We start from the raw sequence: 72089 nt of genomic DNA on the forward strand, positions 1-72089 counted from the left end.
TTGGTACTCCCTCCGTCCCTGTCCCTTATAATTGACGCTCAAATGGATGTATCTATACATATTTTTGTGCTAGATACATCCACTTGAGCATCAATTAATATGGGACTCAAATTGATGTATCTATATATATTTTTGTGCTAGATACATCCACTTGAGCATCAATTAATATGGGACGGAGAAAGTAGGTAGTAGCAGTTTGCTCAGGTGATCCGACTAACATGAACAAATGGTCGGGGAAAACGTCTCTTAAGATACTTTCAATCTCATCAGGACGGGTCTACTCTGCCGGTAATTTTCCACTTGGACACTTATCAACACATAGCTGCGTTTTGTTCAACTTTGTTAAGGGACTTATCAGCAGTTTTGATGATCCGTGAAACCAGAGATGTCCGAGCTGATACTCTCAAACTGAAAGTAAGGAAGGAGACATGTCAAAACCTTGCCAGCCTTCTCTTCATTTTCAGAAATAACTGAAAAATATATACAAACCTCAATGTTCTTCAGAGTAAATACAAGGGTGAAAATGGACTGCTTGATAAGATGACTGATCGCGTATGTGTAAGTAAAACAAAGAGTGAAGCTTCTACCATAACATTTGCAATTCATGCATACACTCCAAGGTGCAGAGAAAAGCAGAAACAGCAGGTGCTAGGATTTTCAAAAACTTCTTCCCACAAAGTTTTAGCTCTTTAGAATCTGATTAAAGTTTACCAGGATTACTTAATTTCAAATTTATGAGGATATTTTATTACAAGTAATGCTCTTCAACAGTAAATCACCGGATGCACCAGTCAGGCCGTTAGCTGTAGTCTCCGCATCCTTCACCAGATCACTATCACGCACCTCCCACAGCAAAAAGGCTGAACTTCTTCAGCTGTATGCGATAATTGAGATAACCTACCTGGTCTTGAAATCTTCAGCAGTTCAATATGACTCTATTTAGTTATGCCACAAACAGACCATATATCTAGTATGCTCCCATCAAATGTACACAGAAAAGCATGCTGACGCTTACGAATGAGTTTGAACGGTCATAAAGCTAGGAACATCTACTCCATGACATGAGCTATATCACAGGTTGCAAACTGTTAAAAGTATTGGTTAGAAGGATGTACCTATGAAAGGAAAGGTTGCGCTTATTCCATTATCAATGCAACTTTTTCTGCCAGCTTGAAGCTTTTCTGAACACCAATTTCCTCTCTTCCTAGAAGGGTAAATATTCCGACCAGTAAATCCAAGATTACTCCTCGCTGTCCTCTGATTCTCTGTCACAGAGAATTAAGCCTTCTCTTTTTGAATGGGAATTAAGCCTTCTTTGGCAGTCTGTGTCAAGTGACCAACTGAAGGTGCAAGGGTTGATCTTTTGGTGTTATCAATCATCATTGTCTCCATCAGGAGGGCAGACTGATTCGCCTCAACTAATGAATTATGGGGCACATAATTTTATCGTCTTCAACCTGCAATATACTCCGTCCCGTAATATAAGATCGTCTTGCAAGCTAAAACAGCTCGCAAAACGATCTTATATTGTGGGACGGAGTAGTAGAAGGGTGGAGGTCTGGCCTGACTCAAACATCACCAACCAAGGGAGGAAACAAATGCTAGGTGAATACAACTGGAAGTGTCAAAACTGAACAAACAATGCAGTAGAGAGACACCAAGTGCAAGCATATTTGCATCACAAGCTCAGCAAAGAACAACTATACATAAGAAGCATATTTTTAGTTTGGTGACCCAAACGAAAAGGTTAGGAATATCTACACTAAATTACTTTGCGAGAAGCCGCTGTCAATATAGCTACGAACTTCAGCAAGACGGAAGGGATAGATTGATAAACAAGACCTGTTTTTCATAATTACACTACCCTGAATTTGAGCAGTCCGGTTTTGCTTCAGTAAACCTTAGGCTTTCGTACCCTTTGACTCCTCCTGCTGTTCACCTCCACCAAGATAGCCTTCTCAATCCTAAGATTGGTGTGGATGTTTTCACTCATCTCCGTCCTTGCAGGTGCGGACGAGTTTCCAGCTGCCTGCTTCTTTCCATCTGGAGATGACTTTCCTGTTTTTGGCTTCGCAGCTGTGAATGAGTTTCCAGCTGCCTGCTTCTTTCCATCCGAGGATGAGTTCCCCATTTTTGGCTTCTTCGCAGCTGATGATGAGTTTCCAGCTGCCTGCTTATTTCCATCTGAGGATGAGTTTCCTGTTTTTGGAGCCTTTGCGGATGAGGATGAGCTTCCAGATTTCTGCGCCTTTGCAGCTGAGGATGAGTTTCCAATTTTCAGCTTCTCTGCAGCTGAACAAGAATTCCCAGAGTTTGACTTATTTGAAGGAGACCGAATGTCCACTGTTTTCTGCTTCTTTGAGCCAGCGTTCTCGTTTTCAGCACAGGGTGTTGTCTCAGCTTTCTGCTTTGCAGAAGGTGTTTCGGAGGCCTCTTTATTGTGGTTCTTGGATGCAGCTGCAGAGTCCATATCTTCTGTCTTGGGTGTCCTTCCACGTTTCTTTCCAGAGTAGACATGCTTCAAAACTGGCAGTTTTCCAATAGTTACTTCTTGCTTAACCAGTGGGACCAAACTTTTCTCGGCTTCCACTGGTTCAGAGGTATTCCCAACTTTTGATGGAGCAGTTTTAGCAACATTCTCAATAAGCACAGGTGGTTCCTCAGGGGGATGCTTGGTGTTCTCAAACGGCTGATACCCATCTTTGGCCCCTTGGTTGTCTATGAGGATATCATCAGTGTTCTGTGAAAAGAAACAGCAACAATATCAACTAATGCCCATGCAGAAGTATTACCCAAGGAGCTAACTTATTAAAAGAAGGGATTAGCCAAATAAAAGGTTCTTAGCAGCTGAAATGAATCAGATGATTATTGGATAGTGGATGTTATATGGCATAACCTAAATTATCTGGCCACTGAAAGATCTGGTAGCTGCCGAAGAAATATAGCATAGTTGTATTGTGTGCTATCGAAAAATTGCAAGTGAAGTGCTTCAGTACATTGCACTGTGACTTCTCAGTTTTAGAACCTGCAATTTCTACTTGTCATGGCACAGTAAATATGAAATTCTGGATGGATCTGGTGTACAAGCATCCTCCTATGAAATGTACTCCTAAGATCTCATGTATAACATGCTACACATCTGTCACAGGTCCCAAATCCCGTATCCAAGACTTAATTACAGTTCTTGTATCACAGGGAAGACATTGTTTCAGGGTTCGTGGGTGGGGGTGGGGGATCAGAGTGAGTGAAATGCGCCATTAATCCATTAACTCAAACTCATTGCACACTTTAGGCAAAGAACTTGGAAAATGATCGATTTAGGCCATAAACTCGTTTATTTAATCAGTTAAGACCAAAACCGATCTGGGAGATAAAAAAAACGTCCATGTGGCTACCACGTCGGCATATCTTGGACCACTCGCGCTTGGGTAAATTTTATAGGGTGTTTTTTTGCAAATATGCCATCACAATTTAGCTAATGGCATATTTAAAAAAAACTGAGTGGGAGTCGAACCTAGGCCTTAGGGAAAATAAGTGACACCTCCAACCACTAGAATTAACACTATTTTTATTGATAAATAAAGTTATTTCTTTCCTGTTTAATGACTCTAATAGGATGGAAGCTTAGTATATATCACCAGCTTTACCCTAAAAAAAACTATATAGAAGCACGGCGAACCATCATTACATGCTCCTTTTATTATGTACATGCAAACTAAATCAAGATATGTTTGGCCGGCTAAGCTGCTAGTTCTAGCAAACGAGATACCGCAAGCATCCACAATGTGTACGTATTTGTTTCTTCTCCTCTCCTTGTTTGGGAAATAAACAATGGTGGTTATGTCATACTGCTTTTTTTCTTTTTTAGCTGCAAAATAGTTGTCCTGCTAATTTATTTTTATTTTTGCGAGTATGATGCAACCCAAAAGATTTTCGTTGGGGCGTAACCCTCTCAGCGACGTTGTTGTTGTTGCGAGTATGATGCATGGCTCTTCTTCTCTTTTTTTGCGATGAACCGATTTGCATCCTAGCATCAGCACATCACGTTCCTTTACTTAGGGTGCCCATTCAAGCCTACCTGATGCCCGATGTCTTTTATTTTTTTAAACACAAATAACATCAACAATTGGCTATTTTTTCAAAAACAATTAAACGTACCATATAGAAATAATTAATTAACCTCATTTATATCAAATTATTGTGCATTCTAGCGGATCGAGTTGTCACTTATATTCTGTAAGGCCTAGGTTCGATTCCCACTCAATACACTGCTCGCTTATATTTTTTTAATGTGCCATTAGCTAAATTGTGACGGCTTCTTTTGCAAAAATCCACCCTGTAAAATTAATCCAAGCGCAAGCGGTTCAAGATATGCCGATGCGACAGCCACGTGGACGTTCTTTTCTCTCCTGGATCAGTTTTAGCCTTAACTGATCAAATAAACGAGTTGGCCTAAATCAATCATTTTCTGAGTTCTTGGTCTAAAGTGCGCAAAGAGTTTGAGTTAATGGACTAATGACGCATTTAACTCGACCAGAGTTCACAAGTAGACAAGTCATTTGTACAATATTTTCACAGCAGTGTAGCATTTGTTTTATATTCTATATACTTCATAATTAGGGTTTTCTAAATCGAAGTCCTACTATGTACATACAAGCCATAGGTGGATATGTATTCCATTTCACAATGAATATCTTTAAATACAACTGAGCTGAACCAAATTCACCACAACTGAACAAGATCAAAGCAATGGACTAAAGAAGCATAAGCTAAGGACCATGCAACGAAACAAAGAAGAAACATCTGTTAACGGACCAAGGAGCAAGGACTTACTTCTTTGCACAAATCTCCCAAATGACCATTTGGTAAGGAACTTTCAACAGCTAGAAGTAGATCCGCTGTGATGTCTTTCTTATGTGCCTGGCTCCTCTCTAGAGCTTTTTCTTCACTATTACCCTGTGGATCTTCTATTAAACAATCAGTTGCCCTCTCAGACAATGTGGGATTTACTGACAGAGTTGGTCTATCCTCCTGCTCCAGCAAAATGTTTAGCTTCTTCTTTTTCTGTGGCTTAGCATATCGATCATTCTCAGGAGAGAATGCACGTTTTTGTATCCTTTGCCTCTTCTCAGCCACCTTGACCTGGTCATGATCCATGAAAGATGCCAACTTTGCTTGTTTAGAGCGAGCCTTGCTGAGACGCTCTTGTAGACGATGAACTCGAGACTGGATACCACCAATTTTCATGAGAACTTTTTGTAACACAAATTGGTTGGAAGCCATATCATATTCCTTGGACGCAGGCAAACCAACAATTTCGAGGCGGCGTCTAGTATCATCCCCAACTGCATTAGGACTAAATCAAATAAACAGATAGCACTTGCAACGATGGGATTACTTAAAACCCAGAGGGTAGGCAGTAAAGGTGGATTTTGCATTTTCTACACTGACAACCTAATAAATCCCTAAACGGCTGCAACGTACGCTTAACTGATTCATCATACAATAGGATGTTAACAGTTAAAACTAACTCTAAGATTTATGAATCAGTTAGATGCAGGGAACACACACCAAGATATGGCTGTATACTTATTTACTTGGTTATTTAACAAACCATCAGGTCAGCTATCTTGATAAAATAAAAGCACTCACTAACATGATGCCCTGAACATTTTTACCTAGTGTATGAACAAGGCGCCAGTAGGTCTGTCAGCTTTCTTACAGTAAGCATGCACCTAGCAAAATGAGTTCCACAGATGTCTGCTGGTTGCAGAGCACTGAAATCTGTCATACAGTCATAACTAATGAAAGACTGCAGTTTTTAGCTTCCTAATGGTCAGCTACTTAACTGCTTGCATGTGACTACAACACAAATGAAGGTGCCCTAATATAAGCAAGCATTTTCTATTGGTTAAGTAACATGGCAGCTCGACTTAATGTAAAATTTTGATAGGTACAGTAGTAAATAACTTTCTTTGTTAACTCCAGCAAAGAGTTTGAAAATGATCACCATATCCATACCTTGACCATGACTATCATCATCAATTAAGAGGCCATCTGCGTCAGCTCCCTTGTTTTGTTTATCTGTAGAAGACAAGAATAACCTTATTATTACCAGTAGTATCCTGGTGCAAAACATAGAAAACCATGGGATAAGTGATGCACTATCCCTACAAACAGAAAATAAATAGATAGCGGACCAAAGAAGTATGATAATATCTTGTGCTTCTTGAGGTACAATGATGTGTCCACGGTGTCTTCATGTCTTTTGCGCTTTCTCCTCTCCATGCTAATAGTTTCATGGTCTCTGCAGTTCTTCCCAGATTCTTGCCTACAACCATTTGTCTTGCTTGTTGCTCTCTGCAACTCTTTTTCCTGCTCGATGAGAGCAAGCTGGCTGTCATACTTTGATACTTGAGATAAAAGATCCTTCATGCGCAGCTCTAACCACTCACATCTCCACAGCATTGGGCGGACCGCATTCCTCCACTCGGCAGTTACCTTTTTCCTTCTGAAAGATAATTTACATGTGAAAAAATTGCACAAAACGGAAGCATAACATAGTAGATATAATTTCTTCTATATGGAAATATTGCACTGAGGATGCAATACCCATAGAATATGACAGGTCAGCTAGAAATTTGAAGCACACACAAGAGTAACTCAATTTTTGGCTTCATTAGACTTATGAAGAAACAAGTGCACAACACAACATGCATTGCCGTCAGAATAACAGATGATAATTCATGTCGGCAAATATCTCTCTGAATGAATGTTTATCTCAACCAGGAAGTAGCTACACAGGGCTACTCTGGTCCCTAATGCTGCAGGCTGAAGATGTCGGACACAACGTTGGCTGATGTTTCAAATAAGGAAATGTGGCACCAGTTTTCTTTTGAGACAGCCTTCATGTAATGCCGAGTTTCACATAAATTTGGTGTCTACATCCAAGAAGACAGAGAAAGAGTGCTTCGAATTATTGAAGAGAAATATATGAATGTATAGTTGATGTGCCAACTATATCTGTGAATCAATGTTTACTCAAAGGAACTGCCTCTTGACTAGACCCTGGGATACTCCAGTCAATAATGTAGCTGAAAGGTGAACATGTTTTTCTGTCAGTAGCTAGATTTTGACCAGCAAACAAAAATCATGCTGCCCTTAATTATATCTGTCCTTATACTCTTTGGTGCATATATGGAAAACTAGGTATTCCCATGTTTATAATAATATGATGTGGTCTGACATCAAACAGGTGTGGTGGCTAATCCTGATTACTCTGAAAAAATTGAAAATCCTGTTCAAGTATGGTGCTTCGGAGAGAATGGAATCTCTCTCCTTATGCTTTCCACGGTGATCAAAATACCATACTGCCTGCTGGGGTGACTACACATGAGTCTGGCACTGAAGATGCCGACCTGAATTCAGCGCTCCTTAGCAAGCTTTCTCTGTCAGATGCAATTGATCGCAGCCTTGACCTGCCACTTGGTGAGCTACTGTCTTCCCCTCCCAGGCAGGATCCGCAGTGTGCTCTGAAGATGGCCATGCTTAGCCCTTGCAGTCCTCTGGAACCTGCGCCATCGCCAACCCAGTCTCCGTTGAAGAAGACCAAGTTCCGAGATGAGGCTGTTGCAGAAGTTTCTCTGGTCTTGCTGTATAGTTTGGGCTTTTGCGGGCTGATGATCCTGCTGTAATTTTCCTTTTAAGTAGCCTTTTGTTTACCTCCCCTGTTTTTGGAGGTGGCTTATGTCTTTACCAACTTTCTTTTAGCTGCTGGATCTTTTTACCTGATTTTTAGACCTGTATGGATTTGGTGGTTTCATGATTAATGGAACTGGGGTGGCCACCAGCCTCCCTGATGATCTAAAAAAAGGTGAACATGTTGTGCAGATCTTGGAAACTAGAAAGGGGCGATTAAAAGGAAAACTGAGGACACAACTGGATGTCATAAACTTTGAGTCACTTATACAAATTTTGTGTGTTGTCAAACAAGAGAAGTCTTTAAATTATAAACATTTATCTAAAGGAAATTCTTCTCAACTGTTTAAATTAGCAAATAGCTACCTGGGTGTATTGCTGGTGCATAGATGTTGGGACAGCAATTCAGTGAGTATCAGACAAAGAGGGGTAAAAAAGAAGAAAGTCTGCATTCTATAACTAGAGGTCATGAACTACGAGCAGTGCCTTCAGTTATTGTTGAGCTTCACAGAAAACTGTTGGCGGACATGCCTTTGGATTACTCAAGACGGGGTTAGCTGGATGGTTGATGTTAGCAAATGTATATGTGAATTAACATTTATGTCAAATGAATTGCTTCTTGACTGTTTAAACTAGGATGTACCCTACCCAGGGGTACTCTAGTCATTAATTTTGGTGCAGAGCTAGAGGCTGAAGACGTTGGGCATTCAATTCAGTTCATGTGTTCTGTTGCTCATTTGCCAAGATTTTTCAAATAGCGACTAGAGCAGCATCAAGACATAACTACAGATCATGCACTTGCCTTCACAATTCACATGAAGGTTTCTAGTTGTCTCTTGAATATCTTTTTCTGGTTATCCTTACTTCCTTGACAAATCTCAATACATACTCGACAAAACACATGAAGGTTAAATTGTAGGCCCAACATTTTCAGCGAAAACCACGATGAGATCACAAGAAAACGGCACGGATCACTTACTGCTAATTTTGGCAGATAAACTATAAACAGTCGCCGGCGTGATGGATGAGTTAATTGTAACCAGCTCTGTATAACCTATGCACTAGTATTTATTAGGGAAAGCAATAATAAGTACGCCGGCGAAATTGCTACGAGCAAACAAAACTCTACAACCTACCTTTTACCCTGCGAAATTGCTCTGCGTACGACTAGATATTTCCGATTCACGTCCAACGTTGTGATCCCACGATTCCTATTGATGCATAGATCTGATCCAAGGGTAACTGGGCAGTGTCGTACAGAAGTCGTAAAAAAATTATCGTACTCATAGCACTGCCCTTTACCCTGCCAGCGCGGGAAACCCAAGGCCAAGAGTGTATAATATCAGTTACTAACTGCCTAACAGGGTATTCTGCTTGTTCATTTCTTTCTCAAACAATACAATCAGACAATCTGGAAACAGGGTTGCATAATCATCCAACCAGTATCATTGAATGCATACAAGGAACTGCCAACAGACTCACCTGGGCATCGCGGAGGTTTGACCGCCATTAGCATGAACTGAAAAGGGAGAATTCACTTCCAGGTCACCATTGCCTGCCTCATCACCAGAGTCTGCGAACGAGCTCGAGCACTCTGTGCTATCCCCTCCTCGCTCGTCAGTCGAGTCCTCCGGACTTGCCACAGGCAGTTTATAGGAGGAGGAGGAAGCTATCCCCACAAAATTGGCACCCGCAGGCCCGGTGCAAGGGGCGAGAACGGCGCCTTCGCCCTCAAAGTGCTCCGGCTCGGATTTCACCCGCACCTTGCCCAGATTCTCCTTGGCCCCGCCGCCCTCGCCGTTCACATCCACAGCCAGGGCAGGGACATCTGAGGAGTCGATACCGTCCTCACAGACATCTGTGGCCGGGTCATCTGAGCGGAATTCACCAGGCACAGAAACGCCTCCCGTCTTGGGAGCGACGGAACGCTCCCCGTCGGCTTCGGACTTCAGCGCGTTCTGGCTGTTGCCGCCGCCGACCTCGCCCTCGACGTCCAACGCCGGAGCCGGAGCCGAAGCCGGCGCCATGGCTGGCCGGCGAGCAGCGGAGAGATCCCCGAGGCGGAATCACAGAACCCTGCAGCAGATTACGGCATCAACCGCTGAGGAATTCGCACGAAAGTAACCTAGCGGACACGAAAACAGAGAACGTCGCCGCGTCGCGGGGAAAAGGAAGATCCGATTGGCCATGGAACGGGCGAGAGAAACGCGAGGCCGGGCAGGGCCATAGGTGTATAGGGATTGGGCTTACCGGCGGGGCCGCGAGGGGCGGCGAACTCCGACGAATCGCCTGCGGGGGAGGATCAGGGCGACCGGAATGGGGGCTGGGGACTGGGAATTGGGGGTTCTCGGCCCGGAGACGAGAGATCGATTTGGGGATTCCGTTGGCTCCACTGTGTTGTTGTGTTTGCGCCTATTTCTTGCGGAGGAAGAGGAACGGGCGTCCTCGAGCGGGCGAGCTCTCTCTCTCTCTCTCTCTCTCTCTCTCTCTCCCTCTCTCCCTCTCTCCCTCTTCTCCTTTTTTTCCCCTCGGGCGAGCGAGCCGAGCCGTGGAAAAGCGGCTCTCCTCTGCCTGGCGTGGCGAATTATAACGGCGCAACGCCAGCGTGCCGTCGCCAGTCCTGCGTTAGGCTGGTCACGATTGATAAGAACAACTTACACACTTCCTTAAACTATGTTACTACCTCTCTCTCAGTTTACAGGGCGTGCGCGTATCCCTAGGTCGTTAATTTGACCAATCTAATACAAGTCATATATTACAAAAAATATACCAACATAAACTTCGGAGTTTCTACTTTCAAAAGGTATAATTTTTGTGTTATATAGTTTATATTAGGGTGATAAAATTGGCAACCTAGGTATACGCGCAGGACTTGTAAGCTGAAACGGAGGTAGTAGGAACATCTATGTAGTGTCATGCAACGATGTATTTATTAGGTTATAGACTCATTGTTTTTTGGAGTGTGTGATGTTCCGGTAACTTAGCTAGTTACCACAAGCACCTCTCTCTTCATTAAATATGTACCACATAAGCAAAGTTGTATTGGAGTGTGTGATGTTACTCCTAAGTTCCTCCTCATTGTGACCAGCCTTACGATCTTGACTACTTGCCCCTTCCAGTCAAGCAAGATCAAGGATGCGGTATCTCGTTAACATTTTCCATATCTTTTTCGGGGGAAAGCTTTATCTTTGCAAACACGAAGCTCCCACCGAGTTTGTTTTCCACGTTGCAGATTGGTACTCCTCCGATCTCCGGTCCGGCGGCCTCGTCGACGGCCAGAGGAGGAGGGACCCGTTCCTTTCGTTGTTCTTAGTTAGTTCTAGCAGGTTCTTGTTTTTTGAAGTTTTGTTTCCATGGCGGCATCAGTGAGGTTGAAAGTTGAAAAGTGATGATGAATTGTAGTAATGTCTCTTCTTGACTCAACGACAATCAACCCAACACTGACGAAGGGCCTGTGGGAGTAGGTCTTGTCATATTTATCGCTTCTCTACATATCTTGTTAGTTGATGGGTCAATCAAGAATCATTTAGCTTGCTCTTGGGGCTACAATTTTGTCTTCTTCTTTCAATTTGTTTGCAATATGGCCCGGTTTCTCCAACAAATTGAATTAGTGGTGAAGGTTTGGAAGTATTGATGTTGTTTTTTCTCCAAAGGCCGTCGCAGGTGGCAAGTGTAAAACATGTTTGGTTACCTCCTCCTTTGGATGACGTTGACGGAGATTCACACCTCTCATTTAAGACCATAGACACGACAATTTGCAGACTGGTTCTAGTGTGTCTTTTGTTGAGGAAGCTGATGTGCGGAAGCTCTTCATGGCCGTTGGTCATTTACATTTCAACTGTGCTTGAAACAATCGTTTGTACGTTCTTTCGTACCCTCATTGGAAGGGCATTTCCCGCTATAAGTGTTTTGGTGTTGATGAAAACGCAATTTGCAGACTAACCCTGTGTTTGAGCTACACAAGCATATTTACATGACATAAGACGGTTAGGCACCCCTCTAAAAAGAAAAGAGCGAAGACGACATTTTCGACATTGATTTCTTTAGTCATAGAAAATCATACTATTAACAGGGGTCTGTATCGAAAGGTACGTGTAGAATCTAATCACGTACACAAATACATATTGCACCCACATATCTACCTTCCCATTTTGAGGAGAAAATTTCAAGTCTAACCAGTGTATTTACCTCCCAAGCGGTTGTCGATGTCAAAACCGGTGGATCTCGGGTAGGGAGTCTCGAGCTGTGGATCTTGGATCAATGGGGAACAAGGAACCAAGGACACGATGTTTACCCAGGTTCGGGCCCTCTATAAGAGGTAAAACCCTACGTCCTTCTTGATTATATTGCTTGTGTATATGAGGATTATAGAGTCGATCTACCACGAGATCAGATGAAGTAAACCCTAAACTAGTAGGATGATGGTTGTTGTTCTTCCTTCTATGGACTAAACCCTCTGGTTTATATAGACACCAGAGGTGCTAGGGTTACACATGGTCGGTTACAAGGAAAGGATAAACATGCTGATTCTTCTCATCTTGACTTGGAGGACACACCAAGGCACCAAAAAGTCTCCTGTCCGGATACGGGGTCTCCACATATGTTCGGCCACCAAGCCTTAGCAAACCGGCTCAACAGTCCGGCCCTAAGAGATAGGCCCGCAGACCGAGGGGCCCTAATCCAGGACTCCTCAGCGGTTGTAGCGCTTCTTTATGGAGTGCACAAGGTTTGCTTGGCCACAACGGTTGTACCATTGTCTAGTGCAGTTGTACCGCTCCCTTCACGAGTGATACTACCGGGTTATCACTAAAAAAACACATTCATGATGACATGTGTTTGTCAGAATAGGTCACGTTTTTTGTCATGCATGTACATCTGTGACACGGAATCAAGATAGTCATACATGTGTTGTCGTAGAAGTGTTCCATGGCAATAATGCATTTATCATCACATAAGTGTTCACTTCCGTAATGATAAATGGCGCGTCATGAAAGTGATTTTCGTCAATGGTAATTGCACCTTGTGATATCATCGGGATTTCCCTAAAGAGGAAGGGCAATATAGCGTAGTAGCGTAAAGTACTTCCCTCAGTTAAGAACCAAGGATTATCGAACCAATAGGAGACATCACACAGACGAGATAAGTGGTACATGCACACACACAAAAAAAAACCAACGCTTGCACCCAATGACAGCAAAAGGGTTGTCAATCCCTTCATTCTCGTCAATTGCAAGGATTAAATCTGGTAGTGTTAGATATATAAAATATAATTAAAAATGACAGTAAATAAATTGCAGTAATATTTTTAGGGGTTTAGTAAATATGAAGTGAATGGACCCGGGCCATAGGTTCACTAGTGGCATCTCTCTCATGAGCGTACGGTGCGTAAATAAATTATTGCTGGGCAATTGATAGAATAACACATAGTTATGACGATTCTTCATGGCATGATCAATATATGGGCATTATGCCTGAGACAAATAGACCGAAATCCATATGCAACTATTACCCCACCCCTCGACCGCTATACATCATGCATCCTAAGGGATTAAGTTCATAACATATAGAGTAATGCTTGGAGCATGATGACATAATGTAGATAAACTAAGACCAAATAATATGTTCGAACCCCGTTGTTTTAACCTTAGTAATAACAATACAATACGTTCCTTGCGACTCCTCCTATCACAGAGTAAGGACACCGTAAGATTGAACCTACTATCAGTATCACTACGGGAATCCGCGAGTTGAATGCCATAACATATATCGAGTGAATCAATAAGATACCCCAATTGTCACCTCAAGTATTCATACCGCAAGACATATATCATGTGTTCTCATCTCTGAATATTCAATCTGACAAGACAAAACTCAAAGGATAAAGATTCAATTCATCACAACAAGAGTATAGAGGGGAGAAACATCATATGATCCGACTATATTAACAAAGCCCATGATATAGATCACGAGAGAGAAAGATTAATTTCATAGCTACTGGTACAAACCCTCAGCCCCGAGGGTGGACTACTCCCTCCTCATCATTGTGGCCGCCAGGATAATGAAGATGGCCACCGGAGATGATTCCCCCCTCCGGTAGGGTGCCGAAACGGGTCTAGGTTGGTTTTTGGTGGCTACGGAGCCCTGCGGCGGTGGAACTTCTGATCTAGGTTAACCCCGAAGGGTTTAGGAATATTTGGGAATTTATAGTGCAAAGAAGGGGTGCGGAAGACCACCGAGGTGGGCACAACCCACCTGGGCGCGCCAGGGGGCCCTGGCACCCCCTGGTGGGTTGTGCCCCCCTCGGGGCACCCCCAGGTGCAGCTCTAGCCCAATGGGTTCCTTCTGGTCCAAAAAAATCTCCAAAAGTTTCGTTGCGTTTGGACTCCGTTTGATATTGATTTCATGCGATGTAAAAAACAAGCAAAAAACAGCAACTCGCACTTGGCACTGCGTGACTAGTAGTGTTGATTATATCTTGTAGTTGATTACTATATGGTTTATTTGGTGGAAGATTATATGTTCAGATCCATTATGCTATTTAATACCCCTCTGATCTTGAGCATGTTTATCACTTGTGAGTAGTTACTTTTGTTCTTGAGGTCACGAGAGAAATCATGTTGCAAGTAATCATGTGAACTTGGCATGTGTTCGATTTGATAGTATGTATGTTGTGATTCCCTTAGTGGTGTCATGTGAACGTTGACTACATGACACTTCACCATATTTGGGCCTAAGGGAATGCATTGTGGAGTAGTTATTAGATGATGGGTTGTGAGAGTGACAGAAGCTTAAACCCTAGTTTATGCGCTATTCCGTAAGGGACCGATTGGATCCAAAAGTTTAATGCTATGGTTATAATTTATTCTTAATACTTTTCTCATAGTTGCGGATGCTTGCAAGGGACTTAATCATAAGTAGGAGGTTTGTTCAAGTAAGAACAACACCTAAGCATCGGTCCACCCACATATCAAATTATCAAAGTAGCGAACACAAATCAAACCAACATGATGAAAGTGACTAGATGAAATTCCCGTGTACCCTCAAGAACGTTTTGCTTATTACAAGAGACTGTTTTGGCTTGTCCTTTGCCTCAAAAGGATTGGGCTACCTTGCTGAACTTTTGTTATTATTACCGTTACTTACTCGTTACAAATTACCTTGCTATCAAACTACTCTATTACTTACAATTTCAACACTTGCAGACATTACCCTGCTGAAAACCACTTGTCATTTCCTTCTGCTCCTCGTTGGGTTCGACACTCTTACTTATTGAAAAGAGCTACAATTGATCCCCTATACTTGTGGGTCATCGAGGCTATTTTCTGGCGCCGTTGCCGAGGAGTGAAGCGCCTTTGGTAAGGAAACATTTATATAGTGTGCTGAAATTTACTGTCACTTGTTACCATGGAAAACAATCCTTGGAGGGGTTTGTTCGGGGTATCTTCACCTTGACCGGAACCAAAAATAGTTACCCCTCAACCTACTACATCTACTGAAAATATTGAATATGAAATTCCTTCGGGTATGATAGAACAACTGCTAGCTAATCCTTATGCAGGAGATGGAACCGAACATCCTGATATGCACTTGATATATGTGGAACAAATTTGTGGATTATTTAAGCTTGCAGGTCTACCTAGAGATGAAGTTAAGAAGAAGGTTTTCCCTTTATCTTTGAAGGGAAAAACATTGGCATGGTATATGATACGTCTCCAACAACGTATCTATAATTTTTGATTGTTACATGCTGTTATATTATCAATCTTGGATGTTTTATAATCATTTTATATCATGTTTAGTGCTAACCTATTGACATAGTGCCAAGTGCCAGTTGTTGTTTTCCATGTTTTTTACATCGCAGAAAATCAATACCAAACGGAGTCCAAATGCCACGAGACTTTACGGAGATTTTTTATGGACCAGAAGGAATATAATGGGCCCTGGCTGCGCCTGGGGGGGGGGGGCTCCGAGGAGAGCACAACCCACCAGGGCGCGCCAGGAGGCCCAGGCGCCCCCTGGTGGGTTGTGCCCACCTCGGGTGCCCCCCGGACCACCTCTTTGCTCTATAAATACCCCAATATTCTAGAAACCCTAGGGGAGTCGACGAAATATTCATCCAGCCGCCGCAGAGTCCAGAACCACCAGATCCAATCTAGACACCATCTTGGATGGGGTTCACCACCTCCATTGGTGCCTCTCCGATGATGCGTGAGTAGTTTTTTGTAGACCTTCGGGCCCGTAGTTAGTAGCTAGATGGCTTCCTCTCTCTCTCTCTCTTGATTCTCAATACAATGTTCTCTTGGAGATCCATATGATGTAACTCTTTTGCGGTGTGTTTCTTGGGATCGATGAACTTTGAGTTTATGATCAGATCTATCTTTTATATCCGTGAAAGTATTTGAGTTTCTTTGATCTCTTTTATGCATTGCTTATATATAGCCTCATATTTCTTCTCCGATATTTGGGTTTTGTTTGGCCAACTTGATCTATTTATCTTGGAATGGGAAGAGGTGCTTTGTAGTGGGTTCGATCATACGGTGCTTGATCCCAGTGACAGAAGGGGAACCGACACGTATGTATCGTTGCTACTAAGGATAAAATGATGGGGTCTATATCTACATAGATAGATCTTGTCTACATCATGTCATCGTTCTTATTGCATTACTCCGTTTCTCCATGAACTTAATACACTAGATGCATGCTGGATAGCGGTCGATGTGTGGAGTAATAGTAGTAGATCCAGGCATGAGTCGGTCTAGTAATCTTGGACGTGATGCCTATGTAATGATCATTGTCTGGATATCGTCATGATTATTTGAAGTTCTATCAATTTCCCAACAGTAATTTGTTCACCCACCGTTTGCGATTTTTCTCGAGAGAAGCCACTAGTGAAACCTACGGCCCCTGGGTCTCTTTCTCATATTATTTGCCTTTCCGATCTATTCTAGTTACCATTTATTTTCAGATCTATTAAACCAAAAATACAAAAATACCTTGCTGCAATTATTCTTATTTATTTTATTTGGCGTTCAATCTATCAATCTACTACAAATTTACCTCGCGTCCGTTTGCCTATTTGAGGCGCCGTACCTCGGAAGGGATTGACAACCCCTTTAACATGTCGGGTTGCGAGAAGTTATTATTTGTGTGCAGGTGTTGTTTACGTTGTGTTGCTTGGTTCTCCTACTGGTTTGATAACCTTGGTTTCACATCTGAGGGAAATACCTACCGCCGTTGTGCTGCATCATCCCTTCCTCTTTGGGGAAATACCGACGTAGCTTCAAGCGACATCAGTATAGGCTATGCGATGATATTGGATCTTGGAATTGGAATCGATTGAAATTGGAGTTCCACCAAAAAATTTACCCTATGCATCTAGTTCATCCTTATCGGAATTACATATATAATTTTGGCCTTGTGAAGGAGAAAGTATCGCTCTAGCTTGGGGGAGTCTTAAGTCAATGTTATATTCATGCCCCAATCATGAGCTCTCAAGAGAAATTATTATCCAGAATTTTTATGCTCGGCTTTCTCATAATGATCGATCCATGCTCGATACTTCTTATGTTGGTTCTTTTATAAAGAAGACTATTGAATTCCGGTGGGATCTTTTGGAAAGAATTAAATGCAACTATGAATGTTGAGAACTCGACGAAGGTAAAGAGTTAGGTATTAAGCTTAAGTATGATTGTGTTAAATCTTTTATGAATACCGATGCTTTTCAAAAGTTTAGCACTAAATATGGACTTGACTCTGAGATAGTAGCCTCCTTTTGTGAATCATTTGCTACTCATGTTGATCTCCCTAAAGAGAAGTGGTTTAAATATCATCCACCTACTAAAGAAGAAATTAAAGAATTGGTACTTGCTAAAGAGGAAACTATACTTTATAATGTTGATCCAGTTGTTCCTACTGCTTATATTGCGAAACCACCTTTCCTTGTTAGGATAAAGGAACATGCTAAAGTTTCAACTATGGTTAACAAAAGTTATATTAGAACACCTAAACCCGATGAACAAATTAAAGTAGAGCCTAGTGTTGCTATGGTTAAGGATCTCTTAAAAGAAAATATAGATGGGCATGTTATTTACTTTTGTAATGAAGCTACTAGAATTGCCAAACCCGATAGAACGGATAATCATAGACCCGTTGTTGGCATGCATGTCGTCTTAGTTAAAATAGGAGATCACTTTTATCATGGTTTATGTGACATTGGTGCTAGCGTGAGTGTTATTCCCTTTACCTTATATCAAGAAATTATGAATGACATAGCACCAGCTGAAATAGAAGAAATAGATGCCATTATTAAACTTGCTAATAGAGACACCATCACACCACTTGGGATTATTAGAGATGTTGAAGTCTTATGTGGGAAAATAAAATACCCTACTGATTTTCTTGTTCTTGGTTCCCCACAAGATGACTTTTGTCCCATTATATTTGGTAGACCTTTCTTGAACACCGTTAATGCTAAAATATATTGTGAGAAACAAATTGTCGGTGTTAGTTTTGGTGGTGAGTCTCATGAGTTTAATTTTTCCAAGTTTAGTATAAAGCTTCATGAAAAATAATTGCCTAGTAAGGTTGAAATAATTGGTCTTGATTCTATTGCTGTACCTCCTACTGATCCACTAGAACAATATTTGCTAGACCATGAAAATGATTTACATATGCATGAAAGAAATGAAATAGATTAGATTTTCTTTGAACAACGTCCTCTGCTTAAACACAATTTGCCTATTGAAACTCTAGGAGGTAAAAACAATTGCCAGACACTTTGAAATATGCTTATCTTGATGAACAGAAGATATATCATGTTATTATTAGTGCTAACCTTTCAGAACATGAAGAAGAAAGATTATTGAAAGTTCTAAGGAAGCACCGAGCTACTATTGGATATACTCTTGATGATTTAAAGGGAATAAGTCCCACTCTATGTCAGCACAAGATTAATATGGAACCTGATGCTAAACCCGTTGTTGATCACCAACATCGGTTAAATACGAAGATGAAAGAAGTGGTAAGAACGGAAATATTAAAACTTCTGGAAGCAGGTATAATCTATCCTATAGCTGATAGTAGATGGGTAAGTCATGTTCATTGTGTCCCTAAGAAAGGAGGTATTGTTGTTGTTCCTAATGATAAGAAAGAACTTATTCCATAAAGAATTGTACATGCTATAGAATGGTAATTGATTTTAGAAAATTAAACAAAGCAACTAGAAAAGATCATTACCCTCTGCCTTTTTATCAATCAAATGCTAGAAAGATTATCTAAGCACACACATTTTTGCTTCCTTGATGGATACTCTAGTTTTTCACAAATACCTGTTTCTCAACCTGATCAAGAAAGACCACTTTCACTTGTCCCCTCAGAACTTATGTGATACGTCCATTTTGCATCATGCTTTTATATTGATATTTAATGCATTACGGGCTGTTATTACTCATTATATCACAATACTTATGCCTATTCTCTCTTATTTTACAAGGTTTACATGAAGAGGGAGAATGCCGACAGCTGGAAAAGGAGCAAATATTAGAGACCTATTCTGCACAACTCCAAAAGTCCTGAAACTTCACGGAGCACGTCTTTGGAAGAAATAAAAAATATTGGGCAAAGAAAGTACTAGAGGGGGCCACCATCCAGCCACAAGGGTGGAGGGCGCGCCCTACCCCCTAGGCGCCCCCCCAACCTTGTGGGCCCCCTGGCAGATCTTCGGTGCCCATCTTTGGCTATATGGTGTCTTTTACCCTAGAAAAAATCAAGAAGAAGCTTTCGGGACGAAGCGCCGCCGTCTCGAAGTGGAACTTGGGCAGAGCCAATCTAGGGCTCTGGCGGAGCTGTTCTGCCGGGGAAACATCCCTCCGGGAGGGGGAAATCATCGCCATCGTCATCACCATCGATCCTCTCATCGAGAGGGGGTCAATCTCCATCAACATTTTCACCAGCACCATCTCCTCTCAAACCCTAGTTCATCTCTTGTATTCGATCTTGGTCCCAAAACCTCATATTGGTATCTGTGGGTTGCTAGTAGTGTTGATTACTCCTTGTAGTTGATGCTAGTTGGTTTATACGGTGGAAGATTATATTTTCATATCCTTAATGATAATTAATACTCCTCCGATTATGATTATGAATATGCTTTGTGAGTAGTTACGTTTGTTCCTGAGGACATGGGAGAAGTCTTGTTATAAGTAATCATGTGAATTTGGTATTCGTTCGATATTTTGATGAGATGTATGTTGTCTCTCCTCTAGAGGTGTTATGTGAACGTCGACTACATGACACTTCACCATTATTTGGGCCTAGGGGAAGGCATTGGGAAGTAATATGTAGATGATGGGTTGCTAGAGTGACAGAATCTTAAACCCTAGTTTATGCGTTGCTTCGTAAGGGGCTGATTTGGATCCATATGTTTCATGTTATGGTTAGGTTTACCTTAATACTTCTTTCGTAGTTGCGGATGCTTGCGAGGGGGGTTAATCATAAGTGGGAGGCTTGTCCAAGGAAGAGCAGCACCCAAGCACCGCTCCACCCACATATCAAATTATCAAAGTGACGAATGTGAATCATATGAGCATGATGAAAACTAGCTTGACAACAATTCCCATGTGTCCTCGGGAGTGCTTTGCTTTATATAAGAGTTTGTCCAGGCTTGTCCTTTACTATAAAAAGGATCGAGCCACCTTGATGCACCTTGTTTACTTTATTTACTTGCTACCCATTACAATTTACCCTATCACAAAACTATCTGTTGCCGATAATTTCAGTGCTTGCAGGGAATACCTTGTTGAAAACCGCTTGTCATTTCCTTCTGCTCCTCATTGGGTTCGACACTCTAACTTATAGAAAGGACTACAAGAGATCCCCTATACTTGTGGGTCATCATTATGTTTATAGACCTATGCCCTTTGCTTTATGCAATGCACATGCTACCTTTCAAAGATGTATGACTGCTATATTCTCTGACTTTTATGGATAGTCTATTGAGATTTTCATGGATGACTTCTCTATTTATGGGGCTCATGGTTAGGAGTGTACCGATTGGTGAGAAGCTCTTCATAGGAGGAGACCTCAATGGCCACGTGGGTACATCTAACACAGGTTTTGAAGGGGCGCATGGGGGCTTTGGCTATGGCATCAGGAATCAAGAAGGAGAAGATGTCTTAAGCTTTGCTCTAGCCTACAACATGATTGTAGCTAACACCCTCTTTAGAAAGAGAGAATCACATCTGGTGACTTTTAGTAGTGGCCAACACTCTAGCCAGATTGATTTCATCCTCTCGAGAAGAGAAGATAGGCGTGCGTGCCTAGACTGTAAGGTGATACCTGGGGAGAGTGTTGTACCCCAGCATAAGCTGGTGGTTGCTGACTTCCGCTTTCGGATTCGTGTCCAGCGGGATAAGCGTGCCAAGGTCGCTAGAACGAAGTGGTGGAAGCTCAAGGGGGAGGTAGCTCAGGTGTTCAAGGAGAGGGTATTTAAGGAGGGCCCTTGGGAGGAAGGAGGGGATGCGGACAATGTGTGGATGAATATGGCGACTTGCATTCGTAAGGTGGCCTCGGAGGAGTTTGGAGTGTCCAGGGGAAGGAGAAGCGAAGATAAGGATACCTGGTGGTGGAATGATGATGTCCAGAAGGCGCTTAAAGAGAAGAAAGATTGCTTCAGACGCCTATACCTGGATAGGAGTGTAGACAACATAGAGAAGTACAAGATGGCGAAGAAGGCCGCAAAGCGAGCTGTTGGTGAAGCAAGGGGTCGGGCATATGAGGACCTCTACCAACGGTTAGGCACGAAGGAAGGTGAAATGGACATCTATAAGATGGCTAAGATCCGGGAGAGGAAGACGAGGGATATTGGCCAAGTCAAATGCATCAAGGACGGAGCAGGCCAACTCTTGGTGAAGGACGAAGAGATTAAGCATAGATGGCGGGAGTACTTCGACAAGCTGTTCAATGGGGAGAATGAGAGTTCTACCATTGAACTGAATGACTCCTTTGATGAGACCAACATGCGTTTTGTGCGGCGCATCCAGGAGTCTGAGGTGAAGGAGGCTTTAAAAAGGATGAAAGGAGGCAAGGCGATGGGCCCTGATTGTATCCCCATTGAGGTGTGGAAAGGTCTCGGGGACATAGCGATAGTATGGCTAACCAAGCTTTTCAACCTCATTTTTCAGGCAAACAAGATGCCAGAAGAATGGAGACGGAGTATATTAGTACCAATCTTCAAGAACAAGGGGGATGTTCAGAGTTGTACTAATTACCGTGGAATTAAGCTGATGAGCCATACAATGAAGCTATGGGAGAGAGTCATTGAGCACCGCTTAAGAAGAATGACAAGCGTGACCAAAAATCAGTTTGGTTTCATGCCTGGGAGGTCGACCATGGAAGCCATTTTCTTGGTACGACAACTTATGGAGAGATATAGGGAGCATAAGAAGGACTTGCATATGGTGTTCATTGACTTGGAGAAGGCCTATGATAAGATACCGCGGAATGTCATGTGGTGGGCCTTGGAGAAACACAAAGTCCCAGCAAAGTACATTACCCTCATGAAGGACATGTACAATAATGTTGTGACAAGTGTTCGAACAAGTGATGTCGACACCGATGACTTCCCGATTAAGATAGGACTGCATCAGGGGTCAGCTTTGAGCTCTTTTTGCATTGGTGATGGATGAGGTCACAAGGGGTATACAAGGAGATATCCCATGGTGTATGCTCTTTGCGGATGATGTGGTGCTAGTTGACGATAGTCGGATGGGGGTAAATAGGAAGTTAGAGTTATGGAGACAAACCTTGGAATCGAAAGGGTTTAGGCTTAGTAGAACTAAAACCGAGTACATGATGTGCGGTTTCAGTACTACTAGCTGTGAGGAGGAGGAGGTTAGCCTTGATGGCCAGGTGGTACCTCGGAAGGACACCTTTCGGTATTTGGGGTCAATGTTGCAGGAGGATGGGGGTATTGATGAAGATGTGAACCATCGAATCAAAGCCGGATGGATGAAGTGGCGCCAAGCTTCTGGCATTCTCTGTGACAAGAGAGTGCCACAAAAGCTAAAAGGCAAGTTCTACAGGACGGCGGTTCGACCCGCAATGTTGTATAGCGCGGAGTGTTGGCCGACTAAAAGGCGACATGTTCAACAGTTAGGTGTGGCGGAGATGCGTATGTTGAGATGGATGTGTGGCCACACGAGGAAGGATCGAGTCCGGAATGATGATATACGAGATAGAGTTGGGGTAGCACCAATTGAGGAGAAGCTTGTCCAACATCGTTTGAGATGGTTTGGGCATATTCAGCGCAGGCCTCCAGAAGCTCCAGTGCATAGCGGACGGCTAAAGCGTGCGGAGAATGTCAAGAGAGGGCGGGGTCGACCGATTTTGACATGGGAGGAGTCCGTTAAGAGAGACCTGAAGGATTGGAGTATCGACAAAGAGCTAGCTATGGACAGGGGTGCGTGGAAGCTTGCTATCCATGTGCCAGAGCCATGAGTTGGTTGCGAGATCTTATGGGTTTCACCTCTAGCCTACCCCAACTTGTTTGGGACTAAAGGCTTTGTTGTTGTTGTTGTTTTTTGTACTTCTCTATTTATGGGAAGTCTTTTGATGATTGTTTAAGAAATATTGAGCGAGTGTTGCAGAGATGTGAACAAACAAATCTTGTCTTGAATTGGGAGAAGTGCCATGATAACCCACAAGTATAGGGGATCGTTTGTAGCCTTTTTCGATAAATAAGAGTGTCGAACCCAACGAGGAGCTAAAGGTAGAACAAATATTACCTCAAGTTCTATCAACCACCGATACAACTCTAGGCACACTTGACGTCTACTTTATCGAAAACAAGTATGAAACTAGTTTGTAGGTGTGATGCTAGAACTACTTTGCAAGAATAAAACTAGAAGTACTTTGCAATATAATAAAAGTTAGGTGTTTAGTAAAAGGGTTTTTGTCAACAAGAAAGTTATTTGTCCTTAGGCAATCGATAACAAGTACCGGTAATCATTCTTGCAATTCTACATGAGGGAGAGGCATGAGCTAACATACTTTCTCTACTTCAATCATTTGCACTTATGATTGGAACTCTAGAAAGCATCCGCAACTACTAAAGATCATTAAGGTCGTGAAACCCAACCATAGCATTAAATATCAAGTCCTCTTTATCCCATACGCCATAGCCCACCTACTCGGGTTTAAGCTTCTGTCACTCCCGCAACCCACCATAAGCGAACCATGAACATATTGCAACACCCTATAGTGGGGGCCCCTCACGTTTGTGCAAGAACGGAGGGCACCATAGGACAACACCATAAATAAAATATACAATCATACCAACCAAGATCACGATTAACCCACAGGACAAAACAGATCTACTCAAACATCATAGGATAACCATAGATCATTGGGAAATAATATATGGAGTTGAGCACCATGTTTAAGTAGATATTACAACGGGGAGAAGAGGTGTTACACCGCTGCATAGAGGGGGGAGACTTGGTGTTGACGGTAGCAAGATTGTTGATGTAGATCGTCGTCTCGATCGTTGCCCCGCTGGCACTCCAGCGCCACCGAGAGCGAGGGGGAGAGAGACCCCCTACTTGTTCTTCTTCATTGGCCTTCACCCTAGATGGGGAGGAGAATTCCCCCTTTGGTCCATGGTCTCCTATGGCGGCGGAGGAATGGGAGCCCCTCCGAGATTGGATCTCCCTCTCTGTTCTCTTCTGTTTCGCGCTCCCTAGATCTGGTCGAAAACCATTTCTTATATTCTGGGAGATCCATAACTCCGATTGCGCTGAGATTTTAACACAATTTTTTTTCGGATATAAGCTTCCTTGCGCCCGAAGTAGAGCTCCAACCGACGTATGAGGTGAGCACAACCCACCACAACATGCCTGGCTCAAGGGTGGTGCACTGGTGTCTTGTGCCCTGTGTGGGCCTCCGTTCGCGGTGATTCCAACTCCCAAAAATCACATATATTCCAAAATAATTCTCCGTAAAATTTTATTGCATTGGGACTTCATTTGATATGGATATTCTATGATACAAAAACATGCAACAAACATGAACTGGCATGGGAACTGGATCAATAGGTTAGTCCAATAAATCATATAAAAAGTTGCCAAAAGTATGTAAAAGTTGTATAATACTGGCATGAAACAATAAAAAATTATAGATACAATGGAGACATATCAGGATCCCCAAGCTTAATTCCTATTCGTCCTCGAGTAGGTAAATGATAAAAAAAGATAATTTTTGATGTGGAATGCTACCTAACATAAACTTGATCATATGTCTAGTCATGGCATGAATATTGAGACATAAGTGATTCAAAGCAATAATCTATAATTTGACATAAAGTATCAATACTCAGGCATCCCAACAAACAATCATGTCTTTAAAAAATATCAACGCTAAAGAAAGCTATCCCTACAAAATCATATAGTCTTGTCATGCTCTATCTTCTTAACACAAATTATTATCATGCACAACCCCGATGACAAGCCGAGCAATTGGTTCATACTTGTTAATGCGCTTCAGCTTTTTCAACTCTCACGCAATACATGAGCGCAAGCCATGGATATAGCACTATGGGTGGAATCGAGTATGATGATAGGGGTAAATATAAAGAAGACAAAAAAGTAAGAAAGTCTCATATCGACGCGGCTAACCAACAGGCTATGGAGATGCCCATTAATTGATATCAATGCGAGGAGTAGGGATTGTCATGCAACGAATGCACTAAGAGCTATAAGTGTATGAAAGCTCAATATGAAAACTAAGTGGGTGTGCATCTAATCCTATAATGAAAAATTCCCACTAGTATATGAAAGTGACAACATAGGAGACTCTCCATATGAAAAAAGATGGTGCTAATTTGAAGCACAAGTGTGGTAAAGGACACTAACAATGCCCCTTCTCTCTTTGTTTATTTATATTTTTTATTTTCTTTTTTTCTTTCTTTTCCTTTTTTTCTTTTTCTTTCTCTCTTATTGTCCGGAGTCTCATCCCGACTTGTGGGGGAACCATAGTCTCCATCATCCTTTCCTCACTGGGACACTACTCTAAAAATGAATAAGGATGATCATCACACTTCTATTTACTTATAACTCAAAAGAAATAAAAATTACAACTCGATACCTATGACAAAGTATGACTCTATATGAATGCCTCTGGCATGTACCAGGATGTGCAATGATCTAGCATAACATGTATGAAAAATGATGAACGGTGGCTGAGCCACAATTACTATGTCAGCTATATGATCATGCAAAGCAATATGACAATGAATGCTCAAGTCATCAAACGGAAGCGGTGGAAGTTGCATGGCAATATATCTCGGAATGGCCATGGAAAAGCCATTATAAGTAGGTATGGTGGCTGTTTTGAGGAAGATATAATAAGGCTTATGTGTGATAGAGTGTATCATATCACGGGGTTTGGATGCACCTGCGAAGTTTGCACCACGTCTTGATGTGACAAAGGGCAATGCACGGTACCGTAGAGGCTAGCAAATTGCGGAAAGGTAAGAGTGCGTATAATCCATGGACTCACATTAGTCATAAAGAACTCATATACTTATTGCAAAAGTTTATTAGCCCTCGAAGCAAAGTACTACTACGCATGCCCCTAGGGGGATAGATTGGTAGGAAAAGACCATCGCTCGTCCCCGACCGCCACTCATAAGGAAGACAATCAATAATAAATCATGCTCCAACATCATAGCATAACGAGAGACTATACATGCATGCTTCGGGAATCACAAACCTTAACACCAATATTCTTACTAAACAAAACCATTTACTAGTACCTCCCACATATTCCATCTCTATATCGCAAAACTATTGCAAGAAATCAAACATATCGTATTCAGCGATCCATAAGTTTTATGTAGGATTTTATGACTAACCATGCAATTGACCAATTCCTTTTGACTCTCCCAATAGATCTAAGTGAAGCATGAGAGTTTAATTCTTTCTACAAAAGACCACGCTCTAATAAATATAAGTGAAGCAAAAGAGCATTCTTCAAATAACGGTTTTCTATGTGAAGAGAAACAGGCAATCCAAACTTCAAATGATATAAGTGAAGCACATGAAGCATTCTATAAAGCCATACTCAAAAGATATGAGTGAAGTGCAATGAGCATTCTATAAATCAACCATGGACTATCTCATACCAGCATGGTACATGAAACAAAATTGAAAACTAAACACAAAAGACGCTCCAAGATTTACACATATCACGTGAACGAAACGAATCCGAAAACATACCGATACTTGTTGAAGAAAGATGGGATGCCTTCTGGGGCATCCCCAAGCTTAGACGCTTGAGTATCCTTGAATATTTACTTAGGGTGCCTTGGGCATCCCCAAGCTTGAGCTCTTGCCACTCCTTCTCCTCACATCGAGACCTCCTCGATCTTCGAACACTTCATCCACACAAAACCTAACCGAACTTTTAGTGGCGGGGTTAGTGAACATGACAATGAAATCCCATCATGTACTGCCGTAACATCATTGTATAATTATAAACAAACATTACCCACTGTATGCTATCACAATTCTATGGCCCCAAGTCAAGGAGGCTTCAACAAGAATTCAAACATATGCAAATAATGAAGCTATAACAGCAATCTGTAAAGATTTGAATATCCACCATACTTCTATAACTCAAAAAATTCTGAAAATACTAGGAAAAATAAACATTTTGTATAGAAAGACAGAGCAAAAGGTTTCAGAACCATTTGACGTTCCAGTAAAAAATGTAAAATCGCGCACTACATCAAAAGTTTCTATTTTGCACCGCACAAACCAACAAGCAATTTAAACATCCTAAAGGCAAACCTTGGCATATTATTTTTATAATACAATGGAATTGTACAAGGGGATAATTATTTTGTTGACAATTTTCTGTAATTAAGATTCACAAAGTTTCCGTGAGCATGAACAAAGTTCAAGGAGCTCACCCACTTCAACAATGCTTGTCTCACTCACTTTCACTTTCCTTTTTGAAAAGTTTTGTGTTCCCCTCTATATTTTTTGGTTTTTAAACTTTATAAAAGCACTCAATAGAAATAAATGACTCTCTAAAACTTCCAGGTTGTCTCCCTGACAGCGCTATCTTTAAAGCCATTAAGCTAGGCATAAAAGTGCTCAAGTAATGAATCCACCTGGATCCCAAGGTATATCAAAGCCAATTTGAATCAACAATGATTTAGCATTTAGTAGTGAGCACAAAGCAACATATATCAAGCAATGACGAAGTCTAACTCTCTTCCTATGCATTGGCATGTCATACAGGAACAATTCATGCACATCAAGTAAAGGCCAATACATAGCATAAGAAGTTTCTGGCAATTCTTTCGTGTTGGAAACATAGAGAGGCGGAGGTGTAGTTCCTCTCTCATAATAATTGCAAGTAGGAGAAGCAAGCACTTGCATATTATATTCATCAAAATCATCATGTGTAATGGAAAAAGGCAACCCATCAATATAATACTTAACAAGAGCAAACTTCTCCGATATAGTGTAGTTGGGAGAATTCAAAAAGATAATAGGACTAGCATATGTGGGTGCAATAGCAACAATGTCATTCTTAACATAAGGAACTATAGCAAGTTCATCTCCATAAGCATAATTCATATTGGCATCTTGGCCACAAGCATAGCAAGCATCAATTTCATCAAAAAGGGATATTTCAAATGAATCAACGGGATCATAGCAATTATCATAGCATTCATCCTTCGGTAAGAACGAAGGGGCATTAAATATGTATGGGTTGAAGAGTTACTCTCATTAGAAGGTGGGAACGGGTAGCTAATCCGCTCTTCCTCCGTTTGTTCTTCGCTCTCCTCATCATCTTTTTCATCCAATGAGCTCACAGTTTCATCAATTTCTTCTTCCATAGACTCCTGCAAAATATTAGTCTCTTCTTGGACAGTGGAGTTATTCTCAATAAATACATCAATATCGTAATTGTATTTATAATTACCATAGCAATATTTAAGGATGGAAAGATTTTCAGGTCTATAAACTGAATCATCAAAATCTTCAAACTTTTCAAACAAAGATTCAATTTCATATGCACCCTTAAAAGCAACAAATTCTTCTATTCGTTACACATCATAGTAATCATATATACCACTAGCATAAGAAGCTAAGGTTTCATTATCATTAAATTTGCATGAAAAGGGAAAATGTGGAGCATTCATCCTAGAGCAACAAGTATAATCATATCTAGAACATAGATTCCAAGCATACCACTTCAATATATGAATTTAATCCCATAACAATTTCCCTTTATGAGTCAAGCGATAATCCCTAAAGTATTCACGTTGATCCAACGTTACTCCCATTATATAGTTGAATGGGGTTTTCTCAGGATTATCAAAGTAGGGCATAATATCTTTCATATAACAAGCATCGAAGGTTTTAGGAGGTTCCCCATCTCCATGAGTAGCAGGTACAACTAATTTTTTTGGTGTTTCGTGTTCCATATCCATAACTAAAGATAGAGAACAACTTAGAACAGGAAATAAAAACTACTTAGGGATAAATCAAACAAGCACACACGAGAATATTCACCCCATGCTATAACTCCCCGGCAACGGTGCTAGAAAAAGGTCTTGATAACCCATAAGTATAGGGGATCGTTTGTAGCCTTTTTCGATAAATAAGAGTGTCGAACCAAACGAGGAGCTAAATGTAGAACAAATATTCCCTCAAGTTCTATCGATCACCGATACAACTCTACACACACTTGACGTCTGCTTTATCGAAAACAAGTATGAAACTAGTTTGTAGGTGTGATGCTAGAACTAATTTGCAAGAATAAAATTAGAAGTCTTTGCAAGATAATAAAAGTTAGGTGTTCAGTAAAAGGTTTTTTTTCAACAAGAAAGTTATTTGTCCCTAGGCAATCGATAACAAGTACCAGTTATCATTCTTGCAATTCTACATGAGGGGGAGGCATGAGCTAACATACTTTCTCTACTTGGATCATATGCATTTATGATTGGAACTCTAGCAAGCATCTGCAACTACTAAAGATCATTAAGGTCGTGAAACCCAACCATAACATTAAGTATCAAGTCTTCTTTATCCCATATGCCATAGCCCACCTACTTGGGTTTAAGCTTCTGTCACTCTCGCAACCCACCATAAGCGAACCATGAACATATTGAAAAAACCTACAGAGGGGCCCCTCATGTTTGCCCGAGAATGGAGGGCACCATAGGACAACACCGTAAATAAAATATACAATCATACCAACCAAGATCACGATTAACCCACATGACAAAATAGATCTACTCAAACATATCATAGGATAACCATAGATCATTGGGAAATAATATATGGAGTTGAGCACCATGTTTAAGTAGAGATTACAACGGGGAGAAGAGGTGTTACACCGCTGCATAGAGGGGGGGAGTTGGTGTTGACAGTAGCAAGATTGTTGATGCAGACCGTCGTCTCGATCGTTGCCCCGGCGGCACTCCGGCGCCACCGGGGGCAAGGGGGAGAGAGCCCCCCTACTTCTTCTTCTTCATTGGCCTCCCCCCTAGATGGGGAGGAGAATTCCCCCTCTGGTCCATGGTCTCCTATGGCGGATAAGGGGCGGGAGCCCCTCCGAGATTAGATCTCCCTCTCTGTTCTCTTCTATCTCGCGCTCCCCAGATCTGGCCGAAAACCGTTTCTTATATTCCGGGAGATCAGTAACTTCAATTGCGTTGAGATTTTAACATGATTTTTTCCGGATATAAGCTTCCTTGCACCTGAAGTAGAGCTCCAACCGACGTACGAGGTAAGCACAACCCACCACCACGATCCTAGCTCAGGGGTGGTGCGCTAGTGTATTGTGCCATGTGTGGGCCTCCGTTTGCAGTGATTCCAACTCCCAAAAATCACATATATTCGAAAATAATTCTCCATAAAAATTTATTGCATTTGGACTTCATTTGATATGGATATTCTGTGATACAAAAACTTGCAAAAAACAGGAACTGGCACGGGCACTGGATCAATAGGTTAGTCCAATAAATCATATAAAAATTTGCCAAAAGTATGTAAAAGTTGTATAATATTGGCATGAAACAATCAAAAATTATAGATACGACGGAGACGTATCATGCCACTTTATGGTTAATGAAGGTATTGTTTTGGGCCATAAAATTCTGAGTGGGGTATTTAAGTGGACAAAGCTAAGGTTGATGCTATTGAGAAATGCCATGCCCTAAAGATATCAAAGGTATTCGTAGTTTCCTAGGTCATGTTGGTTTCTATAAGAGATTTATCAAAGAGTTTTCTAAAATTTCTAGGCCTCTTACAAATCTTTTGCAAAAGGATGTTCCGTTTTGTTTTTGATGATGATTGTTTAGAAGCCTTCAAAACACTCAAGAAAGCCTTTTCTGCACCTATTGTTCAACCACCTGATTGGAACTTGCGTTTTGAAATTATGTGTGATGCTAGTGATTATGTTGTTGGTGTTGTTCTAGGACAAAGAGTTGATAAGAAACTAAATGTTATTCATTATGCTAGTAAAACTCTAGACAGTGCTCAAAGAAATTATGCTACTACTGAAAAAGAATTCCTAGTAGTGGTGTTTGCTTGTGATAATTTTAGATCTTACATTGTTGATTCAAAAGTAATTGTTCACACCGATCATGCTGCTATAAAATATCTTATGGAAAATAAAGATGCTAAATCTAGACTTATTCGTTGGGTTCTCTTGCTACAAGAATTTGATTTACATATCATTGATAGAGAAGGAGTAGAGAACCCCGTAGCTGATAACTTGTCTAGGCTTGAAAATGTGCTTGATGACCCACTACCTATTGATGATAGTTTTCCTGATGAGTAGTTAGTGATAACCCATAAGTATAGGGGATTAATTGTAGCCTCTTTCGATAAGTAAGAGTGTCGAACCCAACGAGGAGCTAAAGGTAGAACAAATATTCCCTCAAGTTCTATCGACCACCGATACAACTCTACGCACGCTTAATGTTTGCTTTACCTAGAACAAGTATGAAACTAGAAGTACTTTGTAGGTGTTGTTGGATAGGTTTGCAAGATAATAAAGAGCGCGTAAATAAAAAGTAGGGGCTGTTTAGATAAAGAAACAATAAAGTTAGTATAGCGATGCGGAAAAGTGGTGGTAGGAGTTGTGAAATTGTCCCTAAGCAATTGACTACTTTACTAGACCGATAGCAAGTTTTATGTGGGAGAGGCCACTACTAGCATGGCATCCCTAACTTGGAATTCTATGCACTTATGATTGGAACTATTAGCAAGCATCCACAACTACTAACGTTCATTAAGGTAAAACCCAACCATAGCATTAAGATATATTGGTCCCCCTTCAATCCCGTATGCATCAATTTCTATGCTAGGTTGAAGCTTCTGTCACTCTTGCCCTCCAATACATAGTCCTATCAACATACAACTAACCCTATGGTGTGATCCACGCGCACACTCATATGATGGGCACCAAAGGACAGCAACATAACCACAAGCAAATTAAATCAATCATAGCAATCCATCAACCACTGATAGGACACCGAAAATCTACTCAGAGATCATAGGATGACAACACATCATTGGATAATAATATGAAGCATAAAGCACCATGTTCAAGTAGAGGGTACAATGGGTTGCGGGAGAGTGGACCGCTGTAGATAGAGGGGGGAAGGTGATGGAGATGTTGGTGAAGATGGCGGAGGTGTTGGTGAAGATCGCGGTGATGATGATGATGGCCACGACAGCGTTCCGGCGCCACCGGAAGAGAAGGGGAGAGGGGGCCCCTTCTTCTTCTTCTTCCTTGACCTCCTCCCTAGATGGGAGAAGGGTTTCCCCTCTGGTCCTTGGCCTCCATGGCATGGGAGGGGCGAGAGCCCCTCCGAGATTAGATTTCTCTCTCTCTCTCTCTCTCTCTCTCTCTCTCTCTCTCTCTCTCTCTCTCTTTCTGCGTTCTATTATTCTGCCCTTTCACCGTTTCGTATATATATGGAGATCCGTAACTCCGATTGGACTGAAACCTTCGCCGCGATTTTTTCCTGAAAATTAGCTTTCTTGCACCCGAAGAAGAGCATTAACCGCCTTACGAGGGGCCCCCGAGGGTCAGGGGCGCGCCCCCCTGCCTCATGCCCCCTCGGGCACCGTCTCGCGTGGATTCTTCTTCCCATATCTTCCAAATATTCCAAAAATATCCTCCGTCCGTTTTTATCCCGTTTGGATTCCGTTTGATATGGGGTTTCTGCGAAACATAAAACATGCAACAAACAGGAACTGGCACTGGGCACTGGATTAATATGTTAGTCCCAGAAATAGTATAAAAGGTTGCCAAAAGTATATGAAAGTTGTATAATATTGGCATGGAACAACCAAAAATTATAGATATGACGAAGACGTATCAACATCCCCAAGCTTAATTCGTGCTCATCCTCGAGTAGGTAAATGATAAAAAAGATAATTTCTGATGTGGTATGCGACCTAGCATAATCTTGATCACATAATCTAATGATGGCATGAATATTAAGACACGAGTGATTCAAAGCAATAGTCTATCATTTGACATAAAAACAATAATACTTCAAGCCTACTAATAAAGCAATCATGTCATTTCAAAATAACATGGCCAAAGAAAGTTATCCCTACAAAATCATATAGTCTGGCTGTGCTCCATCTTCACCACACAAAATATTCACATCATGCACAACCCTGATGACAAGCCAAGCAATTGTTTCATACTTTTGACGTTCTCAATGAAGGAAATATGCCCTAGAGGCAATAATAATGTTATTATTTTATTTCCTTATATCATGATAAATGTTTATTATTCATGCTAGAATTGTATTATCTGGAAACATAATACTTGTGTGAATACATAGACAAACCAAACGTCACTAGTATGCCTCTACTTGACTAGCTCATTAATCAAAGATGGTTATGTTTCCTAACCATAGACATGTGTTGTCATTTGATTAACGGGATCACATTATTAGGAGAATGATGTGATTGACATGACCCATTCCATTAGCTTAGCACCCGATCGTTTAGTATGTTGCTATTACTTTCTTCATGACTTATACATGTTCCTATGACTATGAGATTATGCAACTCCTGTTTGCCGGAGGAACACTTTGTGTGCTACCAAACGTCACAACGTAACTGGGTGATTATAAAGGAGCTCTATAGGTGTCCCCAAAGGTACATGTTGGGTTGGCGTATTTCGAGATTAGGATTTGTCACTCCGATTGTCGGAGAGGTATCTCTGGGCCCTCTCGGTAATGCACATCACATAAGCCTTGCAAGCATTTCAACTAATGAGTTAGTTGCAAGATGATGTATTACGAAACGAGTAAAGAGACTTGTCGATAACGAGATTGAACTAGGTATTGAGATACCGACGATCAAATCTCGGGCAAGTAAAATACCGATGACAAAGGGAACAATGTATGTTGTTATGCGGTCTGACCGATAAAGATCTTCATAGAATATGTAGGAGCCAATATGAGCATCCAGGTTCCGCTATTGGTTATTGACCGGAGACGTGTCTCGGTCATGTCTACATTGTTCTCGAACCCGTAGGGTCCGCACGCTTAAGGTTTCGATGATAGTTATATTATGAGTTTATGAGTTTTGATGTACCGAAGTTAGTTCGGAGTCCCGGATGTGATTACGGACATAACGAGGAGTCTCGAAATGGTCGAGACATAAAGATTGATATATTAGACGGCTATATTCGGACACCGGAAGTGTTCCGGGTGATTTCGGAGAAAACCGGAGAGCCGGAGGGTTACCGAAACCCTACCGGGAGAAGTAATGGGCCATATGGGCCTTAGTGGAGAGAGAGAGGGGCAGCCAGGGTGGGCCGCGCGCCTCCTCCCCCTAGTCCGAATTGGACTAGGAGAGGGGGGGGGGGGGCGCCCCCCTTTCCTTCTCCCTCCCCACTTCCTTCCCCCTCCTAATAGGAGTCCTACTCCTACTAGGAGGAGGACTCCTCCTAGCGCGCCAATAGGGGCCGGCCGGCCTCCTCCCCTTGCTCCTTTATATACGGGGGCAGGGGGCACCCCTAGACACACAAGTTGATCCACGTGATCATATTCTTAGCAGTGTGCGGTGCCCCCTTCCACCATAATCCTCGATAATATTGTAGCGGTGCTTAGGCGAAGCCCTGCGATGGTAGTACATCAAGATCGTCACCACGCCGTCGTGCTGACGAAACTCTACCCCGACACTTTGCTGGATCGGAGTCCGGGGATCGTCATCGAGCTGAACGTGTGCTAAAACTCGGAGGTGCCGTAGTTTCGGTGCTTGATCGGTCGGGCTGTGAAGACGTACGACTACATCAACCGCGTTATGCTAACGCTTCTGCTGTCGGTCTACAAGGGTACGTAGATCACACTCTCCCCTCTCGTTGCTATGCATCACCATGATCTTGCGTGTGCGTAGGAAAATTTTGAAATTACTATGTTCCCCAACAGTGGCATCCGAGCCTAGGTTTTATGTGTTGATGTTATATGCACGAGTAGAACACAAGTGAGTTGTGGGCGATATAAGTCATACTGCTTACCGGCATGTCATACTTTGGTTCGGCGGTATTGTTGGACGAAGCAGCCCGGACCGACATTACGCATACGCTTACGCGAGACCGGTTCTCCCAACGTGCTTTGCACAAAGGTGGCTAGCGGGTGACAGTTTCTCCAACTTTAGTTGAACCGAGTGTGGCTACGCCCGGTCCTTGTGAAGGTTAAAACAACACCAACTTGACAAACTATCATTGTGGTTTTGATGCGTAGGTAAGATTGGTTCTTGCTTAAGCCCGTAGCAGCCACGTAAAACTTGCAACAACAAAGTAGAGGACGTCTAACTTGTTTTTGCAGGGCATGTTGTGATGTGATATGGTCAAGACATGATGCTAAATTTTATTGTATGAGATGATCATGTTTTGTAACCAAGTTATCGGCAACTGGCAGGAGCCATATGGTTGTCGCTTTATTGTATGCAATGCAATTGCGCTGTAATGCTTTACTTTAGCGGTAGCGATAGTCATGGAAGCATAAGATTGGCGAGACGACAATGATGCTACGATGGTGATCAAGGTGTCGCGCCGGTGACGATGGTGATCACGACGGTGCTTCGAAGATGGAGATCACAAGCACAAGATGATGATGGCCATATCATATCACTTATATTGATTGCATGTGATGTTTATCTTTTATGCATCTTATCTTGCTTTGATTGACGGTAGCATTTTAAGATGATCTCTCACTAATTATCAAGAAGTGTTCTCCCTGAGTATGCACCGTTGCGAAAGTTCTTCGTGCTGAGACACCACGTGATGAATACGCTCTATGTTCAAATACAACGGGTGCAAAACAGTTGCACATGCAGAATACTCAGGTTATACTTGACGAGCCAAGCATATACAGATATGGCCTCGGAACACGAAGACCGAAAGGTCGAGCGTGAATCATATAGTAGATATGATCAACATAGCGATGTTCACCAATGAAACTACTCCATCTCACGTGATGATCGGACATGGTTTAGTTGATTTGGATCACGTAATCACTTAGAGGATTAGAGGGATGTCTATCTAAGTGGGAGTTCTTTAGTAATATGATTAATTGAACCTAAATTTATCATGAACTTAGTACCTGATAGTATCTTGCTTGTTTATGTTTGATTGTAGATATATGGCCTGTGCTGTTGTTCCGTTGAATTTTAACGCGTTCCTTGAGAAAGCAAAGTTGAAAGATGATGGTAGCAATTACACGGACTGGGTCCGTAACTTGAGGATTATCCTCATTGCTGCACAGAAGAATTACATCCTGGAAGCACCGCTGGGTGCCAGGCCTGCTGCTGGAGCAACACCAGATGTTATGAACGTCTAGCAAAGCAAAGCTGATGACTACTCGATAGTTCAGTGTGCCATGCTTTACGGCTTAGAATCGAGACTTCAACGACGTTTTGAACGTCATGGAGCATATGAGATGTTCCAGGAGTTGAAGTTAATATTTCAAGCAAATGCCCGGATTGAGAGATATGAAGTCTCCAATAAGTTCTATAGCTGCAAGATGGAGGAGAACAGTTCTGTCAGTGAGCATATACTCAAAAATGTCTGGGTATAATAATCACTTGATTCAATTGGGAGTTAATCTTCCAGATGATTGTGTCATTGACAGAATTCTCCAATCACCGCCACCAAGCTACAAGAGCTTCGTGATGAACTATAATATGCAAGGGATGAATAAGACTATTCGCGAGCTCTTCGCAATGCTGAAAGCTGCGGAGGAAGAAATCAAGAAGGAGCATCAAGTGTTGATGGTCAATAAGACCACTAGTTTCAAGAAAAAGGGCAAAGGGAAGAAGAAGGGGAACTTCAAAAAGAACAGCAAGGAAGTTGCTACTCAAGAGAAGAAACCCAAACCTAGACCTAAGCCTGAAACTGAGTGCTTCTACTGCAAGCAGACTGGTCACTGGAAGCGGAACTGCCCCAAGGATTTGGCGGATAAGAAGGATGGCAAGGTGAACAAAGGTATATGTGATATACATGTTATTGATGTGTACCTTACTAATGCTCGCAGTAGCACCTGGGTATTTGATACTGGTTCTGTTGCTAACATTTGCAACTCGAAACAGGGACTACAGATTAAGCGAAGATTAGCTAAGGACGAGGTGACGATGCGCGTGGGAAATGGTTCCAAAGTCGATGTGATCGCGGTCGGCACGCTACCTCTACATCTACCTTCGGGATTAGTATTAGACCTAAATAATTGTTATTTGGTGCCAGCGTTAAGCATGAACATTATATCTGGATCTTGTTTGATGCGAGACGGTTATTCATTTAAATCAGAGAATAATGGTTGTTCTATTTATATGAGTAATATCTTTTATGGTCATGCACCCTTAAAGAGTGGTCTATTCTTATTAAATCTTGATAGTAGTGACACACATATTCATAATGTTGAAACCAAAAGATGCAGAGTTGATGATGATAGTGCAACTTATTTGTGGCACTGCCGTTTGGGTCATATCGGTGTAAAGTGCATGAAGAAACTCCATACTGATGGGCTTTTGGAACCACTTGATTATGAATCACTTGGTACTTGCGAACCGTGCCTTATGGGTAAGATGACAAAAACACCGTTCTCCGGTACTATGGAGAGAGCAACAGATTTGTTGGAAATCATACATACAGATGTATGTGGTCCGATGAATGTTGAGGCTCGTGGCGGATATCGTTATTTTCTCACCTTCACAGATGACTTAAGCAGATATGGGTATATCTACTTAATGAAACATAAGTCTGAAACATTTGAAAAGTTCAAATAATTTCAGAGTGAAGTTGAAAATCATCGTAACAAGAAAATAAAATTCCTGCGATCTGATTGTGGAGGAGAATATTTGAGTTACGAGTTTGGTGTACATTTGAAACAATGCGGAATAGTTTCGCAACTCACGCCACCCGGAACACCATAGCGTAATGGTGTGTCTGAACGTCGTAATCGTACTTTACTAGATATGGTGCGATCTATGATGTCTCTTACTAATTTGCCGCTATCGTTTTGGGGTTATGCTCTAGAGACGGCCGCATTCACGTTAAATAGGGCACCATCAAAATCCGTTGAGACGACGCCTTATGAACTATGGTTTGGCAAGAAACCAAAGTTGTCATTTCTAAAAGTTTGGGGTTGCGATGCTTATGTGAAAAAACTTCAACCTGATAAGCTCGAACCCAAATCGGAGAAATGTGTCTTCATAGGATATCCAAAGGAAACTATTGGATACACCTTCTATCACAGATCCGAAGGCAAAACTTTTGTTGCTAAATTCAGAAACTTTCTAGAGAAGGAATTTCTCACGAAAGAAGTGAGTGGGAGGAAAGTAGAACTTGATGAGGTAACTGTACCTGCTCCATTATTGGAAAGTAGTACATCACAGAAACCAGTTTCTGTGACACCTACACCAATTAGTGAGGAAGCTAATGATGATGATCATGAAGCTTCAGAACAAGATACTACTGAACCTCGTAGATCAACCAGAGTAAGATCCGCACGAGAGTGGTACGGTAATCCTGTTCTAGAAGTCATGCTACTAGATCGTGATGAACCTACGAACTATGGAGAAGCGACGGTGAGCCCAGATTCCGCAAAATGGCTTGAAGCCATGAAATCTGAGATGGGATCCATGTATGAGAACAAAGTATGGACTTTGGTTGACTTGCCCAATGATCGGCAAGCAATTGAGAATAAATGGATCTTTAAGAAGAAGACTGACGATAATGTTACTGTCTACAAAGCTCGACTTGTCGCAAAAGGTTTTCGACAAGTTCAAGGGATTGACTATGATGAGACCTTCTCACCTGTAGCGATGCTTAAGTCTGTCCGAATCATGTTAGCAATTGCCGCATTTTATGATTATGAAATTTGGTAGATGGATGTCAAAACTGCATTCCTGAATGGATTTCTGCAAGAAGAGTTGTATATGATGCAACCAGAAGGTTTTGTCGATCCAAAGGGAGCTAACAAAGTGTGCAAGCTCCAGCGATCCATTTATGGACTGGTGCAAGCCTCTCGGAGTTGGAATAAATGCTTTGATAGTGTGATCAAAGCATTTGGTTTTGTACAGACTTTTGGAGAAGCCTGTATTTATAAGAAAGTGAGTGGGAGCTCTGTAGCATTTCTGATATTATATGTAGATGACATATTACTAATCGGAAATGATATAGAATTTCTGGATAGCATAAAGGGATACTTGAATAAGAGTTTTTCAATGAAAGACCTCGGTGAAGCTACTTACATATTGGGCATTAAGATCTATAGAGACAGATCAAGACGCTTAATTGGACTTTCATAAAGCACATACCTTGACAAAGTTTTGAAAAAGTTCAAAATGGATCAAGCAAAGAAAGGATTCTTGCCTGTGTTACAAGGTGTGAAATTGAGTAAGACTCAATGCCCGACCAATGTAGAAGATAGAGAGAAAATGAAAGATGTTCCCTATGCTTCAGCCATAGGCTCTGTCATGTATGCAATGCTGTGTACCAGACCTGATGTGTGTCTTGCTATAAGTCTAGCAGGCAGGTACCAAAGTAATCCAGGAGTGGATCACTGGACAGCGGTCAAGAACATCCTGAAATACCTGAAAAGGACTAAGGATATGTTTCTCATATATGGAGGTGACAAAGAGCTCATCGTAAATGGTTACGTTGATGCAAGCTTTGACACTGATCCGGACGATTCTAAATCGCAAACCGGATACGTGTTTACATTAATGGTGGAGCTGTCAGTTGGTGCAGTTCTAAACAAAGCGTTGTGGCGGGATCTACATGTGAAGCGGAGTACATAGCTGCTTCGGAAGCAGCAAACGAAGGAGTCTGGATGAAGGAGTTCATATCCGATCTAGGAGTCATACCTAGTGCATCGGGTCCAATGAAAATCTTTTGTGACAATACTGGTGCAATTGCCTTGGCAAAGGAATCCAGATTTCACAAGAGAACCAAGCACATCAAGAGACGCTTCAATTCCATCCGGGATCTAGTCCAGGTGGGAGACATAGAGATTTGCAAGATACATACGGATCTGAATGTAGCAGACCCATTGACTAAGCCTCTTCCACGAGCAAAACATGATCAACACCAAAGCTCCATGGGTGTTAGAATCATTACTGTGTAATCTAGATTATTGACTCTAGTGCAAGTGGGAGACTGAAGAAAATATGCCCTAGAGGCAATAATAATGTTATTATTTTATTTCCTTATATCATGATAAATGTTTATTATTCATGCTAGAATTGTATTATCTGGAAACATAATACTTGTGTGAATACATAGACAAACCAAACGTCCCTAGTATGCCTCTACTTGACTAGCTCATTAATCAAAGATGGTTATGTTTCCTAACCATAGACATGTGTTGTCATTTGATTAACGGGATCACATTATTAGGAGAATGATGTGATTGACATGACCCATTCCATTAGCTTAGCACCCGATCGTTTAGTATGTTGCTATTACTTTCTTCATGACTTATACATGTTCCTATGACTATGAGATTATGCAACTCCTGTTTGCCGGAGGAACACTTTGTGTGCTATCAAACGTCACAACGTAACTGGGTGATTATAAAGGAGCTCTATAGGTGTCCCCAAAGGTACATGTTGGGTTGGCGTATTTCGAGATTAGGATTTGTCACTCCGATTGTCGGAGAGGTATCTCTGGGCCCTCTCGGTAATGCACATCACATAAGCCTTGCAAGCATTTCAACTAATGAGTTAGTTGCAAGATGATGTATTACTAAACGAGTAAAGAGACTTGCCGATAACGAGATTGAACTAGGTATTGAGATACCGACGATCAAATCTCGGGCAAGTAAAATACCGATGACAAAGGGAACAATGTATGTTGTTATGCGGTCTGACCGATAAAGATCTTCATAGAATATGTAGGAGCCAATATGAGCATCCAGGTTCCGCTATTGGTTATTGACCGGAGACGTGTCTCGGTCATGTCTACATTGTTCTCGAACCCGTAGGGTCCGCACGCTTAAGGTTTCGATGACAGTTATATTATGAGTTTATGAGTTTTGATGTACCGAAGTTAGTTCGAAGTCCCGGATGTGATCACGGACATAACGAGGAGTCTCGAAATGGTCGAGACATAAAGATTGATATATTAGACGGCTATATTCGGACACCGGAAGTGTTCCGGGTGATTTCGGAGAAAACCGGAGAGCCGGAGGGTTACCGAAACCCTACCGGGAGAAGTAATGGGCCATATGGGCCTTAGTGGAGAGAGAGAGGGGCAGCCAGGGTGGGCCGCGCACCTCCTCCCCCCTGGTTCGAATTGGACTAGGAGAGGGGGGCGGCGCCCCCCTTTCCTTCTCCCTCCCCACTTCCTCCCCCCTCCTAGTAGGAGTCCTACTCCTACTAGGAGGAGGACTCCTCCTGGCGCGCCAATAGGGGCCGGCCGGCCTCCTCCCCTTGCTCCTTTATATACGGGGGTAGGGGCACCCCTAGACACACAAGTTGATCCACGTGATCATATTCTTAGCCGTGTGCGGTGCCCCCTTCCACCATAATCCTCGATAATATTGTAGCGGTGCTTAGGCGAAGCCCTGCGACGGTAGTACATCAAGATCGTCACCACGCCGTCGTGCTGACGGAACTCTACCCCGACACTTTGCTCGATCGGAGTCCAGGGATCGTCATCGAGCTGAACGTGTGCTAAAACTCGGAGGTGCCGTAGTTTCGGTGCTTGATCGGTCGGGCCGTGAAGACATACGACTACATCAACCGCGTTATGCTAACGCTTCCGCTGTCAGTCTACAAGGGTACATAGATCACACTCTCCCCTCTCGTTGCTATGCATCACCATGATCTTGCGTGTGCGTAGGAAAATTTTGAAATTACTACGTTCCCCAACACTCAAACCTTTTCAACTTTCACGCAATACATGAGCCAGAGCCATGGACATAGCAGTATAGGTGGAATAGAATGGTGGTTGTGGAGAAGACAAAAAGGAGAAGATAGTCTCACATCAACTAGGCGTATCAACGGGCTATGGAGATGCCCATCAATAGATATCAATGTGAGTGAGTAGGGATTGCCATGCAACGGATGCACTAAGAGCTATAAGTGTATGAAAGCTCAGACTGAAAACTAAGTGGGTGTGCATCCAACTTGCTTGCTCATGAAGACCTCGGGCGTTTGAGGAAGCCCATCATCAGAATATCCAAGCCAAGTTCTATAATGAAAATTCCCACTAGTATATGGAAGCGATAACTCAAGAGACTCTCCATATGAAGAACATGGTGCTACTCTGAAGCCCAAGTGTGGTAAAAGGATAGTAACATTGCCCCCTCTCTCTTTTTCTCTCATTTTTTTGTTTTTTTGCGGGCTTCTTGGCCTCTCTTTTTTTATTTCGGCTTCTTTGGCCTCTTTTATTTTGATAACCTCACATGGGACAATGTTCTAATAATGATGATCATCACACTTTTATTTACTTACAACTCAATATTACAACTCGATACTAGGACAAAGATATGACTCTATATGAATGCCTCCGGCGGTGTACCAGGATGTGCAATGATCTAGCGTAGCAATGACATCAAAAAATGGTCAAGCCATGAAAACATCATGCTAGCTATCTTACGATCATGCAAAGCGATATGACAATAAATGCTGAAGTCATGCATATGATGATGATGGAAGTTGCATGGCAATATATCTCGGAATGGCTATGGAAATGCCATGATAGGTAGGTATGGTGTCTATTTTGAGGAAGGTATATGGTGGGTTTATGGTACCGGCAAAAGTTGCGCGGTACTAGAGAGGCTACAATGGTGGAAGGGTGAGAGTGCATATAATCCATGGACTCAACATTAGTCATAAAGAACTCACATACTTATTGCAAAAATCTATTAGTCATCGAAACAAAGTACTACACGCATGATCCTAGGGGGATAGATTGGTAGGAAAAGACCATCGCTCGTCCCCGACCGCCACTCATAAGGAAGACAGTCAATAAATAAATCATGCTCCGACTTCATCACATAACAGTTCACCATACGTGCATGCTACAGGAATCACAAACTTCAACACAAGTATTTCTACAATCCACAACTACCCACTAGCATGACTCTAATATCACCATCTTTATATCGCAAAACTATTGCAAGGAATCAAACATATCATATTCAGTGATCTACAAGTTTTATGTAGGATTTTATGACTAACCGTGTGAATGACCAGTTCCTGTCATCTCTCTACATAGATATAAGTGAAGCAAGAGAGTTTAATTCTTTCTAAAAAATATATGCCCACGCTTTAACAAATATAAGGGGAGCAAAAGATCATTCTACAAATGGCGGTTTTCTATGTAAAGAGAAACAAGCAATGCAAACTTCAAATGATATAAGTGAAGCACACGAAGCATTCTATAAAGCCATACTCAAAAGATATAAGTGAAGTGCAAAGAGCATTCTATAAATAAACCAAGGACTATCTCATACCAGCATGGTGCATAAAAGAAAAATGAAAACTAATTGTAAAAGACGCTCCAAGATTTGCACATATCGCATGAACGAAATGAATCCGAAAACATACCGATACTTGTTGAAGAAAGATGGGATGCCTTCCGGGGCATACCCAAGCTTAGATGCTTGAGTCTCCTTGAATATTTACTTGGGGTGCCTCGGGCATCCCCAAGCTTGAGCTCTTGCCTCTCTTCCTTCTTCTCACATCGAGACCTTCTCGATCATCGAACACTTCATCCACACAAAACTTCAACAGAAAACTCGGGAAGATCCGTTAGTATAATAAAGCAAATCACTACTCTAAGTACTATTGCAAACCAATTCATATTTTTTTGGCATTGTAGCTACTGTAATATAACTTTTTCATGGCTTAATCCACTGATATAAATCGATAGTTTCATCAAAACAAGCAAACTATGCATCAAAAACAGAATCTGTCTAAAACATAACAGTCTGTAATAATCTGAACATTCACCATACTTCTGATACTTAAAAAATTCTGCCAAAATTAGGAAAAATAAAAAAATTTGTATAGAAAGACAGTGCAATAAGTTTCAGAACCATTTGACGTTCCACTAAAAAATGTAAAATCGCGCACTACAGCCAAAGTTTCTGTCCTGCACCGCACAAACCAACAAGCATTGTAAACATCCTAAAGGCAAACCTTGGCACATTATTTTTATTTTTAAACTTTATAAAAGCACACAACAGAAATAAATGACTCTCTAAAACTTCTGGGTTGTCTCCCTGGCAGCGCTTTCTTTAAAGCCATTAAGCTAGGCATATAGTGCTCAAGTAATGAATCCACCCGGATCCCAAGGTATATCAAAGCCAATTTTAATTAGCAATGATTTGGCATTTAATAGTGAGCACAAAGCAACATATATCAAGCAATGACGAAGTCTAACTCTCTTCCTACGCATTGGCATGTCATAAAAGAACAATTCATGCACACATAGTAAAGGCCAATGCATAGTATAAACAGTTTCTTGCAATTTTTTCGTGTTGGAAACATGGAGAGGCGGAGATGTAGTTACTCCCTCATAATAATTGCAAGTAGGAGCAGCAAGCACATGCATATTATATTCATCAAAATCATCATGTGCAACGGTAAAAGGCAACCCATCAATATAATCCTTAATAAAAGCAAACTTCTCCGATATAGTATAGTCGGGAGAATTCAAAAAGATAATAGGACTATCATGTGTGGGTGCAATAGCAAGAATTTCATGTTTAACATAAGGAACTATAGCAAGTTCATCTCCATAAGCATAATTCATATTGGCATCTTGGCCACAGGCATAGCAAGCATCATCAAAAAGGGATATTTCAAAAGAATCAACGGGATCATAACAGTCATCATAGCAATCATCCTTCGGTAAGCACGAAGGGAATTTAAACAATGTATGAGTTGAAGAGTTACTCTCATTAGAAGGTGGGCACGAGTAGCTAATCCGCTCTTCCTCCTTTTGTTCTTCGCTCTCCTCATCATCTTTTTCATCCAATGAGCTCACAGTTCATCAATTTCTACTTCCATAGACTCCTGCAAAATATTAGTCTCTTCTTGGACAGCGGAGACTTTCTCAATAAATGCATCAATATCGGAATTGAATTCATAATTGGCATAGCCATATTTAAGGATAGCTAAATTTTCAGGTCTATAAATAGCATCATAAAGATTTTCAAACTCTTTGAACATAGATTCAATTTCATAAGCACCCATAAAAGCAAAGAATTCTTCTATTTGTTCCACATCATAGTAATCATATATACCTCTAGCATAAGAAGCCAAGGTTTCATTATCATTAAATTCGCATAAAAACGGAAGGTGTGGAGCCTTCTGTTGGGGAACGTAGTAATTTCAAAAATTTCCTACGCACACGCAAGATCTTGGTGATGCATAGCAACAAGAGGGGAGAGTGTTGTCCACGTACCCTCATAGACCGAAAGCAGAAGCGTTAGCACAACGCGGTTGATGTAGTCATACGTCTTCACGATCCGACCGATCCAAGTACCGAACGCACGGCACCTACGAGTTCAGCACACGTTCAACTCGATGACGTCCCGCGAACTCCGATCCAGCAGAGCTTCACGGGAGAGTTCCGTCAGCACGACGGCGTGGTGACAGTGATGATGTTGCTACCGACGCAGGGCTTCGCCTAAGCACCGCTACGATATGACTGAGGTGGAATATGGTGGAGGAGGGCACCACACACGGCTGGGAGAGATCAACTGATCAACTTGTGTCTCTAGAGGTGCCCCCTGCCCCTGTATATAAAGGAGCAAGGGGGGAGGCGGCCGGCCTAGGAGGAGGGCGCGCCAAGGGGGTAGTCCTACTCCTACCGGGAGTAGGACTCCTCCTTTCCTTGTTGGAGTAGGAGAGAAGGAAAGAGGAGGAGAGGGAGAAGGAAAAGGGGGCTGCACCCCTTGTCCAATTTAGACCAGAGGGGGGCGCATGCCTCCTTCCTTTTGGCCTCTCTCCTCTATTCCCGTATGGCCCAATAAGGCCCATATACTCCCCGGCGAATTCCCGTAACTCTCGGTACTCCAAAAAATACCCGAATCATTCGGAACCTTTCCGATGTCCGAATATAGTCGTCCAATATATCGATCTTTATGTCTCAGCCATTTCGAGACTCCTCGTCATGTCCCTGATCTCATCCGAGACTCTGAACTACCTTCGGTACATCAAATCACATAAACTCATAATACAATCGTCACCGAAACTTTAAGCATGCGGACCCTACGGGTTCGAGAACTATGTAGACATGACCGAGACATGTCTCCGGTCAATAACCAATAGCGGAACCTGGATGCTCATATTGGCTCCCACATACTCTACGAAGATCTTTATCGGTCAGACCGCATAACAACATACGTTGTTCCCTTTGTCATCGGTATGTTACTTGCCCGAGATTCGATCGTCGGTATCTCAATACGTAGTTCAATCTCGTTACCGGCAAGTCTCTTTACTCGTTCCGTAATACATCATCCCGCAACTAACTTATTAGTTGCAATGCTTGCAAGGCTTAAGTGATGTGCATTACCGAGAGGGCCCAGAGATACCTCTCCGACAATCGGAGTGACAAATCCTAATCTCGAAATACGCCAACCCAACAAGTACCTTTGGAGACACCTGTAGAGCACCTTTATAATCACCCAGTTACGTTGTGACGTTTGGTAGCACACAAAGTGTTCCTCCGGTAAACGGGAGTTGCATAATCTCATAGTCATAGGAACATGTATAAGTCATGAAGAAAGCAATAGCAACAAACTAAACGATCAAGTGCTAAGCTAACGGAATGGGTCAAGTCAATCACATCATTCTCCTAATGATGTGATACCGTTAATCAAATGACAACTCATGTCTATGGTTAGGAAACATAACCATCTTTGATCAACGAGCTAGTCAAGTAGAGGCATACTAGTGACACTCTGTTTGTCTATGTATTCACACATGTATTAGTTTCCTGTTAATACAATTCTAGCATGAATAATAAACATTTCTCATGATATAATGAAATAAATAATAACTTTATTATTGCCTCTAGGGCATATTTCCTTCAGTCTCCCACTTGCACTAGAGTCAATAATCTAGTTCACATCGCCATGTGATTTAACATCAATAGTTCACATCACCATGTGATTAACACCCATAGTTCACATCGTCATGTGACCAACACCCAAAGGGTTTACTAGATTCAATAATCTAGCTAGTTCACATCGCTATGTGATTAACGCTCAAAGAGTACTAGGGTGTGATCATGTTTTGCTTGTGAGAGAAGTTTAGTCAACGGGTCTGCCACATTCAGATCCGTAAGTATTTTGCAAATTTCTATGTCAACAATGCTCTGCACGGAGCTACTCTAGCTAATTGCTCCCACTTTCAATATGTATCCAGATTGAGATTTAGAGTCATTTGGATCAGTGTCAAAATTTGCATCGACGTAACCCTTTACGACGAACCTTTTTGTCACCTCCATAATCGAGAAACATATCCTTATTCCACTAAGGATAATTTTGACCACTGTCCAGTGATCTACTCCTAGATCACTATTGTACTCCCTTTGCCAAAGTCAGGGCAGGGTATACAATAGGTCTGGTACACAGCATGGCATACTTTATAGAACCTATGGCTGAGGCATAGGGAATGACTCTCATTCTCTCTCTATCTTCTGCCGTGGTCGGGTTTTGAGTCTTACTCAACTTCACACCTTGTAACACAGGCAAGAACTCCTTCTTTGACTGTTCCATTTTGAACTACTTCAAAATCTTGTCAAGGTATGTACTCATTGAAAAACTTATCAAGCGTCTTGATCTATCTCTATAGATCTTGATGCTCAGTATGTAAGCAGCTTCACCGAGGTCTTTCTTTGAAAAACTCCTTTCAAACATTCCTTTATGCTTTGCAGAATAATTCGACATTATCTCCGATCAACAATATGTCATTCACATATACTTATCAGAAATGCTGTAGTGCTCCCACTCACTTTCTTGTAAATACAGGCTTCACCGCAAGTCTGTATAAAACTATATGCTTTGATCAACTTATCAAAGCATATATTCCAACTCCGAGATGCTTGCACCAGTCCATAGATGGATCGCTGGAGCTTGCATATTTTGTTAGCACCTTTAGGATTGACAAAACCTTCTGGTTGCATCATATACAACTCTTCTTTAATAAATCCATTAAGGAATGCAGTTTTGTTTATCCATTTGCCAGATTTCATAAAATGCGGCAATTGCTAACATGATTCGGACAGACTTAAGCATAGATACGAATGAGAAACTCTCATCGTAGTCAACACCTTGAACATGTCGAAAACCTTTTGCGACAATTCTAGCTTTGTAGATAGTAACACTACTATCATCGTCCGTCTTCCTCTTGAAGATCCATTTATTTTTTATGGCTCGCCGATCATTGGGCAAGTCAATCAAAGTCCATACTTTGCTCTCATACATGGATCTCATCTCAGATTTCATGGCCTCAAGCCATTTCGCGGAATCTAGGCTCATCATCGCTTCCTCATAGTTCATAGGCTCGTTATGGTCAAGTAACATGACCTCCAGAACAGGATTACCGTACCACTCTGGTGCAGATCTCACTCTGGTTTACCTACAAGGTTCGGTAGTAACTTGATCTGAATTTTACATGATCATCATCATTAGCTTCCTCACTAATTGGTGTAGTAGTCACAGGAACAGATTTCTGTGATGAACTACTTTCCAATAAGGGAGCAGGTACAGTTACCTCATCAAGTTCTACTTTCCTCCCACTCACTTCTTTCGAGAGAAACTCCTTCTCTAGAAAGGATCCATTCTCAGCAATGAATATCTTGCCTTCGGATCTGTGTAGAAGGTGTACCCAACATTTTCTTTTGGGTATCCTATGAAGATTTACTTCTCTGATTTGGGTTCGAGCTTATCATGTTGAAACTTTTTCACATAAGCATCGCAGTCCCAAACTTTAAGAAACGACGGCTTAGGTTTCTCGCCAAACCACAGTTCATACGGTGTCGTCTCAACGGATTTAGATGGTGCCCTATTTAACGTGAATGTAGCTGTCTCTAATGCATAACCCCAAAACGATAGTGGTAATCGGTAAGAGACATCATAGATCGCACCATATCTAATAAAGCATGGTTACGACGTTCGGACACACCATTACACTATGGTGTTCCAGGTGGCGTGAGTAGTGAAACTATTTCACATTGTTTTAACTGAAGGCCAAACTTGTAACTCAAATATTTTACTTCTGTGATCATATCGTAGAAACTTTTATTTTTGTTACGATGATTCTCCACTTCACTTTGAAATTCTTTGAACTTTTCAAATATTTCAGACTTGTGTTTCATCAAGTAGATATACTCATATCTGCTCAAATCATCCGTGAAGATCAGAAAATAATGATACCTGCCGCGAGCCTCAATATTCATCGGACCACATACATTAGTATGTATGATTTCCAACAAATCTGTTGCTCGCTCCATTGTTCCGGAGAACGGAGTCTTAGTCATCTTGCCCATGAGGCATGGTTCGCAAGCATCAACTGATTCATAATCAAGTGATTCCAAAAGCCCATCAGCATGGATTTTCTTCATGCGCTTTACATCAATATGACCTAAACGGCAGTGCCACAAATAAGTTGCACTATCATTATTAACTTTGCATCTTTTGACTTCAATATTATGAATATGTGTATCACTACGATCGAGAACCAACAAACCATTTTCATTGGGTGTATGACCATAGAAGGTTTTATTCATATAAACAGAACAACAATTATTCTCTAGTTTACATGAATAACCGTATTGCAATAAACATGATCCAATCATATTCATGCTCAACGCAAACACTAAATAACCTTTATTTTAGGTTTAACACTAATCCCGAAAGTATATGGAGTGTGCGATGATGATCATATCAATCTTGGAACCATTTCCAATACACATCGTCACTTCACCCTTAACTAGTCTCTGTTCATTCTGCAACTCCCGTTTCGAGTTACTATTCTTAGCAACTGAACTAGTATCAAATACTGAGGGGTTGCTATGAACACTAGTAATATACACATCAATAATCTGTATATCAAATATACCTTTGTTCACTTTGCCATCCTTCTTATCCGCCAATTACTTGGGGTAGTTCCGCTTCCAGTGACCAGTCTCTTTGCAGTAGAAGCACTCAGTTTCAGGCTTAGGTCCAGACTTGGGTTTTTTCACTTGAGCAGCAACTTGCTTGCTGTTCTTCTTGAAGTTCCCCTTTCTTCCCTTTGTCCCTTTACTTGAAACTAGTGATTTTGTTTACCATCAACACTTTATGCTTTTCTTGATTTCTACCTTCGTCGATTTCAGCATCAAGAAGAGCTTGGGAATCGTTTCTGTTATCCCTTGCATATTATAGTTCATCACGAAGTTCTACTAACTTGGTGATGGTGACTAGAGAATTCTGTCAATCACTATTTTATCTGGAAGATTAACTCCCACTTGATTTAAGTGATTGTAGTACCCAGACAATCTGAGCACATGCTCACTGCTTGAGCTATTCTCCTCCATCTTTTAGCTATAGAACTCGTTGGAGACTTCATATCTCTCAACTCGGGTATTTACTTGAAATATCAACTTCAACTCCGGGAACATCTCATATGGTCCATGACGTTCAAAACGTCTTTGAAATCCCGATTCTAAGCTGTTAAGCATGGTGCACTAAACTATCAAGTAGTCATCATATTGAGCTAGCCAAACATTCATAACGTCTGCATCTGCTCCTGCAATAGGTCAGTCACCTAGCGGTGCATCAAGGACATAATTCTTCTGTGCAGCAATGAGGATAATCTTAAGATCACGGATCCAATCCGCATCATTGCTACTAACATTTTTCAACTTAGTTTTCTCTAGGAACATATAAAAATTAAACGGGGAGCAACATCGCGAGCTATTGATCTACAACATAGATATGCTAATACTACCAGGACTAAGTTCATGATAAATTAAAGTTCAATTAATCATATTACTTAAGAACTCCCACTTAGATAGACATCCCTCTAATCATCTAAGTGATCACGTGATCCAAATCACCTAAACCATAACCGATCATCACGTGAAATGGAGTAGCTTTCAATGGTGAACATCATTATGTTGATCATATCTACTATATGATTCACGCTCGAACTTTCGGTCTCAGTGTTCCGAGGCCATATCTGCATATGCTAGGCTCATCAAGTTTAACCTGAGTATTCTGCGTGTGCAAAACTGGCTTGCACCCGTTGTAGATGGACGTAGAGCTTATCACACCCGATCATCATGTGGTGTCTGGGCACGACGAACTTTGGCAATGGTGCATACTCAGGGAGAACACTTTTATCTTGAAATTTAGTGAGAGATCATCTTATAATGCTACCGTCAATCAAAGCAAGATAAGATGCATAAAAGATAAACATCACATGCAATCAATATAAGTGATATGATATGGCCATCATCATCTTGTGCTTGTGATCTCCATCTCCGAAGCACCGTCATGATCACCATCGTCACCGGCGCGACACCTTGATCTCCATCGTAGCATCGTTGTCATCTCGCCAATCTTATGCTTCCACGACTATCGCTACCGCTTAGTGATAAAGTAAAGCATTATAGCGCGATTGCATTGCATACAATAAAGCGACAACCATATGACTCCTGCCAGTTGCCAATAACTCGGTTACAAAACATGATCATCTCATACAATAAAATTTAGCATCATGTCTTGACCATATCACATCACAACATGCCCTGCAAAAACAAGTTAGACGTCCTCTACTTTGTTGTTGCAAGTTTTACGTGGCTGCTACGGGCTGAGCAAGAACCGTTCTTACCTACGCATCAAAACCACAACGATAGTTTGTTAAGTTAGTGCTGTTTTAACCTTCTCAAGGACCAGGCGTAGCCACACTGGTTCAACTAAAGTTGGAGAAACTGACACCCGCCAGCCACCTGTGTGCAAAGCACGTCGGTAGAACTAGTCTCGCGTAAGCGTACGCGTAATGTTGGTCCGGGACGCTTCATCCAACAATACCGCTGAACCAAAGTTTGACATGCTGGTAAGTAGTATGACTTATATCGCCCACAACTCACTTGTGTTCTACTCGTGCATATGACATCTACGCATAAAACTTGGCTCGGATGCCACTGTTGGGGAACATAGTAATTTCAAAAATTTCCTACGCACACGCAAGATCATGGTGATGCATAGCAACGAGAGGGGAGAGTGTTGTCCACGTACCCTCGTAGACCGAAAGCGGAAGCGTTAGCACAACACGGTTGATGTAGTCGTACGTCTTCACGATCCGACCGATCCAAGTACCGAACGCACGACACCTCCGAGTTCAGCACACGTTCAGCTCGATGACGTCCCACGTACTCCGATCCAGCAGAGCTTCACGGGAGAGTTCCGCCAGCACGACGGCGTGGTGACAGTGATGATGTTGCTACCGACGCAGGGCTTCGCCTAAGCACCGCTACGATATGACCGAGGTGGAATATGGTGGAGGGGGGGCACCGCACACGGCTGGGAGAGATCAACTGATCAACTTGTGTCTCTAGAGGTGCCCCCTGCCCCTGTATATAAAGGAGCAAGGGGGGAGGCGGCTGGCCTAGGAGGAGGGCGCGCCAAGGGGGGAGTCCTACTCCTACCGGGAGTAGGACTCCTCCTTTCCTTGTTGGAGTAGGAGAGAAGGAAAGAGGAGGAGAGGGAGAATGAAAAGGGGGCTGCACCCCTTGTCCAATTCGGACTAGAGTGGGGGCGCAGGCCTCCTTCCTTTTGGCCTCTCTCCTCTATTCCCGTATGGCCCAATAAGGCCCGTATACTCCCCGGCGAATTCCCGTAACTCTCCGGTACTCCGAAAAATACCCGAATCACTCGAAACCTTTCGGATGTCCGAATATAGTCGTCTAATATATCGATCTTTACGTCTCGACCATTTGGAGACTCCTCGTCATGTCCCCGATCTCATCTGGGACTCCGAACTACCTTCGGTACATCAAATCACATAAACTCATAATACAATCGTCACCGAAACTTTAAGCGTGCAGATCCTACGGGTTCGAGAACTATGTAGACATGACCGAGACATGTCTCCGGTCAATAACCAATAGCGGAACCTGGATGCTCATATTGGCTCCCACATACTCTACGAAGATCTTTATCGGTTAGACCGCATAACAACATACGTTGTTCCCTTTGTCATCGGTATGTTACTTGCCCGAGATTCGATCGTCTGTATCTCAATACGTAGTTCAATCTCGTTACCGGCAAGTCTCTTTACTCGTTCCGTAATACATCATCCCGCAACTAACTTATTAGTTGCAATGCTTGCAAGGCTTAAGTGATGTGCATTACCGAGAGGGCCAGAGATACCTCTCCGACAATCGGAGTGACAAATCCTAATCTAGAAATACGCCAACCCAACAAGTACCTTTGGAGACACCTGTAGAGCACCTTTATAATCACCCAGTTATGTTGTGACGTTTGGTAGCACACAAAGTGTTCCTCCGGTAAACGGGAGTTGCATAATCTCATAGTCATAGGAACATGTATAAGTCATGAAGAAAGCAATAGCAACAAACTAAACGATCAAGTGCTAAGCTAATGGAATGGGTCAAGTCAATCACATCATTCTCCTAATGATGTGATCCCGTTAATCAAATGACAACTCATGTCTATGGTTAGGAAACATAACCATCTTTGATCAACGAGCTAGTCAAGTAGAGGCATACTAGTGACACTCTGTTTGTCTATGTATTCACACATGTATTATATTTCCGGTTAATACAATTCTAGCATGAATAATAAACATTTATCATGATATAAGGAAATAAATAATAACTTTATTATTGCCTCTAGGGCATATTTCCTTCACCTTCATCCTAGAGCAACAAGTATAATCATATCTAAAGCATACTTTCCTAGCATACCAATTCAATATATGAATTTGATCCCATAATAGTTTCCCTTTTTGAGTCAAGCGATAATCCCTAAAGTATTCACGTTGATCCAACGTGTCTCCCATAACATAATTGAATGGGGTTTTCTCAGGATTATCAAAGTAGTACATAATATCTTTCACATAATGAGCATTGAGGGTTTTAGGAGGTTCCCCATCTCCATGAGTAGCAAGTAAACCTAATTTTTTTGGTATTTCGTGTTCCATATCCATAACTAAAGATAGAGAACAACTAAGAACAACAAATAAAAACTACTTAGTGATAAATCAAACAAGCACACACGAGAATATTCACCCCACGCTATGACTCCCCGACAACGGCGCCAAAAAAAGGTCTTGATAACCCACAAGTATAGGGGATCAATTGTAGCCTCTTTCGATAAGTAAGAGTGTCGAACCCAATGAGGATCTAAAGGTAGAACAAATATTCCCTCAAGTTCTATCGACCACCGATACAACTCTACGCACGCTTAACATTTGCTTTACCTAGAACAAGTATGAAACTGGGAGTACTTTGTAGGTGTTGTTGGATAGGTTTGCAAGATAATAAAGAGCGCGTAAATAAAAAGTAGGGGCTGTTTAGATAAAGAAACAATAAAGTTAGTATAGCGAGTGTGGAAAATTGGTGGTAGGAGTTGTGAAATTGTCCCTAAGCAATTGACTACTTTACTAGACCGATAGCAAGTTTTATGTGGGAGAGGCCACTGCTAGCATGTCATCCCTGACTTGGAATTCTATGCACTTATGATTGGAACTATTAGCAAGCATCCGCAACTACTAACGTTCATTAAGGTAAAACCCAACCATAGCATTAAGCTATATTGGTCCCTCTTCAATCCCGTATGCATCAATTTCTATGCTAGGTTGAAGCTTCTGTCACTCTTGCCCTCCAATACATAGTCCTATCAACATACAACTAACCCTACGGTGTGATCCACGTGCACGCTCATATGATGGGCACCAAAGGACAACAACATAACCACAAGCAAATTAAATCAATTATAGCAATTCATCAACCACCGATAGGATAACCAAAATCTACTCAGACATCATAGGATGACAACACATCATTGGATAATAATATGAAGCATAAAGCACGATGTTCAAGTAGAGGGTACAGCGGGTTGCGGGAGAGTGGACTTCTGTAGATAGAGGGGGAAGGTGATGGAGATGTTGGTGAAGATGACAGAGGTGTTGGTGAAGATCGCGGTGATGATGATGATGGCCACGACAGCGTTCCGGCGCCACCAGAAGAGAAGGGGAGAGGGGGCCCCTTCTTCTTCTTCTTCCTTGACCTCCTCCCTAGATGGGAGAATGGTTTCCCCTCTGGTCCTTGGCCTCCATGACATGGGAGGGGCGAGAGCCCCTCTGATATTGGATCTGTCTCTCTGTCTCTCTCTGTTTCTGCGTTCTGTTATTCTGCCCTTTCATCGTTTCGTATATATATGGAGATCCGTAACTCCGATTGGACTGAAACCTTCGCCGCGACTTTTTTCTTCCAAAAATTACCTTTCTTGCACCCGAAGAAGAGCATTGACCGCCTTACGAGGGGCCCACGAGGGTCAGGGGCGTGCCTAGGGGGTTGGGGCGCGCCCTCCTGCCTCGTGCCCCCCTCGGGCACCGTCTCGCGTGGATTCTTCTTCACATATCTTCCAAATATTCCAAAATATTCTCCGTCCGTTTTTATCCCGTTTGGATTCCATTTGATATGGGTTTTCTGCAAAACATAAAACATGCAACAAACATGAACTGACACTGGGCACTAGATCAATATGTTAGTCCCAGAAATAGTATAAAAAGTTGCCAAAAGTATATGAAAGTTGTATAATATTGGCATGGAACAGTCAAAAATTATAGATACGACGGAGACGTATCAGTTAGCTGCAATAAATATTTCTCGTAACACTCCTTGGTATGCTGACTATGCTAATTATATTGTTGCTAAATATTTACCACCTAGCTTTACATACCAACAAAAGAAAAAATTCTTCTATGATTTAAGACACTACTTTTGGGATGACCCACATCTTTATAAAGAAGGAATAGATGGTGTTATTAGACGTTATGTACCTGAGCATGAACAGGGATAAATCCTACATAAATGTCACTTTGAAGCTCATGGAGGGCATCATGCTGGAGACAGAACTGCTCACAAGGTATTGCAATCTGGATTTTATTGGCCTACTCTCTTCAAGGATGCTCGTAAGTTCGTCTTATCTTGTGATGAATGCCAAAGAATAGGTAATATCGGTAAGCGTCAAGAAATGCCTATGAATTATTCATTTGCTGTTGAACCATTTGATGTTTGGGATTTGATTACATGGGGCCTTTTCCTTCCTCTAATGGGTATACACATATTTTGGCTGCTGTTGGTTAAGTTACTAAATGGGTAGAAGCTATTCCAACCAGTAGTGTTGATCACAACACCTCTATTAAAATGCTTAAGGAAGTTATTTTTCCAAGGTTTGGAGTCCCTATATATTTAATGACTGATGGTGGTTCACATTTTATTCATGGTGCTTTCTGTAAAATGCTTGCCAAGTATGATGTTAACCATAGAATTGCATCACTTTATCATCCTCAATCTAGTGGTCAAGTTGAACTTATAAATAGAGAAATAAAATTAATTTTGCAAAAGACTGTCAATAGGTCCCGGAAGAATTGGTCTAAGAAGTTATATGATGCACTTTGGGCTTATAGAACATCATATAAAAATCCTATGCGTATGTCTCCTTATAAAATGGTTTATGGAAAAGCTTCTCATTTGCCTCTTGAGTTAGAACATAACATATTGGGAAATCAAAGAACTCAACTATGATTTCAAACTTGCTAGTGAAAAGAGGTTATTTTATATTAGCTCATTAGATGAATGGAGAAACCAAGCTTATGAAAATGCCATGTTATTTAAAGAAAAGGTTAAAATATGGCATGATAAAAGAATTCAAAGGCGTGAGTTTAAAGTTGGAGAATATGTTCTTTTGTACAACTCTCATTTCAGATTCTTTGCAGGAAAACTCCTCTCCAAATGGGAAGGACCCTATGTTATCGAGGAGGTTTATCGGTCTGGAGCTATCAAAATAAATAATGCCGAAGGCACTAACCCGAAGGTTATTAATGGGCAACGAATAAAACATTATATCTCATGTACGCCCATTAATGTTGAAAGTAATATTATCGAAACTTTGACACCAGAAGAACACATAAAAGAGTCCTTCCGGAAAACTCCAGAATCATGAAAAAGAGGAGGTACATGATACAGTAAGTAAACGGACTCCGAAAAATCTGCAAAAATATTTTTTGTCAGTTTTGGAATATAACAAAAATTAGGAAAATAAGAAACTACCTGGAAGCGTACCCTGGTGGGCACAAGACACTAGGGTGCACCAAGCCAGGCGTGTCCAGGTGGGTTGTGCCTGTTGGAAATATGCCCTAGAGGCAATAATAAATTAGTTATTATTATTATATTTCATTGTTCATGATAATCGTTTATTATCCATGCTAGAATTGTATTGATAGGAAACTTAGATACATGTGTGGATACATAGACAACACCATGTCCCTAGTAAGCCTCTAGTTGACTAGCTCATTGATCAATAGATGGTTACGGTTTCCTGACCATGAACATTGGATGTCGTTGATAACGGGATCACATCATTAGGAGAATGATGTGATGGACAAGACCCAATCCTAAGCCTAGCACAAAGATCGTGCAGTTCGTATGCTAAAGCTTTTCTAATGTCAAGTATCATTTCCTTAGACCATGAGATTGTGTAACTCCCGGATTCCGTAGGAGTGCTTTGGGTGTGCCAAACATCACAACGTAACTGGGTGTCTATAAAGGTACACTACAGGTATCTCCGAAAGTGTCTATTGGGTTGGCACGAATCGAGACTGGGATTTGTCACTCCGTGTAAACGGAGAGGTATCTCTGGGCCCACTCGGTAGGACATCATCATAATGTGCACAATGTGACCAAGGAGTTGATCACGAGATGATGTGTCACGGAACGAGTAAAGAGACTTGTCGGTAACGAGATTGAACAAGGTATCGGGATACCGACGATCGAATCTCGGGCAAGTGCAATACCGCCGGACAAAGGGAATTGTATACGGGATTGATTGAATCCTCGACATCGTGGTTCATCCGATGAGATCATCATGGAACATGTGGGAGCCAACATGGGTATCCAGATCCCGCTGTTGGTTATTGGCCGGAGAGTTGTCTCGGTCATGTCTGCATGGTTCCCGAACCCGTAGGGTCTACACACTTAAGGTTTGGTGACGCTAGAGTTGTTATGGGAAATAGTATGTGGTTACCGAAGGTTGTTCAGAGTCCCGGATGAGATCCCGGACATGACGAGGAGCTCCGGAATGGTTCGGAGGTGAAGATCGGTATATTGGACGAAGGGTATTGGAGTCCGGAATTGTTCCGGGGGTACCAGGTGATGACCAGCGTGTCCGAAAGGGGTTTCGGAGGCCCCGGCAAGCGTTGGGGGGCCTTATGGGCCAAGGGGAGAGGGCACATCAGCCCACTAAGGGGCTGAGCGTCCCTCCCACCCCATCTCACGTAACCAGGAGAGGTGGGGGCGCCACCCCTAGGGCAGCCGCCCCTCCCGGCTTGGGGGGCAAGTTTCCTAGGGGGTGGGGGTGCCCAAACCCATCTAGGGTTTCCCCTGTGGCCGCCGCCCCTCCCCTAGGGAACCCTAGGGCGCCTCCCCCGCCTCCCTTCTCCCTATATATAGTGAGGGAGAGAGAGGGAAGCCGCACCCTTCCCCTGGCGCAGCCCTCTTCCTCCTCCAATACCTCATCCTCCTCCGTAGTGCTTGGCGAAGCCCTGCCGGAGAAACACGAGCTCCATCACCACCACGCCGTCGTGCTGTCGGAGTTTTCCCTCAACTTCTCCTCTCACCTTGCTGGATCAAGAAGGAGGAGACATCTCCAAACCGTACGTGTGTTGAACGCGGAGGTGCCGTCCGTTCGGCGCTAGGATCATCGGTGATTTGGATCACGACGAGTACGACTCCATCAACCCCGTTCACTTGAACGCTTCTGCTTAGCGATCTACAAGGGTATGTAGATGCACTCTCCTTCCCCTCGTTGCTAGATTACTCCATAGATTGATCTTGGTGATGCGTAGAAAATTTTGAATTTCTGCTACGATCCCCAACAGTGGCATCATGAGCTAGGTCTATGCGTAGTTTCTATGCACGAGTAGAACACAAAGCAGTTGTGGGCGTCGATTTTGTCAATTTACTTGCCGTTACTAGTCTTATCTTGATTCGGCGGCATCGTGGGATGAAGCGGCCCAGACCGACCTTACACGTACTCTTACGTGAGACTGGTTCCACCGACTGACATGCACTAGTTGCATAAGATGGCTAGCGGGTATCTGTCTCTCCCACTTTAGTCGGATCGGATTCGATGAAAAGGGTCCTTATGAAGGGTAAATAGAAATTGGCATATCACGCTGTGGTTTTTGCGTAGGTAAGAAACGTTCTTGCTAAGAAACCTATAGCAGCCACGTAAAAACTTGCAACAACAATTAGAGGACGTCTAACTTGTTTTTGCAGCATATGCCTTGTGATGTGATATGGCCAAAAGGATGTGATGAATGATATATGTGATGTATGAGATTGATCATGTTCTTGTAATAGGAATCACGACTTGCATGTCGATGAGTATGACAACCGGCAGGAGCCATAGGAGTTGTCTTAATTTATTTATGACCTGCGTGTCAACATAAACGTCATGTAATTACTTTACTTTATTGCTAAAGCGTTAGCCATAGTAGTAGAAGTAATAGATGACGAGACAACTTCAAGAAGACACGATGATGGAGATCATGATGATGGAGATCATGGTGTCATGCCGGTGACAATGATGATCATGGAGCCCCGAAGATGGAGATCAAAAGGAGCAAAATGATATTGGCCATATCATGTCACTATTTGATTGCATGTGATGTTTATCATGTTTTACATCTTATTTGCTTAGAACGACAGTAGCTTAAATAAGATGATCCCTCACTAAAATTTCAAGAAAAGTGTTCCCCCTAACTGTGCACCATTGCGAAGGTTCGTCGTTTCGAAGCACCACGTGATGATCGGGTGTGATAGATTCTAACGTTCGAATACAACGGTTGTAAGCCAGATTTACACACGCAATACACTTAGGTTGACTTGACGAGCCTAGCATGTACATACATGGCCTCGGAACACGGAAGACCGAAAGGTCGAACATGAGTCATATAGAAGATACGATCAACATGAGATGTTCACCGTTGATGACTAGTCCGTCTCACGTGATGATCGGACACGGCCTAGTCGATTCGGATCATGTTTCACTTAGATGACTAGAGGGATGTCTATCTGAGTGGGAGTTCATTAAATAATTTGATTAGATGAACTCAATTATCATGAACATAGTCTAAATTGTCTTTGCAAATATGTTGTAGATAAATAGCTCACGTTGTAGCTCCCTGTTTCAATACGTTCCTAGAGAAAGATTAAGTTGAAAGATATTGTAAGCAATGATGCGGACTAGGTCCGTAGTCCGAGGAGTGTCCTCACTGCTACACAGAAGGCTTACGTCTTTGATGCACCGCTCGATGTGCAAACCCCTACAACGTCGTCTGTGGATGTTGTGAACACCTGACAGACACATCCTGATGACTACATGATAGTTTAGTGCACCATACTTTATGGCTTAGAATCGGGATTCCAATGACGTTTTGAACGCCATAGAACATATGAGATGTTCCAAGAGCTGAATGGGATTTCAGGCTCATGCCCGTGTTGAGAGGTGTGAGACCTCTGACAAGTTCTTTTGCCAACAGTATGGAGGAGAATAGCTCAGCTAATGAGCATGTGCTCAGAATGTCTGGGTGCTACAATCACTTAAATCAAGTGGGAGTTAAACTTCCAGATAAGATAGTGATTGATAGAGTTCTCTAGCCACTATCACTAACTACTAGATCTTCGTGATGAACTATGACATGCAAGGGATGGAGTTGATCCCGGAGCTGTTCGCGGTGCTTAAGACCGCAAAAGGTAGAAATCAAGAAGGAGCATCAAGTGTTGATGGTTTAACAAGACCACTGGTTTCAAGAAGGGCAAGGGCTAGAAGGGAAACTTCATGGATTGCAAACCAGTTGCCGCTCCAGTGAAGGAACCCAAGGTTGAACCCAAACCCGAGACTAAGTGCTTCTATTGTAAGGGGAACGGTCACTGGTAGCGGAATTACCCCAAATGCATGGTAGATAAGAAGGCTGGCAACTTCAACAAAGTATATACGTGTTATTAATGTGTACCTTACTAGTACTCCTGGTAGCACCTGGGTATTGGATACCGGTTCAGTTGCTATTATTGGTGACTTGAAGCAAAAGCTACGGACTAAACGGAGGCTGGCTAAGGGCGAGGTGACGATGTGTGTTGGAAGTGTTTCCAAAGTTGTTGAGATCACCATCGCACGCTCCATCTGCCTTCGGGATTAGTATTGAACCTAGATATATGTTATCAGGTGTCTACGTTGAGCATGAATATGATTAGATCATGTTCATTGCAACACGGTTATTCATTTAAGTTAGAGAATACTGGTTATTCTATTTACATGAATAATACCTTTCATGGTCATGCACCCTATGTGAATGGTTCATTGAATCTCGGTCGTGGTAATACACATGTTCACGCCAAAAGATGTAGAGTTAATAATGATAGTACCACTTTCTTGTGGCACTGCCGCTTAGGTCATATTGGCGTAAGATGCATGAAGAAACTCCATATCGATGGATGTTTGGAGTCACTTGATTTTGAATCGCTTGACACATGCGAGCCATGCCTCATGGGCAGGATGACTAAGACCCCGTTTTCAGGTACAACGAAACGGGAAAGTGACTTGTTGGAAATCATACATGCTGATGCGTGTGATCCAATGAGAATTGAAGCGTGCGGTGGATATCGCTATTTTCTCATCTTCACTGACGATTTGAGTAGATATAGGTATATTTACTTAATGAAGCACAAGTCTGAAACGTTTGAAAAGTTCAAGCAATTTCAGAGTGAAGTTAAGAATCATCATAACAAGAAGATCAAATTCCTACGATCTGATCAATGAGAATTTCTGAGTTATGAGTTTGGCAATCACTTAAGACATTGTGGAATTGTTTCACAGTTGAAGCCAGCTGGAACACCACAGGGTAATGGTGTGTCCGGACGTCGTAATCGAACCTTATGAGATATGGTGCGATCTATGATGTCTCTTACCGATCTACCATTTTCATTTTGAGGTTATGCGTTAGAGACAGCTGCATTCACTTTAGATAGGACACCATCTAAGTCTGTTGAGATGATGTCGTGTAAACATTGGTTTGGCAAGAAACCAAAGTTTTCGTTTCTTAATGTTTGGGCTACGATGCTTAAGGCTTCAACCGGAGAAGCTCGAACCCAAAGCGGACAAACACATCTTCATAGGATACCCAAGGGTGACAATTGGGTATACCTTCTATCTCAGATCCAAGGGCAAATTGTTTGTCGCTAAGAACGGGTCCTTTCTCGAGAAGGAGTTTCTCTCGAAAGAATTGAGTGGGAGGAAGATAGAACTTGATGAGGTTGTCGAACCTTTACTTCAACCAGAGAGTGATGCAACATAGAAAGATGTTTTCTGTGGAGCCTACGTCTGTTGAATAGGAAGTTAATGATAGTGATCATGAAGCTTCGGATCAAGTTGCTATCGAACCTCGTAGGTCGACAAGGATATGTACTACTCATGAGTGGTACGGTAATCCCGTCTTAGATATCATGTTGTTAGACAACAATGAACCTACGAGCTATGGAGAAGCGATGGTGGGCCCGTATTCCGACAAATGGTTAGAAGCCATGAAATCCGAGATAGGATCCATATATGAGAACAAAGTATGGACTTTGGTGGACTTGCCCGATGATCGGCAAGCCATTGAGATAAATGGATCTTTAAGAAGAAGACGGACATGGGCGGTAATGTTACCGTCTATGAAGCTCGACTTGTGGGAAAGAGTCTTTTCACAAGTTCAAGGAGTTGACTACAATGAGAATTTCTCACCCGTAGCGATGCTTAAGTCCGTCGGAAACATGTTAGCACTAGCTGTATTTTTCGATTATGAAATCTTACAGATGGATGTCAAAACAAGTTTTCTTACCAAGTTTTCATAAGAAAAGTTGTATGTGATACAATAAAAGGTTTTGTCGATCCTAAGGATGCATAAAGGTATGCTGGCTCCAGCAATCCTTCTATGGACTAGAGCAAGCATCTCGGAATCGGAATATATGTTTTGATGGAGTGATCAAAGCTTTTAGGTTTTATACAATGTTTGCTAGAAACTTGTATTTACAAGAAAGTGAGTGGGAGCACTACAACATTTCTGATAAGTATATGTGGATGACATATTGTTGATCTGAAATAATGTAGAATTTCTGGAAAGCATAAACGGTTGTTTGAAGAGTGTTTTTCAAAGGAAGACCTGGATAAAGCTGCTTACATATTGGGCATCAAGATCTATAGAGATAGATCAAGATGCCTGATGGTACTTTCAAAGAACGCACACCTTGACATGTTTTTGAAGGAGTTCAAAATAGATCAGTCAAAGAAGGGGTTCTTACCTGAGTTGTAAGGTGTGAAGTTGAGTAAGACTCAAAGATTGACCACGGCGGAAGAAAGAGGAAGGACGAAGGTCGTCCCCTATGTTTTTGTCATAGGCTCTATACGGTATGCCATGCTGAGTACCGCACCAGATGTGTGCCTTGCCACATGTCTGGTAAGAGGGTACAAAGGTGATCTAGGAGTAGATCACCAGATAGCAGTCAAAATTATCCTTAGAGGAATAAGTAAATGTTTCTCGGTTATGGAGGTGATAAAGAGTTCGACATAAAGAGTTATGTCGATGCAAGCTTAACACCTATCCGGATAGCTCTGAGTAGAGATACCGGATACGTATAATGGAGCAACAATTTGGAATAGCTCCAAGTGGAACGTGGTAGCAGCATCTACGATATGACATAAAGTTTTGCGAAATACATAGGGATCTGAATATGGTAAGACCCGTTGACTACAACCTCTCTCACAAGCATAACATGATCAAACCCAGAACTCATTGAGTGTTAATCACATAGTGATGTGAACTAGATTATTGAGTCTAGTAAACTCTTTGGATGTTGGTCACATGGCGATGTGACCTATGAGTGTTAATCACATGGCGATGTGAACTAGATTATTGACTCTAGTGCAAGTGGGAGACTGTTGGAAATATGCCCTAGAGGCAATAATAAATTAGTTATTATTATTATATTTCATTGTTCATGATAATCGTTTATTATCCATGCTAGAATTGTATTGATAGGAAACTTAGATACATGTGTGGATACATAGACAACACCATGTCCCTAGTAAGCCTCTAGTTGACTAGCTCGATGATCAATAGATGGTTACGGTTTCCTGACCATGGACATTGGCTGTCGTTGATAACGGGATCACATCATTAGGAGAATGATGTGATGGACAAGACCCAATCCTAAGCCTAGCACAAAGATCGTGCCGTTCGTATGCTAAAGCTTTTCTAATGTCAAGTATCATTTCCTTAGACCATGAGATTGTGCAACTCCCGGATACCGTAGGAGTGCTTTGGGTGTGCCAAACGTCACAACGTAACTGGGTGTCTATAAAGGTACACTACAGGTATCTCCGAAAGTGTCTGTTGGGTTGGCACGAATCGAGACTGGGATTTGTCACTCCGTGTAAATGGAGAGGTATCTTTGGGCCCACTCGGTAGGACATCATCATAATGTGCACAATGTGACCAAGGAGTTGATCACGAGATGATGTGTTACCGAACGAGTAAAGAGAATTGCCAGTAACGAGATTGAACAAGGTATCGGGATACCGATGATCGAATCTCGGGCAAGTGCAATACCGCTGGACAAAGGGAATTGTATACGGGATTGATTGAATCCTCGACATCGTGGTTCATCCGATGAGATCATCATGGAACATGTGGGAGCCAACATGGGTATCCAGATCCCGCTGTTGGTTATTGGCCAGAGAGTTGTCTCGTTCATGTCTGCATGGTTCCCGAACCCGTAGGCTCTACACACTTAAGGTTCGGTGACGCTAGAGTTGTTATGGGAAATAGTATGTGGTTACCGAAGGTTGTTCGGAGTCCCGGATGAGATCCCGGACATGACGAGGAGCTCCGGAATGGTCCGGAGGTGAAGATCGGTATATTGGACGAATGGTATTGGAGTCCGGAATTGTTCCGGGGGTACCAGGTGATGACCAGCGTGTCCGAAAGGGGTTTCGGAGGCCCCGGCAAGCGTTGGGGGGCCTTATGGGCCAAGGGGAGAGGGCACATCAGCCCACTAAGGGGCTGAGCGTCCCTCCCACCCCATCTCAGGAACCAGGAGAGGTGGGGGCGCCACCCCTAGGGCAGCCGCCCCTCCCGGCTTGGGGGGCAAGTTTCCTAGGGGGTGGGGGCGCCCAAACCCATCTAGGGTTTCCCCTGTGGCCGCCGCCCCTCCCCTAGGGAACCCTAGGGCGCCTCCCCCTCCTCCCTTCCCCCTATATATAGTGAGGGAGAGAGAGGGCAGCCGCACCCTTCCCCTGGCGCAGCCCTCTTCCTCCTCCAACACCTCATCCTCCTCCGTAGTGCTTGGCGAAGCCCTGCCGGAGAACCACGAGCTCCATCACCACCACGCCATCGTGCTGTCAGAGTTTTCCCTCAACTTCTCCTCTCACCTTGTTGGATCAAGAAGGAGGAGACATCTCCAAATCGTACGTGTGTTGAACGCGGAGGTGCCGTCCGTTCGGCGCTAGGATCATCGGTGATTTGGATCACGACGAGTACGACTCCATCAACCCCGTTCACTTGAACGCTTCCGCTTAGCGATCTACAAGGGTATGTAGATGCACTCTCCTTCCCCTCGTTGCTAGATTACTCCATAGATTGATCTTGGTGATGCGTAGAAAATTTTGAATTTCTACTACGATCCCCAATAGTGCCCACCTCGGGTACCCTATGGACTCCGTTTTTCTATAGTTTGCTTGTCTCCCAAGATAAAAAATCTTCACGTACCCCCCGAACCTATTGACTACCGTATCGCAGAGAAATCTTATGTTTTCTTTCCTTGTAGTTTTCTGTCAGATACCATCTACCATGGCCGCTTCAAGCTCCTCCAAGGACAAGTTCTTCAAGAACGTCATCAACCCATATTTGCGGGAGGTGGTGCAGCACCCTCAAGTCATCCAGATGCATGAGGGGTGCTTCACATCTGTGATGTGCAAGGTCCGAAGGGGACGGGAACCGTGGAGGCCAGGCTTGAAGTTATGGAGCAGGAGGTCTTCCGGTGCAAGGGGATGGTGGAGCGTGGACTCAATGCCAATCACCTCATGATCACAGACCTTACCCGTGATCTCAAGGTGGATGGCAAGTCCATGAAGGACATCGTCTTCAGCCTCAACAAGCAAATTAACTTCCTCCAAAGCCAGATCTACGATCTCCAAAACCAAGCTTTGAATATGAGGCGAGGTTTAAAGGTATGAGTTTGGCTGCCGGTTGTAGGGCCCGAGAGACTCACTCCTCCTCTTATGATGGTGGACCTCTTCCATGGAAACCCGAGGATAGGATCTCTACTTCATCACCACCACCTTCTTCTTCATCACCAAAGGAGAATTGAGTATCGGGTATGGGCACTCCCCTTGGCTTCCGCCAAGCTTGGGGAAGGTGCCCCGGTATCGTGTCACCCCACTATCTTTTGCTTTTACTTATCTTAGTTTGATCCATAGTTATCTTTTGCTTTATATGAATACAACTTTAGTTCGATCCTTTCTTTTCGAGAGTTTGCTTAGTGATCTATCCTTGTAATCGTGTGCGAGATATATAATAAAGTTTAGTTTGAGTTTTCGCTTCTTTACTTTCATGTTGCAATAAAAAGAAAGGAAATAAATTAACAAGATCATATGCTAATCTTATGGTAGGTGATGACACCACATAAGGAAAAGTATAAGTAGAAAATTTTATTAGAGATTGACAAACATAGCATTGGTCAATGATGCAACTCATGAAAGAATTAATAAGGGAAGAGAAGATTCACATATAAATACACTATCGTGGAAATCTTTTGTGATTGTGAGCCCCCATCAAAATATTATATGCCAAAATTGTTGACGTTGGACAAGGAAGACAATGTAATGATTTATGCTGGTTCATATTCACACAGAAGTTATATTGTCATAGATCCTTCAACATGTGGTGCTTGCCCCTATCTTCGCTAGCCAAAAATTCTGCACTAAGTAGAGATACTACTTGTGCATCCAAAAACCCTTAAACCTAGATCTTATTTTCAAGGGTCCACCATACCTACCTAGGGATTGAGCAAGATCCTTCAAGTAAGTTATCATCAGTGCAATAAGGCAATAAAAATTGCTGCTAAAAGTGTGAGATCATTTAGTGTAAGAGAAAATTGAGCATTGTACGAACTTGTGATGGTGAAGAATAAAAGTGACAGACTGCATAATAAAGGTTGCCATCACAAGGGCCAATACAACATGACGTTCTTTTGCACTAAGGGGTTGAGCATACAAACAAATAAGTTCATGGCAACCTCTGCTTCCCTCTACGAAGGGCCTATCTTTTACTTTTATGTATTTACTTTTATGCAAGAGTCAAAGTTTTTCTCTCTATTCCTTTTTATTTTCCTCCTTTGGCAAGCATCATGTGTTTGAGGAAAGATCTAGGCACATATGTCCAGTTGAATATTGGTAGCATGAGGTATTATTGTTGACATCACCCTTGAGGTGAATACGTTGGGAGGCGAAACTAAAAGCCCCTATCTTTCTATGTGTCCGGTTGAGACGTTTTGCTCATGTGTATGCGGGGAGTGTTAGCAATCATAGAAGACTATATGATGGTTGAGTATGTGGACTTGCCTAAGGGCTCCAATACGTGACCCTTCCTGAAAAGATGATGAATTGTAGTTGCAAAGTTGACTAAGAACATAATTTGTTGGTTTCTAATAGAGTTTATGCTTTATACTTCAATAGCGTGATGAATTGTTACTTATTCATGAGAAGTCTATGATAAAAGTTCTATGATAAAAGTGTTATGTTTAAATTTGTTGTTGTTATAAAAATCAACATGATGCTTCTATGTCCGTATTTTGTTTTTATTGACACCACTCTTTCTCTAAGCATGTGGACATGTTTTTCGATTTCGGTTTTCGCTTGAGGACAAGCGAGGTCTAAGCTTGGGGGGGTTGATACGTCCATTTTGCATCATGTTTTCCTACTGTTATTTATGATGTTTTATGCATAATAATGCTTTTTGGAGTAATTTTAATGCCCTTTCTCTCATAATATGAAGGTACACACAAAGAGGGAGAATTCTGCCAGCTAGAAATCTGAACCTAGAAAAGCTACGTCAGGCTACCTATTCTGCACAACTCCAAACAATGTTTTATGGAATATATGAGGAATATTGGCCAAGGCGCGCCCTGGTGTCTTGTGCTCACCAGGGTGGCCCCTCTAATACGTCTTCAACGTATCTATAATTTTTGATTGCTCCATGCTATATTATCTTCTGTTTTGGACATTATTGGGCTTTATTATCCACTTTTATATTATTTTTGGGACTAACCTACTAACCGGAGGCCCAGCCCAGAATTGCTGTTTTTTTGCCTATTTTAGGGTTTCGAAGAAAAGGAATATCAAACGGAGTCCAAACAGAATGAAACCTTCGGGAACGTGATTTTTGGAACGAACAAGATCTCGGAGACTTGGACCCTACGTCAAGCAACCAACAGGGAGGGCACGAGGTAGGGGGGCGCACATACCCCCCCAAGCGCGCCCTCCACCCTCGTGGGCCCCCTGTTGCTCCACTGACGTACTTCTTCGTCCTATATATACCTACGTACCCCAAACGATCAGATATGGAGCCAAAACCCTAATTCCACCGCCGTAACTTTCTGCATCCACGAGATCCCATCTTAGGGCCTATTCCGGAGCTCCGCCGGAGGGGGCATCGATCACGGAGGGCTTCTACATCAACACCATAGCCTCTCCGATGATGTGTGAGTAGTTTACCTCAGACCTACGGGTCCATAGTTATTAGCTAGATGGCTTCTTCTCTCTTTTTGGATCTCAATACAAAGTTCTCCCCCTCTCTTGTGGAGATCTATTCGATGTAATCTTCTTTTTGCGGTGTGTTTGTTGAGACCGATGAATTGTGGGTTTATGATCAAGTTTATCTATGAACAATATTTGAATCTTCTCTGAATTCTTTTATGTATGGTTGGTTATCTTTGCAAGTCTCTTTGAATTATCACTTTGGTTTTTACTAGATTGATATTTCTTGCAATGGGAGAAGTGCTTAGCTTTGGGTTCAATATAGCGGTGTCCTTTCCCTGTGATAGTAGGGGCAGCAAGGCACGTATTGTATTGTTGCCATCGAGGATAACAAGATGGGGTTTTCATCATATTGCATGAGTTTATCCCTCTACATCATGTCATCTTGCTTAAGGCGTTACTCTGTTCTTATGAACTTAATACTCTAGATGCATGATGGATAGCGGTCGATGTGTGGAGTAACAGTAGTAGATGCAGGAAGGAGTCGGTCTACTTGTCTCGGACATGATTCCTATATACATGATCATACCTAGATATTCTCATAACTATGCTCAATTCTGTCAATTGCTCAACAGTAATTCGTTCACCCACTGTAAAATACTTATGCTCTTGAGAGAATCCACTAGTGAAACCTATGGCCCCTGGGTCTATCTTTATCATATTAATCTTCCAACACTTAGTTATTTTCATTGCCTTTTATTTTACTTTGCATCTTTATCATAAAAATACCAAAAATAGTATCTTATCATATCTATCAGATCTCACTCTCGTAAGTGACGTGTAGGGATTGACAACCCCTTATTGTGTTGGTTGCGAGGATTTATTTGTTTTGTGCAGGTGCGAGGGACTCGCGCTTAGCCTCCTACTGGATTGATACCTTGGTTCTCAAAAACTGAGGGAAATACTTACGCTACTTTGCTGCATCACCCTTTCCTCTTCAAGGGAAAACCAACGCAGTGCTCAAGAGGTAGCAAGAAGGATTTCTGGCGCCGTTGCTGGGGAGGTCTACGCAAAAGTTAACATACCAAGTACCCATCACAAACCCTTATCTCCGAATTACATTATTTGCCATTTGCCTCTCGTTTTCCTCTCCCCCACTTCACCATTGCTGTTTTAGTCGCCCCCTCTCTCTCTATCCTCCCTCTCTTTCTCTATTTGCCTCCTTTTGCCTGTTCCTCGTTTGCTTGTGTGTTGGATTGCTTGCTTGTCACGATGGCTCAAGATAACACTAAATTGTGTGACTTTACCAATACCAACAACAATGATTTTATTAGCACTCCGATTGCTCCTCTTACCGTTGCTAAATTTGATAAAAGTGGGATTGAAGAGATCAAAACTCTAGATGTTAATGAACCTACTATTTTGGATTTCAAGGAATTTAATTATGATAGCTGCTCTTTGATAGATTGTATTTCCTTGTTGCAATCCGTGCTAAATTCTCCTCATGCTTATAGCCAAAATAAAGCTTTTACCAAACATATCATTGATGCTTTGATGCAATCTTATGAAGAAAAACTTGAGTTGGAAGTTTCTATCCCTAGAAAACTTTATGATGAGTGGGAACCAACTATTCAAATTAAGATTAAATATCATGAATGCTATGCTTTGTGTGATTTGGGTGCTAGTGTTTCCATGATTCCAAAGACTTTGTGTGATTTGTTAGGTTTCTGTGATTTTGATGATTGCTCTTTAAACTTGCACCTTGCGGATTCCACTATTATGAAACCTATGGGAAGAATTAATGATGTTCTTATTGTTGCAAATAGGAATTATGTGCCCATAGATTTTATTGTTCTTGACATAGATTGCAATCCTTCATGTCCTATTATTCTTGGTAGACCTTTCCTTAGAACGATTGGTGCAATTATTGATATGAATGAAGGAAATATTAGATTCCATTTCCGTTAAGGAAAGGCATGGAACACTTTCCTAGAAAGAAAATTAAATCACCTTATGAATCTATTATGAGAGCCACTTATGGATTGCCTACCAAAGATGGCAATACCTAGATCTATCCTTGCTTTTATGCCTAGCTAGGGGCGTTAAACGATAGCACTTGTTGGGAGGCAACCCAATTTTATTTTTATTCCTTGCTTTTTGCTCCTGTTTAGTAATAAATAATTTATCTAGCCTCTGTTTTGGTTGTGTTTTTTGTGTTTTAATTAATGTTTGTGCCAAGTAGAACCGTTGGGAAGACTTGGGGAAAATCTTGTTAATCTTGCTGTAAAAAACAGAAACTTTAGCGCTCACGAGAACTGCTTCCATTTCTATTTGGAAAGTCCTATTTAGTTAATTATTTTTTCAGATGATTAATAGATAAATATCTCACGTCCAGCAATTTATTTTAGAATTTTTGGGGTTCCATATCTTGCGCTAGCTACAGATTACTACAGACTGTTCTGTTTTTGATAGAATCTGTTTTTCGTGTGTTGTTTGCTTATTTTGATGAATCTAGGGCTAGTAAAATAGTTTGTAAACCATAGAGAAGTTGGAATACAGTAGGTTTAACACCAATATAAATAAAGAATGAGTTCATTACAGTACCTTGAAGTGGTCTTTTGTTTTCTTTCGCTAACGGTGCTCACGAGATTTTCTACTTTGAGTTTTGTGTTGTGAAGTTTTCAAGTCTTGGGTAAGGATTTGATGGATTATGGAACAAGGAGTGGAAAGAGCCTAAGCTTGGGGATGCCCATGGCACCCCCAAGATAACCTAAGGACACCAAAAATCCAAAGC

At 42.1% G+C, this 72089-nt stretch overlaps 1 pseudogene; it reads right to left on the minus strand.

Moving 5' to 3' along the window:
• Positions 1–1590: 1590 nt before the first annotated feature.
• On the minus strand, positions 1591–10198 carry LOC119334417 (annotated as a pseudogene).
• Positions 10199–72089: the final 61891 nt, after the last annotated feature.

The sequence above is a fragment of the Triticum dicoccoides genome, chromosome 7A (genome assembly GCF_002162155.2).
Source record: "Triticum dicoccoides isolate Atlit2015 ecotype Zavitan chromosome 7A, WEW_v2.0, whole genome shotgun sequence".
NCBI lineage: Eukaryota > Viridiplantae > Streptophyta > Magnoliopsida > Poales > Poaceae > Triticum > Triticum dicoccoides.